The following is a 72,089-nucleotide window of genomic DNA, read 5'->3' on the forward strand; positions in this document are numbered from 1 at the left end:
CATGTTTTTCCACCGCAAAGTGAGCTGCAAACATTGTGATGAGCAATGAGGGTAGGAAACCTAGAATCTGAGCTTCCGTTCTGTTAGCTAAATGACCTTTGACAAGTGACTTTGCACATTTGAAGTTACTTCCACTTGTCACTGTCACTGTCCTCCCATTGTTCATCGATTTGCTCGAGCGGGCCCAGTAACGTCTCCATTGGAGACTTTGTTGTTACTGTGTTTGGCATATCGAATACGGGGAACTTACCAGGCTCTGCCGTGTGGGCGAGATACTCTTGGTAGCTTGCCGGGCTCTCCGAGAGGGGTGGAGTAATCCAACTCTGGTCGGCCATGTTGGCTGCGTGCAAGGAAAACGCCCTACCACTGTGCTATCGCTCCAGCCCAATCAACTAGCCCTGAAAATGGATGGTGCTGGAGCGTCGGGCCCATACCCGGCCGTCGCTGGCAGTCGGTGATGTGTGAGAAGGGGGACGGGAGCGCCTACTTCCACTTGGTAAAGGTAAAGGTAAAGGCCCTCCCGTTGATCGTCGATTTGCTCGAGCGGGCCCAGTAACGTCTCCATTGGAGACTTTGTTGTTACTGTGTCTGGCATATCCAATACTCTCGGTAGCTTGCCAGGCTCCCCGAGAGGGGCGGAGGAATCGAACTCGGGTCGGCCATGTTGGCCGCTTGTAAGGCGAACGCCCTACCCGCTGTGCTATCGCTCCAGCCCTTACGTACCATAAAATAGTGACACTCACCTCACAGCCACTCAGATCATATGGTGTTAGAAGAATTAAAAAAAAAAAGTCAGACACACGCTCAGCAGTAAGTAGAGAATGGCTGAATTAGGACTTGAGTTTAGAAGCCTATTCTCGGTTGTCTCTTTTTAGCTTATGTTTGTAACTAAAGGAGAAGGCGTCCACCCTTCTCTGCTCTGGCACTTCCAGCAAGGAGCAGCAGGACAGGAAGCCAAAGCATGAGCGAGCTTTTGGCAGGCACTGGACCAGGAGTGTGATCACAGGACCACCGTGCAGAACTTCGACAACCGAATGTGCACATTATGTGATCCAAGCTGGAATATCACCCAAGTGTGTTTTGGAACCGCAGTGACCACATCCCAGCTGGACTGGGGAAGTGAAACTGTCCAGCCAAGGATTTTATTATTTTTATTTAAAAGTGTGAATCATCACACAAGCAACCCGCTCCAACCAGGTGCTGCATTCAGATCCCACATTAATATCGACTTCCTGGGCAGCACAGCAGGGCAAATGTGCCTATGAGAAAAATCTCTGAGTTTAGGGAAAAAGATTTCAGAGGTTCATTAATATCCTAGTGGATTAGACAAGATGACTTTGGGAATGTCAAGTCAGCTTTCTAGGATTCAGTTCGTATGCTTGTAACATAAGATAATCACAGGGGAAGTTGCATAGGGTGTTGTCAGGATTAACTAAGATATATGAAATGTGATTAGGAGAAAATATGGTACAGAATAAGAAATGAGTGAATCTTTATGATAGTGATATTATTATACTAAAGCTTTTTATGCCTTTACAGAGTCCCGTGTTTTTACCTTAGTTTTAATAAATTTTATAAATAAATGAATTTTAATTTATTTTCTTTGGGAGATAAACAGTCCTGAAAAACAAATGAAATGGTAAGATAGAGCTGCTTAAACTATATGACAGCTAAGCAAAATCTTTATAATCTGGATGTCTGAGATTAATTCTATGCTGGATGAAATATCAGTGCTAAGCCTTGCAGGAAATCAAAGAAATGGATAGGAAAAACAGGGCATCACATAGAAAGTAACTAGCTTGATTGACAACTGTCTTTACTTGCTCCATCACTAATCACTTTTTAATTCTCCTGGCCTCTCAGCCAGCTCATGGCCTTGCAATTTACATTTCTTTATCCCATTCTTTTTTTAAAAAAATTTTTATTAGTGACAAACCAAGAGGTACAGTTGTAGACTTACAAATTTTTATGCTTGGGTTTCAATTATACAACGATTAAGTACCCATCCCTCTACCAGTGCCCATTTTCCACCACTATGGATCCCAGTATCCAACCCACCCCCCCATCCCCCCCATCCCACCCTGCCTCTGTGGCAGGGCATTTGTTCTCTCCCTTTTGTTCTCTCTCTCCTTTTGGGTGCTGTGGTTTGCAAAAGAGGCATTGAGTGGCAATCATGTTCGGTCTATAGTCTACTTTCAGCATACATCTCCCATCCTAGGAGGATCCTCCCAATACCCCTTATTTGGTGCTCCCTTCTCTGTCTGAGCTACCTTTTCCCCTAGCATGTGTGACTGGCCTCCAAACCATGGAGTAAACCTCCTGGTACTTATCTCAGATATTCTTGGGTGTTAGTCTCCTATTTTGTTACTTTATGTTCCCCAGATGAATGCAATCTTTCTATATCTATCCCTCTTTTTCTCACTCATTTCGCTTAGCATGATGTTTCCCGTGTAGTACCACTTGTATGTAAATTTCATGACTTCATCGTTTCTAACAGCTACATAGTACTCCATTGTGTAGATGTACCAAAGTTTCTTTAACCAGTCATCTGTTCTTGGGCACTCAGATTTTTTCCAGATTCTGGCTATTGTAAAGAGTGCTGCAATGAACAAACAAGTGCAGATGTCACTTCGACTATACTTTTTTGCTTCTCTGGGATATATTCCCAGGAGTGGTATTGCTGGGTCAAATGGGAGCTCAATTTCTAATTTTTGGAGAATCGTCCATATTGTTTTCCAAAAGGGCTGAACTAGTCAGCATTCCCACAAGCAGTGAAGGAGGGTCCCTTTCTCGCTACATCCGTGCCAGCACCAGTTGCTTTTGTTCTCTTGGATGTGGGCCAATCTCTGTGGTGTGAGATGCTTTATCCCATTCTTAATCCATTAAATCAGCACCTAATTTGGATTTTAGATTTTTTTGACTCCTCTTTCCTTTTGATTATTTTCCCTACTAAAGGGAAGCTTCTAGTAGGTTGATTTTTTTTTATTGTGGTTGACTGAAGTTCCTTCTAAACACTACCTCCAGAAACATGGCCTCCAAAAGCAGGATGTGAGTTAACGGTCATTGGGCCTGCCATATTTAAAGGACAATGAATATTTGAAATTCACTCAAGCCATCAAGGCAGTTGGGATAAATAAAAAGCTCCTTAGAGTCATACTCAGTGAAGGAGATGCCTAGAAGCACAGACCATTCATTATAACAGCTCCTTTGACTCTGGTTGTGAAGAACATTAAGAACTCCCGGGCTCTGGCTAAATAGAAAGAAGATACCCTCCTAGCCCTCCAAATCTCCCCTATTGCTTTTTATGTTACTTCTATTATTGCTTCATTTAATATTTGCAAAATTATACAGACTTTGCTTTCTGTTTGGGTAAAATCTTCTTTATGTTAACCTGAAGGTCAGTTTCTAGGTAGTAACACTACATTGGTTTTGTTTTTATTATTACTATTATTGTTGTTGTTGTTGCTTTTGGGTCACAACTGGCAATGCACAGAGGTTACTCCTGGCTCTGCATTCAGGAATCACTCCTGGTGGTGCTCAGGGAACCATATGGGATGCTGGGAATCGAACCTGGGTTGGCCGCGTGCAAGGCAAACTCCATACCTGTTGTGTTATCGCTCCAGTCCCTGGTTTTGTTTTTATTTATAAAAAGCTGAGCTCTCTACTTGGTGCTTAGAGAACTTTCTTGCCCACATGTTCAACCACAAGAATATAAACTTATAAAAACAAAAGCAAAAGCACACTAAGGGCAAACAGATCTTGTAACATAAGCACTGGTTAGAACTTGTAGGTTCTAATTCTGGCTTGACACCTTACTAACTGAGAAGTCTGACTATTTGCAAAATGTTCTAAATTTCCTTCACCATTTATAAAATAGAAATTATGAAATTAATCCTGTTTACCCTAAGGGAAAGTACCAAGGCATATCAGATATAAAAACACAATATGAGAATCTTCTCAAATTAAAAAAGAACAATTAAACCCAATCTTAATTTATAAAGAGGTTTGCGGTATTTATTTTAAAGAGAAAGTCATACTTTTATGGTAGGAGGAGAAAAATATATAAAGGACAGCTACTATTTTAAGAAGTATAACAGGAAACTTCTAAAAGTACTTTTTAAATATTAGAATTCTTTTTCATTTTTTGAAGACAGAGAGGGGGAAAGGACATTTTTTGTTGTGTTTTTAAAGCATTCAAAATATTTTTTTTAATTTTAAATGAAAAAAAATGTCTTTTTCTTAACCAAATGGGAGAGACCAGTGATAGTGTTCAGGTTGGCTGGGACTTTGGCCTCTTTGCATTGAATCAACAAATCTCTTATTGAACTATATTATGGTAGAGCTGATACCTAAAATTGGATTATCAAAACCCATTTGTCTTAGATTAAAGGGCCACAGGGAAGTAGTTATGACATATGCTTTGCATGAGGTAAACCTCAGCTCATTCTCAGTAAGCTCCCATGGTCCCCCAAGCAATAGGTCATAGCCCTAGAGGCCACCCAAGCAATACAACATCCTTAGGTATTAGCACTGAACCTCCAGCTCAGGTGGCAAACAACAACAACAACAACAAAAAAAAACCCAAAAAAACACAGGAAAAGCCTAATCCTAGAGCATCACTTGTGAGACCCCTACCCACCACTGCACAGTTCCCTCCCTGCAGCTCCGGACAGACCAGCCAAATAAACATGCTAGAAGGAGTACTTTCCTTTGTTCTCTTTGATACAGTGTGAACTTTAGGCTTATTCTAGGACTGTTTTTCCCAGCTTTCTTCATCTTTCCCTCCTCCTCAGGCATCTTCTTATAGGATATTTTATTCCTCAGCAATGATAGGATTAAGGTTCAGAAGTTTGAACAGAAAGTAAAGATTACAAATTGCTGACTAATGTGAATAGTTTGGAATAATGTGCATATATGTAGATTCTGTGAGCCCTCAGTTAATGTAACTCTCTTTTTGTCACTTTCACTTTTCATATTTAGGGTAAAGCATAAAGAGTACAGTGGTCTATGCAGAAAAAGTAGCCCACAATAGAGTGAGTGCCTTCTACATCCTAGACATTTCTAGGTCATTCAGGAAATCCATTTGATCTCTGCAATAGCTCCTGAGACAAATACTTATTTGATGAATGAGTAAATTCATGTTAAATAGTTTTCCTTGAACCACATGGTTGATAAGTAGCAGAGAATTCTTCTCAGAGGAGGTAAGGCTAATCCAAGTTCTGTTAGCGATAAGATAAAACTGGGGGCTGGAGTGATAGTACAGTTGGTAGAATGTTTGCCTTCAAAACAACAGACCCTGGTTCAATCCTTGGTAACCCATATGTTCCCCTAAGCAGCACCAGGAGTGATTCCTGAGCACAGAGAGAGGCCTGAGCAAGCTCTGAACACCATCAGGTGTGACCCCAAAACAAACAAACAAACAAACAAGATACATCAACTGTTCTTAAGAATAGGAAAATCATTCATGTGATAGATTTGGCAATATATAGACCAAAGAGTCTGGACCAGAAGATTCCAAAACACTTTCTGATGTATATATGTGTTACTTTGGACAAGTCACTTCATACATTTTTGTTTAGTTTTTCTACTCATAAGATTGTTGGAGAGATTAAGTAACATGATTAAATAATCTGTTTTAAGACTGAGAACCTAGAAGGGTACTTAACAAACCACCATTGCCACTTTCCTCCTCCTCCTTACCATCATTATCTAAATCAAAACCATTATTCTTACCAACACTAATTATCATTAACATCTACTAGATTTACTTTCAGCACTTTAGTGATATAATAAAATAATGGACATGTTTTGAGGCCAAAAATAAAAAAATAAAAGCACTTTAAAGGTTTTGGAACATATTTTAGAAACTTGGAGAATTGAAAATAAAATTTTCAAAAGCTGTAGATTGAATTTAAGGTAGCTGCTGCAAACTTTGCAATTTTTTACTCCACGTCAACGTTTTGTGACCTGAAAATGCTGAAAGATGACTTAAATAAAAAGAAAACACATTTAACCATCTCTTGATGTTTACATGCTCATGTTGTTTACATTTATAGAAGTCAGCTAGATTTATGGTTTAGTTAACCATTGGGAACTTAAACAGGCTATGAAATCTCTTAGGTTGCATTCTAAGAAAAAGAATGAGGTAAGGGATTTAATATCTAATAAAAAAGAGGATTATTGTCAACCTATGAAGAGAGAGAAAAAAGTGTAGAGATCTAATGGTTTTCTTTGTGCCCAGAGGAGACAAAAAGGAAGAAAAGAGAGCTTCTTTAAAACTGAAATTGTGTGTATGGTACTGATAATGTCTGTCATGCCAAACCCCATCTGAGAAGGAATACAGAGAGACACCCCAGAATGCTGATGACTAGTTGCTGCCAGGAGAAATCTGAGTTGAATTATATCTAGACTCACTTCTGAGGGTGCATCCCTTAATGAACACAGCTGCTGTAAACTCAGTAGTTTCCAAGTAACAGTCATGGTGATGATGCTGATGATAAAATATCACCATTATCCATCAGCATGGTTTTATTGCCTTAAGGATTAGACTATCATTAACAGCTCATTTTTATATACTCCATTATGGCCTCACTCCTGTATCAAAGGAGAATTTTGGAAATCAAAAAGATACTGCCATCCATCAAAATACTGTGCCCCCTATCTTCCCCCAGCAATCCCTTGTATGTTTTGATAAACTTTAGGTATAGGTATCTATGTTTGCAAAATTCTTATTCAACATAGGGGAAAGTGCCCCAAATGCTTGAGTCATTAACACAGTTTCATAGATCTCTGAGATGTGTAGAATTTCAATATATGAAAGACCACACACTTTATTCTCAAGAATCACAAATCACAAATCATGCTCAGCTTGTCAGGTGTCAGGGAATGGAACTTGAAACTTCATCCCTGATCGGCAGATACTCTGTCATTGAGCTATCCCTGGGCATAGTCAGGAATGGGATTGTATTAGAGTTGGTCTTCGTGAAGAACAATCCAGTGCCAGATTTTTATTATTACTTGGAAATAATAGTTCTTTCAGTGTCCCCAAAGAGTCAGGAGTAGGATGAGGCCAATGCAATACTTACAGAAAGGATTAAATGATTGCCTTTTAAATTTTGCATCATAGACCCTAAATTTACTTCATTTCTCCCCATTCTTCCTGGTCCTAGTCTTTAACTGAAAGTCTCTGATGTTTACCAAGCTTCTCTTCCTTGGCAGAGTCTGAATTCCATATGTTCCTTCCTAAGCCCTATCAGATTCTCTCTGCTGAACATAGCTTCTTGGCTTCTTTGCCTTCACTTACAAATTGGCAACTATTTCCAGAGAAAATTGAAAGTTTTACTATCAATCTCATCTATCTGCACTTCCCCAGAATTTTTAAGCACTTTAGTCATTACTTACCTGTCACTGACGAATGAGTTTCAAATGAATTTTTGGGTTTTGTTTTGGGGGCCCAGACTCAGCTGGCCTCAGGGGCTACTCCTGATTTTGTATTTGCCCCCTGTGGTGCTGGGGAGACTGTGCAGAATCAAACCCAGGTCATACATATGGCAAGGCAAGAGCTCTATCAATGAGTCATATTTCCAGTCTCCAAATGAACAGGTTTGTAAGCTATTCATTTGACTCTTTCACTAATTCTCTGGAGCATGGATAGTCTGATACAAGCTAGTCTACACAGTCAAAAGTGAAAATTCCTTTGTGTGGTAATACAAGGTAGAGAATACATTCATTTTTTCTCAAATTATTAATATCTTGTAGATGTTTTAAAATCTCCCTAAGTTCCTACCTTTCCTGATGGCCATTAAGTGCTGGGTTTCCTCAGATTTTCCCTTGAATAATTGTATCTGCATTGCATGAAATTCTGCCCACATTTTGAAGAGTTCCAGTTTTCGATCTCCATGAAAGGTTTGGAACCCTTTATGAAACATCTCTTTCTAGCTCTTTTTTCTGCTTCTTAATGTCTAGGGGCCAGAGAGATAGTGCAGTGGGTAAAGCATTTGCCTTGCATGCAACCAACCTGTGTTGATCCCTGCCATCTTATATCATCTCCCAAGAACTGCCAGAAGTGAATCCTGAGTACAGAGTCAGGATTAACCCCTAAGTACCACTGACTATAGCCCCAAAACCAAACAAACAAAAAAAATTCCAATAGTGAATCGCCATTTTTTTTCTCTGCCTTATCATTATCCTCTTACTTTCCTACTCCTATTTCCTTTCAAAGTTAATGATGGTTGCTTTCCTCAGAATTCTTCCTGAAATTAAAATTTTAAAATTTCATTCTTTTACCATATTTTAAATCTCACATAATTTATGCCTGTACATGTAATTCCCATATAAATAAAATATATGTCACATGTGGTATATCAAATTATTTAGTATACATGTTTAAATGTACTCCTTGCATTCTCCTATTTTTCTATTTAGATCGCCCTCATTTAGAATGTCTTGACTGTGCTTTACCAGCATCCTACTAATTTAGAAATGGCACATATTTACCTTGCGTCTGTTCTCACTTTCTCTTCTTTCTCTCACCCATGACAAGCACTACTTCTTTATTATATTACTGAGACTTTCCTGATGAATCCAGATGTAGTTTAAAATTTCTTCTTAATTTCTTCTTTGGAGTCACCACATGCACCGATAAACAAAACAAAGCCAAGATTTCATCTTCTCTAACCTTTCTACCAGGTGGTAGGAATTCAGATAGTATCGAATACACAGGAGATATAGTTCAGGAAAATCATGTCATCATTGACCTTTAAAAAAAAATCTACGAGGGTCTGTTACAGCTCACTATCGAAGACTTTTATAATCTAACTTATTGGAAAATTTAGATTCACTTACCATCATTGATAATAGTACTCTAGTCTTCCATGACAACACGTTTCCCATTCTAGCATTTTCAACATCTTTCTTGTGCTCTTTGTCCATGCCTTTACTTCTTTCAAAAACTCCCTTTCTCATTCACTATCTAACCCCTACCTACTCCTACCCTTTCCTAGACATCTCCTTGCAGAACTCATTGATTCTTTTTTCTGCTCTCGAGAACAAATTTTGAGCCTTTCGTAGAGAATAAAAAATTTCTTTTTAACTGCTCACACATAGTTGCGGAAAAATCATTCCCAATAATCCTGGTGTCTTCCTTCAGTGCAAAAATACCTAGCAGGTGCTCAGTAAGGAAATAAAAGAATACGTGAAGTAGGCAGCCCTCTTTTCTCTCTCCAGGCGCTGTGACAGGCCTGGCTGCTTCTTTCAATTTCACCATAAATTCAATATTTCTTGGATAGCTAGTATGTGTTAGTCATTGTGCAAAATACATGACAGAAAGCTACAGTTTCTGCCAAAGCATCCCACTGTATCTAAAGTAACAGGAACTAAGTGAGAACCACTTTAAGTAGCTTTTACACAAACATTTCAATCTGTCATGTTCCTTTCCATGGGTGAGGGAACTGTAAATGAAGTATTTGGCTCTCAGAGAGTTATGGCACAATTCTTGGCTCACTTTGATAAATATTGATCTTGTATAAATTACTCAGGAGAGGCAGTCGATGGTTCTCTGAGCAGCACACACAACCCCTACTCCCTTTATGCAAAGACATAAATCATTTATGAATAGAGCCCCACATGCTCTATGAATAAGTCCCTTGGATTCCAAAATGACTGATACTCAAGTATTTTTCTCATTTGAGTGCAGGCTTAAATTTAAGCAAGCATTCAGACGACATGAAGATACAATGCCCTTTTGTTCACATAAGGTGAGAGATGCATAATAGGCTCCCGAGGGTAAACATCGCATGTTTCAAAATAAACACCATTAAATGCGACTGCACATTTTATGCCTTTAATAAGGCTGATGGCAAGGGGATAGCTCTTTAGAAACATGTCATGTCATGTCCATTCAATTTTGCGTTTAGTCACTGGTAGAAAGAGGAGGGTTAGAGTGTGTATGTATGTATGCGGAATTACAGAGAATTAGTTTTCTTTGACTACAGTTGAATCAAGCCTTTGGCTTCATCTGGAAAGTTGTGAATAGCACAATAAGGGGTCTGTGTGTGGTGAGGAGTCATTAAAATAAAGAACCAAAGGGCAGCAAACATTGGTTTTCAGGGATTCTTGTGGTAAGATTAATAATGAGTGTTTAACCTCTGGGGACTTCATCACTAAAGGGACAGGAGGGAGGATAAAGAGACATACTGACAAATAGCTTGTGGTCTCTTGGCAGGAGCTGGAATTTGACATTAGAGCTCACACAAAGGGTCAAAATGCTGAGACTTCTTGGGAGGAGAAAAAAGGAATGTGACTTATGCTCTTTGGTACCTTTATTTATGTGACTTTCTCCACCTTTAATTTTTTTGTTCTCCAACTCCCCCCCCCCCCACCACACACACACACATTCTGTGCATTTTTCTCATTTCTTTCACAATTTAAATGGCATATAACCATGTCACAGAAATCCTATATTTAGGAATTGATGAACAGAAAGTATTTAATGAGGCCAAAGAGTTATATATACAAGAATAGTTATTGCAAAATTATTTATAATGAGACAATCATCTAAGTGCCCACAGTAGATTAATTGAACAAATTTGTGAAAATTCCTACAAATAAATGAAATGTAGCAATAAAAATGTAGCAGATAGACATTCGTCTAGATTTACTCTGGGTTAAAGAGTAGAGAAAGGCTGCAGAACAATATTTATAGTGTCATTTAAAAAAACCAAACCACCATATCTCGTAAATATGTATATAGATGATATGGTTTATAATGAATATGTCTGAGAGTGGAATAAGGGCAAAAGCAGAGTGCACTTTCACATTGCATATGGAACATTGTCTATATTAGTTGAATTTATGGTATTGTATAAAGATTACTATTTGGTTTTGCAACTGAGAATATTTTTTGTTAGAAAGTTTATTGTCATTCAAGTCCAAGCTCCAATATCATCTCATCTAGGAATGGACACTCCCAATTACACAAAGAAGCAGAAATTGTGCCAATTTTGTGACCTTGATCCATAATACTGCAACATTAGGGAGAAAACACTGACTTTGGGGGTCAGAAAACTGGAGTTCCGCTGATTTTGAGCTAGAGTAGTAGAGAAATGACAAGAACTTCTAAGCCTAAATTTTCCTTTCTATAAAATGAAAGAAACAACTTTATCACCACAATATCTTTGGAAGTTGCAAAATGAAAGGCATGCAACAATTACTAATTGTGTGCTTGCCTTGTGGATCTTACAGTTTTTCAGTTCCCAAAGAGCAGAGCCTGCACAATCATTAATTCAATCGATAGGCAGAAGTTGAGTAACTCTATGTATCAGGCATTATACTGAGATCTAGGAACATATCAATTAACGAGAACAATGACAGCTTTCCCCAGGTGAAAAGTTAAGTAAAAAAAATTGGGGCTGGAGCGATAGCACAGCAGATAAGGAGTTTGCCTTGCATGCACCCGACCTGGGTTCGATTCCCAGCATCCTATATGGTCCCCTGAGCACTGCCAGGAGTGATTACTGAGTGCAGAGCCAGGAGTAACCCCTGTGCATCGCCAGGTGTGATCCAAAATGCAAAAAATAAATAAATAATTTTTTTAAAAAAGAAAAAAAATAAAAATTAAGTAAAGAAATCACACAAATAGTTCAATTACCAAATATTGTGATAAAAGGTAAAGGTAAAGGCCCTCCCGTTGATCGTCGATTTGCTCGAGTGGGCCCAGTAACGTCTCCATTGGAGACTTTGTTGTTACTGTGTCTGGCATATCGAATACTCTCGGTAGCTTGCCGGGCTCTCTGAGAGGGGCGGAGGAATCGAACTCGGGTCGGCCATGCTGGCCGCTTGTAAGGCGAACGCCCTACCCGCTGTGCTATATTGTGATAAGTGATATAATAGGCGAATCGAGAAATGCCTTTATCAGAAAAGACATTTTCAGCCAAGGAAAAATCCTCTAGTCGTCAAAAAAAAAAGACAGAAAGAATTTTAAGTGTCAGATGAATAGTACAGAAATGGATGACAGTGGGGAGCTTTGAGGATGTTAAGTATGTTAGCATGGTTGAAACTTGAAGGGTGAGGAGAGGGGACACATATGCGGGTCTTGTATTCCACTAAGGTGCCTCCTTATCTTCCTCGAGTTTTTGTTGGCTCAACAGAATATCACTGAAGCTTAGAATTTAAATGTCTTCCAATCTTAAATTCAGCTGGAGTATAAAAAGGTCTCAGACTCAGAACCAGCACTACTTTAATATTTATGCAGAAACTCAGCAGGTTTTACGAAACATGGATCCATTCAAACTTTTCAAAATTAGGTCATGGGGAAGAAGTATTCTAATTCTAAACTAGGTCATCTGAGCGATGGAGAGGGTGAAAGAGAGAAGCTGATGAAAGAGTGAAGCCAGGATTTCTTTGACTGAATTATTATTGATTCATCATAACAATGGAATTTCAGAGGGTTAGCTTCACACTTGTCCATATGAAGGAGTATTTGAAGCAATAGTACTTCGTTACACCAGCACCGAAGTTCTAATACAATTCTACTCTTCAAAAGACCCCTTCAGTCATTCTTGGCACCTTTCTTTCCCTTTCTCTCTGGTAATAATCATAATTTTCACTGGGTTTATGTTAATTTTGCTGCATTGTTTCCAGTTTGTTTTCTTCTGGAGTTGTCATTCTACATACGAATGAAACCATTTGGCAATTGTCCTTCATTTCCTTACTTATTTTACTTAATATCATCACCGCTAGATCCATCTCTTTTGTCTTCAAGAGCACAATTTCATCTTTTTAAATGACAGAGTAGTATTTCATTGATGTATAAAAAGCATAATGAGCTCGAGTCACTTATCTGTTCATGCATGAACTCTCTCCACAAGAGCTTAGGTGTTTTCAGTCCTAAATGCTGAGCATAAAAGAGATGGAAGAGTGTTTTTTTTCTCTTTCCTCATAATGTTTACCACACAGTAGTAAGCTATATATTTTTATATATAACATGATAGAGTAGACATGTCATGAGTTAATTTGGAGGAAGACAAAAGGACATGACACAGAACTTAATCTCAAAGGGAGTGCAGAACTTTTTTTCTACTTAGCTGTGAGAAAGTCCCACCTATACACAGGGCAATGAGGAAGCATACTAAAGCAAGACAGGACCTGGAAATAAAATGTAGCAGTAATTACACCTGCTCAGGGGATCAACTACATTCCTGATGTGGATAGAAGGTAAAGGTGATTTTGAAGGTAATACATGAATGTTCTGGCATCAGATTTGCTAAAGAAAGGCATATGATAGTCTACTGTATTTGAGTTCTGAATAATGTTATTTTACACAGGTAAAGTAAGAAAAAATAGCATAAAATTTAAATTCACATTTTTTGTTACTCTTTGTTATTTCTTTTGATGGTTGTTTTACTTTTGTTTTAAAATGATGGAAAGAATTTTTAAGTACCTGGTAGATAAGTGGAAGTGGGAAAGAAAGGTACATTTTAAACATGTCATTATTTTATTTTATTTCATTTTCACAATATGGAAAGAGACTGCTATATCCTGAGGTTTTATGAAAAGCAAGTAAAACAATTCAGAGTTCAAAGAGGTTAATGTATAATTCCATAACTGAAAACTATAAATGAAATACCACTCACAAAGAATAGGTGAAAGCCTCCACTGTTTTATTATTAAAAATTTAAATATGTAGGAAAGTTGAAAGAATTGCCCAGTCAATGCCCATATGCCCATCACCTACATTCTACATTTAACACTGTTATTTTTGTTTCATCAACATTAAAACTTAAAAAAATTCTGACTATGCAATAACTAGTCATAGTATAAAAATTCTACAAGTAATTATTTTAAATGCATTTATAAGCTCCTGGGTTCAATCCTTGACACCAAAACTAAACAAAAGTATAAATGCTGTATCTTAAATTTGGTGAGGTCAAGTACCATGTTTGTTTACCTCCATAGAGCCAATGCCCAGTTTGACTCTTAGCTCAGAGTTGACCCTTAATAAATTTTTATTGAATGAATGACATCATCCCAATGAATAAAAATGGGTCTTAGCTAGTGAGGCAATCTAGCATGCTCTTTGACAAATTAATAATAGGAAAAATATGTTCCAAAGTGGAAGGAACCAGAATTTAACAGATCAATATTGAAGAGATTGGAAATTAAATGAAAACAAGAGAAATTAAAGCCAGTCTCTCTGCACATGCTGACACACACTAGAGAAGGATTTGAAGAATTCAAGTGAACCATGGTAAACACATTAGACACTAGCATGAGGTCTCTCATTTTGGTTAGTGATTAATTAATCACACAAGTGAAATATAGAAGAACTTCTGCTTAGTAGAGTTTTTACATTAAAAATCTGGATGACAGCTAGAGAAACAGTACAGTGGTTAGGTCGCTTGCCAACCCAGGTTCCATACCTGGCATCCCATATAGTCAGTCCCCTGAGCCCACTGGGAGTGAACCCTGAGTACAGAGCCAGGAGTTAGACCTGCACACTGCTGAGGACGAACTCCTCTAGCTCCCCAAAAATATTAAATGAGTGGTAGAAAATAAGTGTGTTATTATAAACTAGAAGCATAAATCTTTGGTTTAAAACTAGTTAAATATAAGATAACTTAGTTGCACTGTAGGACTGTCCTCTCATTGTTCATCAATTGGGCACCAGTAACATCTCACAACAAATTGTGATACTTGTTATTACTATTTTTGGCATATCGAATACACCATGGGGAACTCTGCTGTGCGGGTGAGATACTCTCGGTAGCTTACTGGACTCTCTTAGAGAGATGGAGGAATCGAACCTGGATCAGTGCATGCAAGGCAAACACCCTACCTGCTGTGTTATCGCTCCAGTCCTAATTAGACAGTATTAGTGGGAAAAATAGATCTTAAGAAGAAATGGTCCCACTTTAAGTAGTCCTCTCAACACTGAGCGCTATAATAGTACTTGTAATAGAATAAGGGTAAAATATATAATAGGTTAGAATTTTTAAAGGAATTTGGATATTTAGACTAAGCAGAAGAAAATAACAAATAATGTCTTAATAATCTTCAAGTATTTGAAGAGCTGACAGAAAGTGACACAGAAATAGGGGTTTCAAGAGGGTAGCTAAACTGATGGTATATGTATTAATATAAATAATAAATATACTAATAGTTTATATTTTCAAATATATATACATGAATACATAAATCATAAGGATCAGAACATAAAAGCTTTTATGCTCTCAGGTCAAAAAACAAAGGGAAAGTAGGTAAGATAACATTGCAGAGAAAGCTATAGGTAAGGACCGTGGAAGAATTCAGTTTTATAAGATGAGAGTGAAGCATGAATAATATATATTGAGAAGGAGTAGAGTCTGTCTCTGGTAATACAGAAAAACCAAGATAATTAACAAATGTCTAACTTCCAACCTTAAACACACACACACACACACACACACACACACACACACACACACACACCAGAAATAAAGAATCTGCACTTAGATGAGAATAGTGAATGTGAGAGTAGAAAATAACACTATAGGGATAGTTTCTAGGTGTGACTGATGCAGAACTTCCCTGGGTGTGTTCAGTTCCCAATGGTCTGTTGTCCAGAAACTATCCCAGGTATTAACACACCAGCCTCCACAGAGGGCAACTCTCAAAAGGCAAAACGTTTCATCAGAGAAGTAGTGAGAAAAGCCAGGAGGGAAAGTAAGCAAAACCTCAAATTAGTCTTTTATAACATAACTTTGGATTGGGAGAGGCTTTCTACTGTATTTAATTCTTAAGAAGCAAATCACGTGTCCAGTCCACACATAGAGAAAGATGCATGTGAGAACCCGGTGAGGTCACTGGGACTCATGGCAGAAAATTGTGCCTCACAGCAAGGCACTAAGGACCTGGGGGGGAAGGGCATCCCAGACACTGGGAACAGCAAATGCAAAAACCAAGGCATGGTTTAGGGACAGAGGGAAGGCAGGAGCGGGATTAGAAGACCAGGAGGTAGTAACTTGAAAAGTAGATACAGATCCTAGGTCGTAAGAGACTTCTCAGATCTCAGGTTGGGTTTGATTATGAATGTGAAAAAAATTTCTTGGAGGGGTTTGAGCAGTGAAAGGTAAATCAACTTTTCTCTATGAAGTCATAGGAATAGTAAATAGTGCTTTCTATTTGTTTTATTTTATTTTATTTTTTAATGTCCCGACCAGGGCTCCGGCAGCCAAAGACCTCCAGGACCAGCCACCACCATGCTGAGACCACTCTCCGCACACATGAAGGTACTGGCAGAGGGACAAAGCCACGCGGGTTCTGGGGCCGAGATCTCCAAAACTATTCGGATTTGGGCCGAACATCCTCCACCCAGATCCTCCAAAGTCCAGTAGACGGGGGTCACACCCACCAACTGGCCCCCTGGCGCCGTGTAATCCCATCAACGGCCAAGACTCAGAGACTATAAAAACCAGATCCCGGAAGAGAACAGTGCAGCCCGCGCGACATCTTATTATGACATCTTATTATCTCATTCCTACTTTGGACAAACCAGCAGGCTACCGAATGTAGCCTGCCCACATGGCAGAGTCTGGCAAACTCCCCGTGGCGTACCCAATATGCCAAATACCAGTAACAATGATGGGTCTCATTCTCCTAAAGAGCCTTGAATATAATCTCAGGGCTAGGATGAAGGAGACGTTACTGGGGCCTGCTCGAGGCAATCGCCGATTAACAGGATGATTTGTGATTTGTGATTTTTAATGTAGGAATATTGCTATTTATTCAGCCATTGATTAGGCTGATTGAATTTGGCATGAACTCCACCTTACATTTTTTTCTTTTTTATAAATTTATTTATTGAATCACCGTGAAAGCAGTTACAAAGCTTTCGGGCTTAAGTCTCAGTCATACAATGATAAAACACCTGTCCCTTCACCAGTGCCCAATTTCCACCACCAAAACTCCCAGCATAGCCCCTATTCCACACTCTCTCCCTACCTGTGGGGCAGATGATTTCCATATTACTCTCTCTCTACTTTTATTTCATTCAATATTTCAACCCCAGACCCACCATTATTATTTGGGATTTTACCCCAATACTCAGATCTGCCGAAAAGGCAATTGTAGACAATTTGTTTTCTATTGCTTGTTATGAATAACATATGATGTCATGCAGCCAAAGTAGTGGCTGCACGATTTTGGAATTCCAAAATTTTAACAATTAAAATTTAAATTAATTTAAATTAATTAATTTAAAATTTAAATTTAATTAAATTTTTGCAAAACCTTCTGGTTTCCGAGATTTGTTTCTGAGTCTCTTGGATTATGGACATTAAGCAGCTTGATCAGGAGCCAGAGAGGCTCTTCATGGGAGGTGACTTGGGGTCTCGTTGGGGTGGGGAGGAAAGGGCCAGCACCACCCCGATCCCATTAGGCCCCGTGTATCTCGTCATTGTGGGCCCAAACATGACTGTCCAGTGGCCTCTGGAGGATGGCGGCTACTGGGCTGCCAGGGGAAACAGGCCAAGGCACGAAACCCTATTCCCACCTGGGTTAGCCCGGCGCCAGTAACCTAGTGCAGGGCCTGGACACATTTCTGCCAAAGTTGCTGGGTTCTGAGATTCGTTTCTGCATCTCTGGGATCATGGCCGTTAAGCAGTTTTATCAGGAACCAGAGAGGCCTTGCCTCCAATTATATAGCTGAGCCGGAGGTGGTTTGTGGGTGTGTCTCCCCTATACCTAACTTTTGGCTGTTTACTTTCTTGGTAAACTTGGCCCCAAGTTGTTGGGATCTGGCCAAAGGCACAGCAGCAATTTTGTGGTATCTAGAAGTCTGAAGGCACCATCAGGCTGCTGATGTACTCTCCTCACAGGTACAGAATGACCTACTGGGAGCACCGTACCCCCTATTTGTTTTATTTTTAATCACCTTTCTAAGGGGAATCTTGACAATTTCATGCCAGTTGTTCGATTAAAAATTTATCACATTGGGGCTGGAGAAATAGCACAGTGGGTAAGATTTTGCCTTGCACACGGCTAACTTGGGTTCAATTCCCAACATCCCATACGATTCCCTGAGCACTGCCAGAGTAATTCCTGAATGCATAAGCCAGGAATAACACCTGTGTATCACTGGGTGTGACCCAAAAATCCCCCCCCTAAAAAAACAAAAATTTATCACATTGTAGTGGTTCTTAATACCATGCCAGCTAATAACCGGTGAAGAGATGATACAAAGTCATAGAGTTCACGAATTTCAGCTCCTCTCTGGGGAAGGTCTAGTCGATTTCTCTTCATAATTGTTATTAATATTATTATTCTTGGGCTATTTATTGCAATCAGATGATCTTATCTGACTACAACGTCAGGGGGAAAATGTTGGGGGAAGCAATGATTTATTATGTGAAGCAATATTGTCAATGTAAATCTGACCATGTATCCAGTCACTGGGGAAAGTCTCCTATCACTCAGAGGTGTTCAGGAAATTCTCCCTCGTGAAGAGTAAATGTACTTAAATTTTTAATTCCTTCTCCTGAGTTACCTGAGTCACTTAACCCCAACACATAATTACCAGTTGAGCTCTCCTCTGGCCAGAGTGCTTGGCTTTGAAATTCTCCCCGTGGCTACCTCATCCAATGATGTCAGACGGGTGAGCGCCCTGCCAGCCCTTGGCGCTCACAAGATGAGGTGCAAGGGGAAATGCACACTGTCTCTGCTCAGGAAACATCTGGCTGATCGGCCAGTGCTCAAGCGGGTCGCAGGCTTTACATGTTAGGGGAGAAGAATGGGATGGGAAGACAACCGCCAGTGTGGTTCAGCGATGACTCCACCCCGCCAACAAGTTACAAACTGAAACGAGACGTGAGGAAACGGCCTCCGTGGCAGGCCCTCTCCAGGGACCCACATCGCTGTGGCACAGCCCCATTTCCTAGCTTGTAATGGAAAATGAATGCTGTTTACAAGAGCTTAAAGTAGCTGGAATGGGAACATGAGCCAAGCAGTGTTGAGGAGGACAAACTCCTACTTGGAGGCTTGCAGCGGTCCAGTACTAATTCAATACCAGGCCTGAAATAGAGGCTCTTAATGAAGAATATTATTCACTTTCCCTTGGAAAATGAAACACCACATTCATGGGTAAGCAGAATCCATGACCACTTTAAAATGAATCCAGCCCTTCCTAAGCTGTTTGACATAAAACAAAAGTGTCTGTATGTCCTTCATAGAGCTCTTAAGTACCATCATGGTCCTGTTTGGATTCCAGGTGATTTCCTCCACCTTCAATAGTTTATGAGCCACTCTGAGAGGAACCACGAAAGAGATAGGAGTAATGATTGTGTGTGTGGTCCCCACCACGCCAATTCCCATCTCCATTCCTGGGAGAATTCAGGTTTCCTTGACTTGGGATCCTGGCCTGCCAATGTAACAGACTTCTCTTCTACCCTTGTCTTATTATCTGCCTCTCGCCCCTTCCCAGTTAAATCAAAACTATCTTTTCTGGTGTGTGGACTTTTCTTTTTTTGACAGGGTATTGGGCTTTTGGTTACACCTTATGGTACTCAGGGCTTATTCTTATCTCTGTACCTCAGGGATTACTCCTGGTGGTGCTCGGGGGACAATCTGGAGTACAGAGGATAGAATCCTGGTCAGCCACGAAGGCAAATGCTCTACCCACTGTACTAGTGCTCCAGTCCCAGGTGTGTGAATTTTCCAGTATAAGTCCTCTAAAGGTATTTTTTTGAAATCACAATGGAAAAGTAAGGGAATTTTTAAAATTTAAAAAGCAGAGGTGGGGTGGGTGGGGAGACTCTGAAAGTCAAAGCAATCCTAGCTTTAATACATGCTAAGAAATGCATTTGTTCTCCAAGTTCACTTTCTGAGAAGTATGTGGAAGACAAGATGAATTTTCATACCTACCCTTTTCCTATGCAAAAATCCATTCCCTCAGAGGAGGGGCACTCATCTGAGACAGGGCATCTGCTTGACTCAATCTTCTTTATTGAAAGGTTAATCCCATCCTGGTACCCTCTCACAACTACAAACGTGGTTTTACCAAACACTAGGACAGCCCAGGACCCGGTCAAGTTGACAGATAAAATAAACCATCACACTTGCTGAGATCTCAGTGCTCATAGATTGAAAAGAAAAAGAATTAACATTAAGAAATAGCTACTGTCACTCTTTACAATAGCCAGAATCTGGAAAAAACCTGAGTGCCCCAGAACAGATGACTGGTTAAAAATACTTTGGTACATTTACACAATGGAGTACTATGTAGCTGTTAGAAAAGATGAAATCATGAAATTTACATACAAGTGTACTACATGGAAAGTATCATGTTAAGCGAAATGACTCAGAAAGAGCGGGATAGACACAGAAAGATTGCATTCATCTGGGGAACATAAAGCAACAAAATGGGAGACTAACACCCAGGAGTGGCTGAGATTAGTACCAGGAATTTTGCTCCATGACTTGGAGGGCAACCACATGTGCTAGGGGAAAAGGAAGCTCAGATAGAGAAGAGAGCACCAAATAAAGGGTGTTGTGAGGATCCTCCCAGGGTGGGAGAAGCATGTTGAAAGTAGACTATAGACCAAACATGATTGCCACTCAATGCCTCTCTTGCAAAACACAGGACCCAAAAGAAGAGAGAGAGAACAAGGGGGAATGCCCTGTCACAGAGGCAGGGTGGGATGGTGGGGACGGGGGGTGGGAGCGATGCTGGGATCCGTAGTGGTGGAGGATGGGCACTGGTGGAGGGATGGGTACTTGTATAACTGAAACCCAAGCACAAAAATTTGTAAGTCTATAACTGTACCTCATGGTGTTTCACTAATAAAAAAATTATATATATATATATATATATACATATATATATATATAAAAGAAATAGCTACTGTGTACTGAACACCAAAGTTCTTGGTTATTGTAAGGAGCACTTGGCCTGGAGAGACTCATAGTCTATTTGTGGCAAGTCCACCAGTTAAGTGAGAAACTGGGAACTCAAATCCAGACCTCTTTGATTACTGACACCATGCTTGAGGACTCATTTACTTATTTGTTTGGGGCGGGGGAGAGGGTTGGGTTACATCTAGCAGTGCTCATGGGTTATTCCTGATTCTATGCTCAGAAAGAACATCTAATAGTGCTCATCAGACCATCTGTGGTACCAGAGATTCAATTAGGGGTTAACAGGAAGTAAGACAAGTGTCCTAACCCCAGTGCTATGTCTCCTGAACCAAGAACCCTTTGTAAGCTTATGCTACATCATCAATATGATATGAACTGAATTCCTTGATACCTCTACATGTACCACCTTCTCCCACAAGGTGTATGTTGAAATCCTACCCAACAGAACCAGATCAAAAGCCACCTCCTGTATAAACTCTTGACCTCCCAATCCAGCAGGACTCTTCCCTTTGAACTATTCCTTACTTGGTAAAGGCTTAGCTGATTTTTGTTGTTGTTGTAACTAAATTAAGAAAGAAGCTTGTTTCTTCCTTTCATGTAATTGTGGATGGGTGGTAGAGTTGTTTTGTCATTCTTAATTTTAGCCTTTCTCCTTTGAAGCCCAGGCAATGAGTTGTTCCAGTTTTCATTATTTTCCAGCCATCACAAAGGGGAAGAGTACCACGCCACTTCATACCCTTTTCCTTTTAACATTATGAGCTGGAAATGGCACATATTATTCATTCATGCTTATATGACTCTGGCCAGAATTTGGCCAAAAGGCCACACTGCACTGCAAGGGGTAGGGGTTAGAGAGGCCATGCACTTTGCTAAAACTCAACCACTGTGGAATCACAAGAAAACAAAGGTTTTGGAACAATTAGAAGTTAGCCACAAAAACTCCTAAAATATTAGTTTTCTTCCACGGGGTGGTGACACACATTTCTCATTATAATAAACTGCATGTAAAACCTTTGTCCCCTGTAGACTGCTAATCCCCTAATGAAAGAATCCATTCCACCATCATGCACTCAACCATCCAGCACTAGATTAGATATGTCAAGCAGAGACCTTTAACAGTTACTCACATAACATGCAGGTTGCCTGTTGTTCCATTACTATAGCTTATAAAATGGAGCACGCATTATGTCTATCCAAGTAATTTACTGATTGGCAATGTTTTTCAAGCCCTGGTGTTTTGATGGCTCTCAGATTTGGGACCCTATCCATGTTTCTATCTACTCAAGTGGAACTATCTCCTTCCTCATTAAAGGTGAAGGCAGAAAAAGACACTTTGTAGAAAACACATTTGTTCGCATTTTTTGTCTTTCTTCTCCCTGAAACTAGTTCTGGTCCCTGAAAGAGCCCTGTGCTGCCTGACCCAGTCACCTCTGAGGGCACATGCATGCACCAGAGGGGCAGGGAAAGTAGGACTGGAAGTTCCCTACCTCCCTTTTGTTGAGGTTATACTTCAGAGATTTATGTACATTTTGGAGAGATTTTTTTGGACTGCTCTGTACATTGCCTAATGGTGAAGATGGTTTAAAGGGACAGGATGAGAACATTTTTCCCTCTCTGACACTATGGGGATGACTACTGGAGTGAGGGGGATTCCTTCAAAGTGTACTGATGGCTGGGCATCCAGCCATGCCTGAGAGCATCTTTATCTTAATGAGCAGCCATTCCATCACTTGTATTGCTCCCACTATACTTGCCTTTGGAGGTTCTTCAGACATGATGAGGTGCCTCATCTGTCCACACCTCTCATGAACTACCATACCAAATTTCTTGCCGGATGGACGCCAGACCTTTGAGGAGTTTCTCCTAAATGAAGGCAGGGTTCAAAGCTTCGAAAGACAATTCTTGGAATCACTAGATGGTTGCTCCCAGCCTTGTGAGCCGATTGGGCACTTGTTACTCCGTCTTTTTCAAGTCCTGTTGAGAAGCAGTTATGAAGGGTGGATATTTTAGATTGAGGTGGGGATTCTGGGTGAGGAATCTCAGCCAGGGAAGCAGGCCAGACCTCTCTGTGAAATGGAACCCTTGTAAAGGGCCATGACCCTCTGCTGGAACTCCACAGTTCTAAGGTGACTGTTAACTTTGCATTGTTAGGCAGTGTTGGCAATTTGCCTATAAAAAAAAAAATTAGCATCGTAATAGTGCTACTCTAGTCATTAAAATCCTGAAAGCCTGACTAATTACTACTGGACTCACTCCAAACTGCACCATTTCTGTAACAGTAATGTAGCCACACCAGCAAAGCAACTTCAAGAAAGAAAGGAAGCTGAGAAATCTAGAACTGTCAAAAAATTATAAATTAGGGGCGTCTATTTACTAAGGTTATTATTAAAATTTTATTTAATATAAACAAACCTCTAGCTGGGTTTAGTCTTCTGGGTCTGTCGATTGACCAATCTTCTCAGAATAACCTATTTATTCTTTTAGTTGCCGTTTTCAGGTCTACTCTATAATATACTAGGGGTCAGTAAACAAAGTGAAATAACTCTTTCTATTCACAAAGAACAGATTACCTCTTCAAAGAGACAAAAAGAATCTTGTAACTGATTTAGGTTACTAAGAATGACAATAAGTTTATAATTTCCAAGTGGTAAATCCAGCCCCGTGGAACACTGTCCCACACCCCAGAAAATCATTTGTAGCTACTCAGGCACCAGCACCACACTTTCTGCACCATTGGTGTTTACTCTCAACTTAGAGGTTCTGGTTCTTGCGTACCGTCATATTTCAGTACCACTTAGGATAATCTCCAAGTTAGCAAGTGCAAATGTCAAAAAGTTTCAACTCTACCGATAATGGCTAAATTTGTGATCTTTCCTCTTCTTCCCTTCCTAAAAATGTGGTATTACTGGCATTCTCAGAGTTCTTAAATTATTGCACACTATTAAAAGACAGTTTGCTTGACACCTCTGCGTGTTGATTCTCTGCTTGAAGACTTAGCACTTGTGTTTTTCAGTAACTTCATAAATTAAATTTCAACTTGATTGATATTAATAAATTTACATTCATCCAAAACTAAACTTTGGTTATAGTAGTTATAATTTTACGTGTGTGTGTGTCTACATACATACATACATATATAGTTCTCTATATTGGTGTGAGCCTGAAAGATGCAGGCCTCCTTTTCTTTTTTTGCTGTGAGCAATAATTCTTCCACCAAGTACAATCCAACATCAAAGAAAATGACAAGGAGATCAGAGTTGATTTCTAATATCGATTTGAGCACCTGTAACATCTCCATCTGAAGCAACTCTATGTCCAGCCTTACATATGATTGAGCCTACCTAAAACCCAATTTAGTGTCCAGGTCCATAAATTAGGTTGGCTGTAACTTGCAAATCAAAGAAACTTGTAATTGATTCATGTTACTAAAATAGGAAGGAAGCTGCAAACAGGACAAATAAAAATCGATAAGCATTTATTAGGTCCAGAGAGAAAACTGAGAGACTGAGGTATTTGTTTTAATAAATCATCTGCTTCTGACAAAACAAGGAGATAGAAAGTACTGAATGATGACAAATCCTTAGCCTTGAATTACAAAACTAAGATTACTAAGCAGAAGGAGAGGGGAATAGGTGGATTTAGAAGGAATTTAAGGACATTGGTGGAGTCTTGGGCACTTTGGTGGTTGGGTGCAGTAACTGTACATTAAACCATAACTTAGCACTATTGTAAACATATCACCTAAATTATATATATATACATATATATTTATTTATTTAAAAGAGCTTACTTCTGGCTTTTCTGAATTTCTGAATTTCTAAGTCCACTAGACAAAGTTCAGTACCATCATCAATAGTATTTCACTTTTTTTCCTGAGATTACCAAGACTCTTCCTTTGGCCACGGAATAGTTTGCCTCACTACAATTTGGGAGAAAGCAAAAAAAAAAAAAAAAAAAAAAAAAAAAAAACTGGGAGCCCTTCTGTTGTAGAAGAGGCAGAAAACTTAGGTAGAACTCCTTAGCAAAAGGGACAGAGCACCAAATTAAAAATTAACTACTTCCCTGGCCATGAGCTGGTCTATCTTGAATATCTCTGAACAGTCCGAAGGGAAATGCATCTAACTGCATATACACCAAACCCCATATGAAGCATCTTTGCTGCTGCTGGCTGCCAGAGACATCTAAATGGCACCCCCGCTTCCAGTAAAATGCCTGGCTAGTGAGACATGGATGGCTTCCCGTCAGTGCCATATGGAAAAGGCAAAAACCTAGACATGCATGAGGAGAACCAGTTACCACATTTTGTGCTCAGTCAGGCCTACCACTTGTTTGGAAGCGGTTGGATATCAAAACTGCTAGTGATCCTTCACAAATAGGAGTTGGGGGGGGGACTTCACTGATGGTCACTTCACTCAATGCAAGTCACCAAAAGCACAAGCAAGGGGACCCCTAGTCTTCCAGTCTTAGTGCACAATCAATGTCCGCCCAGAATGCCACACCACTTCCAGAGGCCTCTCCCACACTGCAAGAAATCCCATTCTGGGAAGGAGCCGGCTGGCTGGGGTGGGCTATCTTATTGTCCCTCCACCCACCCATCCCCCTGGAATGGCACAATGGAATGATTGTGTTCCCTGTTGAGGACTTCCCTTCTAAAACATAAACAAGCAAAGGTTTCCCTGATCTGACCCATATTCAATAGTGGATGAAGGCAGCCCGTCCTGGCATGGGGAGAGAGGGACAGGAAGCAGGCGGGTGAGCTGGACTAAGCCACAAACACGCGTTGACGTGCTGAGGTGGATACAGGCATCTGAGCCTGTGTGGGAGAAGGGGCAGCCCATTGTCCCATGAGTGTATGGTTCTGAATTCCTTTACTGAGGTGCTCTTCTTTGGGGGAAGGTCTGGCAGGCTTTTTCAATGTCTTTCAAGAAGTTAGGAACTCCATTCTGCAAGGCAAAAGAGACAGTCAGGTTCATATCCTTAGAGCCATTGCACAGGATTCTTTGGGATGTGACAAGAGGGGAACAGAGATGACTCGGGGAATACTGAAGGAAAAGGCCTCTGCCCAGATTTCAAAAGTTCCAAAGAATGTTTGTCACAGATAGGGGCAAAAAGTAAGACCCAGGACACAGGCCAGAAAAGGCATAAGCGGGCATTGATACAAGAAACTGCCTTAGATTTCAGTTCTTGTGAGTGAAAAAAAAAAAAAGAAGAAGAAAATGAAAAAGAAAAGTCTGTTTCAGAGACACTGACTACTTTTTAAAAAGAGAAAAGGGACAGGAGGTGGGACTGGACTGAGTTGCAGGACTCTGCCAAAAAAAAAAGGGAAAGCAAAAAAAAAAAAAAAAGAAAAGAAAAGAAATTCCTTACTGAATTAGAAAATGGTAAGGATTTGGCGGGGGGTTGGGGGGGGGGGTCAGGGTAGGACAGACTTAGTTACTATCAAGTTTTGTACAAAAATTTCCCCAAACTTGATCTAATTTACTTTCAGTTCATGTGCTAAGTTATATCTATCTCTACTTTTTAAAGGGGATACATCAATGTTTTCCCTAGATGACACACACTGTCAGAAACAGGGGCTGGAATTCAAAATCGCATGAGTTTGACTCCAAGCCTATGTATGAGCTTTTTCACTCTCTCCAGGGCTCTGCTGCACCCAGCCAATATGTGGGATTTGTCCCAGCCAGGCTAACGAGCCCCACAATTCCAGGCTCGGAGGCATTCACTAGTGACGTGAACTGCCACTGCAGTTTCCTTTCCTCCAGAAACACAAAACCACCCTAACAAAACCAGTGGCTTCCCTGGGGCCTGGACGCGTCTGGTTGTCTCCAGAGCCAGTCTGGTCTGTCTTACTCCTTCCTAAGCAGAGATGGAATCCACAGGCACTATTGTTCCTCCAAGGAACAGACTATTGTCCGGAGGTTCCAAAGAGTGATTCTGGCAGGGAGCTGGGGCATTAGCAGTCCGGAGGGCCTGGCATTCCAGCCAACAATCCTTTGTCTTTTGTTTCAGCCTCCATCCTGGGTGTTGGCAGCCCCAGTCCTCGCTGGAGTCACTCAACCAAGCTGCTTCATAAAAGAGCCTCATTAGGCCTGAGACAGTGTGTCTCTGCAGCCCGACAGCCCCATGGGTTAAGTCAACATTTGTCAAGCACACTTCCCCCTCCTGCCCCCTGGGATCTCACCTTGGCTGCCCAGTTAATGAGCCAGGACGGAATTTGGCCACCCGGGTTATCGAAGTAATACATGGAAACTAGAGAGAGAAAGAAAGGACAATTGAAAAGGAAGAAAAAATGTTTTAGAAGGGTCCAGCCACAAACCCTGAGAGTTCTGCTTCTTCATATTAGACCCAGAAAGTAAGAAGTATCTAAAAGATAATGCAGATTTTTTTCTCTCTCCCTTGCCTACTTTAAAGGACAAACACACAAACACATACACACACACACACACACAAATATATATCCTTTCATATATATGTATAATATACATTATATATATTGATATATCAATCACAGTCACAAGCACAGTCAGCAGTTAAACACCTGGAAAATAGCAGAAAATTGGGATATCTCTCCTTACAATCCTAAAGGGATACATAAATTAAACCCACATTTATAAATAATAAAACAGAGACTCCAAAAAGTGAATCTCTTTTCTCTCAAGGTGACAGATGGAAGAAGCATCAGATATGGTGTTCACATATTCAGATCTGGCCTGAGATGTAGGCTATCTTCATTCCAGACAGCAAGTGGCTGCCAACCCCATTCGCTTTTCTCCTTGAGGACAGGAACTTGGGACTATCATGAGAATGCACCTTCATGAACAGACACTGTCTTCTGACAGTTTCTGACAGCCTCTCATCTACCCCCAGGCTTGGCCAAGACCAGCCTGCCATGACTCTCCAAACTTTCCACTCTGCTGGGCTCTTCTTATTTCATCTGAACAACGCAAGCATTCACCAAGAGCAGATGAACACCAGGCAAGCACCTGGCCCTCTAGCCCAGTTGGGAAGCTGCAGGGGTGAGTCATCTCTGATCCATTAGTATAGGGCTCATTCTTCGACCTCAGAGCAGGGGCAAAGCTTCCATCCTTTGACCTGCCTGCAGTCAGCACAGCCTTGAGGGAGGGACCAGTCTTTACCTTTACTCCCCTTCTTGCCATCACTCATAATCGCCAGGCTCTGCTTGAATTTCTTCACCCGGATCACACCCGATCTCTCAGCAATCTGTGGTACAGAGACGCTCTGCGACAGGATCACATAGATCTTGTTCCCATCTATATCCAGGTCTCGCCGCTGCCGGATGTAGACATACTGTGCCTCTAGTCAAGGCATGCCCTCCACACCTGCATTTCAGACTTACACAGACATGGGCTCCAGAGCCCAGAGCCAAAAAGTGTGATACGAAACCACCCACATGGCTTCTACTCCCTCTTGCCATTACTCACCTATTCTGCTTCTCTTCCAGAACTGTAAGATAGTACCCCAACCACTAGGATTCTGGTTTCAGAGCATGCCTTACCTACTTGCCTCTATTGCTTTTAATCCTGGGAAGTGGAGGGGATCGAGATACTCCCTTTTCCCCAGAAGGCATCATGATACATCACTGCTCCCTTCCCAGCAGGGTGGGTCTAGGTTCATCAACCTTTTCTGAGACTCAGTTTCCCAACCCAGGAGAAAAAGTAACTAGGTGGGGCAGTGGGGGCAGGGCAGAGAAAGCAAGGAGCTGAGTAAGCATGTGATAAACAATGGTCTTACTCCACTGTGTCCCTCTTTTACTCAAAGCTCTGATGATCAACTAGGCACAGACAATGGTTAAGCAATGTGACTTATAGCAGGTGTCCTAACGGCACTTGAATATTTAGTACACAGATATCCACTCTGGGTTAACAGTGATTCACCTAAATAGCAAAGCTACTTCATCTTAATAGACATTCACAAAACAACCACAGGGTGCTATTCTAAGAAGAGCAATTAATTCCTGACAAACAATGAGGACATTTAACAAGTCTTTACCATGGCCTGGGCTGGAGTGATAGCACAGCGGTAGGGCATTTGCCTTGCACGCAACTGACAAGGCTGACCTGAGTACGATTCCTCCGCCCCTCTCGGAGAGCCCAACAAGCTACCGAGAGTTTCTTGCCCACAAAGCAAAGCCTGGCAAGCTACCTGTGACGTATTCAATATGCCAAAACAAGAAGTAACAAGAAGTCTCATGATGGAGACGTTCCTGGGCCGCTCGAGCAAATCGATGAACAACGGGAGGACAGTGACAGTGACAGTGATACTATGTCGTGTATACTGCAAAACTTTTACATATAATATCAGTTTTGACGCAAAGTCTCTCTAAATTTGATATAAGCAACCCCATCTCACAGATGTCAAAATTAAGGCTCAGACATGTCCAAGAAACTTGTCAAAAATCCCAGACTTCAGCTAAAGTAATGAAATCTCAATCCGAACCCAGACCCAAGCTCCCTAACTTTCATAGCCAGACAGGGCTCAGCTCTTTTTAATATGTTCATTATACTTTCAAATGGTAGAACTTTAGGTCTTGCACAAGAAATGCCTGGACCAATCAAAAAGCCTTCCTAACACCATTATACTTGCTGTAACACAGAAACAACCCCAACCCCATGCCTCCTCCAAGTCTCTATGGAACCCACAGTAGCTTCCACCTTTCACTCAAGCACCCTATAGAGGTACATAAACACTAGATCTTCTATTTAGACTTCTCTCCAGGTACCAATGAGTCAGGTTCTTAAACGTTTTAGGGAAGAAATGATGTGGCTTGGAACTGACTTTCCTCTCTTCCAAGCTTTTAACTTTTTCCCTAGAAGAAAACTTGTCCCATTCTCTCCCACACTGGACACAGCTCGTGTGTTGGCCACCTTCTGCCACATTTTTGAGGGAAACTTAACTTGATCTATTGATGACAACTGACAGAAGTCTTTGAAGGGCTGGAAAGTCTGAGTGGCATATAACACAATTCCCGAAGAACTTCAAGTTCACTGTGGGCCCAGAGATTGAACAAATACTCTAACAAACCAGGAAAGGAATATATTCAACCTGGGTTCTATCACTCCAAAACAAATCTTCTTTTCTATTTCACGAGTCTCTGTTCTCAAGAATTTAACAACCCTGGGGTGTGGAGAGACAGCACTGGAGTTAGGTATCTGTTTTGCCTGCTACCAATCCCTGCTCAATCACTGGCATAGCAAAGTCCCTAAGTATTCCTGGATGGATTCAACTGTGGAGGTCCCTAGGTGTCCCTAAGCACTGGCAGGGTGGTCTGGGTAAACTCTAGCACTGCGGAGTCCATTCAGCAATGTATCCTCTGGCCTTTGCATTGAACCACTGGCCCAGTTAGCTGAGCACCACTTGGGAAACCATTACCCCCAAAGACTTTAACAATCCCATTAGAGAGTCAAAACACACATATGGGAAGATTAAAGACTCACTATGGAGTTACTAGCACTGGAAAGATACCAAAAAGAACTTTAAGGAGCCCCACATGTGTACTAGTGAGAAAAACTCTTCAGTCAGGTTCCTGTGGGATCCAAGAGGTGGGACCATGCTCTGGTCAGGTTCATTGAGTCCAGAGAGAGCTGAACCTGAACCCCAAACCTGCTTCTACCACTCACTATTTGTGAACCGCCCAAAACCCGTTTCTTTCCCTCAGTTTCCAAAATTAAGATGACGATTCCCACTTTGCACAGTTGATGGCAGGACTAGAGGAAACCACATAAAGTCTAAAGGATTTCTGTTGTTGTTGGTGGTGGTGGTGTTTTTTTTTTTTTCCTTTTTGGGTTACCCCTGTTGATGCATTACTCCTGGCTCTGCACTCAGGAATTACTCCTGGCGGTGCTCAAGGGACTATATGGGATGCTGGGAATCAAACCCATGGTGGCCACGTGCAAGGCAAATGCCCTTCCTGCTGTACTATCACTCCAGCCCCAAGTCTAAGGATTTTATAAAAATCTAGAAGAAAACCAAATATTTGTCTAAATGTATATAGTATACACATATATTAGCTAGTGGGATGTGAAAATTGTGCCAAAAATAAATCTTTAGGGAGTTTATTATCTAGAAGGAGACTAGGATAGATATATATATATACTTACAACACCAGAAACAGGTAACACACACAAAACATATCCCCTATCTCAAGTATTTAGAAACAAATTGTGCTTTGGCAGAGCTAAAGAAGATTCCTGTGATAATATAATTCAATGATTTAAATCCAAAAGACTCTGCTAAGATGCTTTTGCATAGAAACTCACTGTGTAAATCACTCAGCTGCTGTGATTGAAGAAGACAGTGAAGGAGTTGAAACCTCACTCCCAGCTGCGCATCCAGCAAATTTCTATCCTGTCCTCCCAGGCTAGTGTTAAGGGGATTTCTGAGACCCTTGAAAAATCAATTAAATATTACTTCATTCCACTCAGTTACTTCATTTTATAACTAAGGAAAAGGATGGGAAGGAAGAAACATCCAGGGTCAAGAGTTAAGGATCACCCTGGGGTCAACTAAAACAGGAGGCAGGGGGATAGATGGTGGTGGTGACAGAAGGAAGCAGAAACAAGAGGCCTGAGTTCCTGTCCCCAGCCGCCACTTATCTGTCATTTATCTCTCTGGGTTCCTACTTCCTCCTTTATGGATATGAATATATGAATCACCCCTTCCCAAGAGTCTCCTCAGTGCCCCGATTCTGTGACTCAACAGTTTCAAGTCCTAGCAAAGTTCTCAAGAAAGTATGACTTTCTTTCCAATGAAACTCTCCACCATTATAGAAGAAAGTGACTAGGCCCAGAAACCACACTCTCACAAATGCAAAAGGAGCAAAAAACTCTCACAGGTCTTTCTGGAAGAACCATCTGACATTGCTTTCCACACCTGCTGAAAAACCAGCTCCACAAACACTGGGTGATGGAATACCAAAATACTCAGAAGGCCAAGTAACCGCATGTGGTCCAGAAGGATACATCTCTGTTGGACAGGGGAAAGGGGTACTTCACTTCCCAGTAGATCACGGTCTTTCCGTCGACTTCTTTTTCATAGAGTTCTAAAGAGGGAGGGGAAAAATGAATTTAGAAACCTCCAGAAACCTCTTGAGGTCCAGTAAACAAGAAATCTAGATATGACAAACTCTACCGCATAATAATTCACTAACTTCCAAGGCACAAAATTCTAGACAAAAGTTAGGTAGATTCATTACCACCGAAAGCTTGTTATCCAGAGGTAAATCCTAGTAGAAATCAAGATGAAAAATAAGGAATTAGGCCAAACTTGTAGGGCACTGGCAAGCGTCTCCGAAGGCAATGAAACAAACTCAGGGATCCAAAAAATTCAATTTCAGAGGGGTTTTAAATGAGAGTAAACCACCAGGTGGCACTGCAGTACCAAAAGTTCTGATTCTCAGCTCTCTTTTCCCTTGTGACAATTAACCCCTTCCCGTCAGTCTGCAGCCAGTCACCCAGTCCAGTAGGTTCAGATGGAAATGAAGGTTCCAGAGCTGGCAGTGTATTTCCTGACAGTTAGAAAGGGGCAAGGCTGCTAGAAACACGCTAACCCTAAGTTTCTTACTTCTCACTGTCTCTTTATATGAGAACCAGGCATCTGGGACCAAAATCATACACTTATGTACATACAGCAGCTCACTCTTGCAGAGAGAGCAAGAGAGATATGAGATTTTGTGACATCCATATCCAATGTTAGCTCCCACCTAACCACTGAAGAATTGCTGAGGAGACACTGACACAGGAAACTGGATTTTTTTCATTTGGAATTTGAAGAAAGCCTTTAAAAAAAAAAAAAGCTTTTTGGGTCATTCTTGGTGGTGCTCAGGGGTTATTCCTGGCTCTGCACTCAGGAATTACTCCTGGCAGTTCTCAGGGGACCATATGGGATGCTGGGAATAGAACCCAGGTCGTTCGCATGCAAGGCAAATACCCTACCTGCTGTATTACCATTCTGGCCCCAGGAAAGCTTATTAAAATCAGGCCACAAATTCCACAGCTTGCCAACCCATGGTGCCACGGAGCAAAAGTCAGCCCTTATAAAGAAGGAAAGCAGGGGAGGATATGTCCCTGTTGGGAGGTTGCACACTGATTCCCCTTCCCATACCAGAGTCTAAGAAGTTATCCCTCAGGACAGCTTCCTTCTCCTTGACTATATGGTTCAAGAAGGAGGACATTGACATTAACTTCAGGGATAATGAGCAAACCTTGGTGATTGTGCTACATCTAGGTAGAGTCTTAGCTGACCACTCTGGAAATCGAGATCAGACAAGTGGTGCAGAAAAGATTCCAAGGAAGCTCCAAAATATCCAGGAGGAGCACAGTTAACTTTTGAACTTCCAGAGTTCTTCAGAGTTCTAAAGTTCCAGCTTTAGAATGTGGCAGAGAAATCATGTTTTTGCTACTACTGGACCAAACACCATGGTTCAAGCTGATGATGGCAAATTCAACACAGAAGAGGTCCTGGGATGGTTCACTCCAAAATCAGATATCTCAGCTATGACCGTTTCTGGAGAAAAGATTTTTCATGCTACCTGTCTCCTTGCATTGCTTTACCCCCCACTGAAGCCACATATACACCTTATTGGCAGTATCTTATTCCATGATTGAGCCAAGGTTGCTAGGGAGGTTGGAACAGAGAACACCTGACTTCTCCCTCAGATAATAACAAAAATCTCCGAATGGGAGATTGGGAAGGGTAATGGCTCTTGGGTTGCCCAAACAATGACAAACGTCCACAGGGTATAAGCATGTGATCCAACGGATCTGATATGAGCAAATCCATGACTCTGGCTACCATCAGTACAAAAGTGGTATTCTCATCCCTGTTCCTTCCAGGTTGTTTAAATAATTAGAATATAAGCCTGGATCTTCTGGTGACCATCTTAGCCTTGACTGAGGAATCTGCCTAAGAATTAGGTCAACACATAAGAAACATCTGCTTGGAAAATTGTTTTAAGCACTGGATGCAGCTATCCTGGAAACCAGAAATCCATAGACTTTTCAATGCAATGTACTCATAGTCTCTCTACGTTTTCCATACTGGAATCTTAGTTCTCTGTTACTTGGCAACCAAGAGATCTGACTTTAGTAGGAGTTTTTCCAGTGTTTCATTCCCTTGATGCTTCAGTTCCACTGTGGTTGAAACTGCAGAGTCACTCATAGCTTTAAGAGGGAGGAAGAGCCTCCACTAATGCCTTTCACTCACTCTCCACCAGTTACATCTAAGAACTGTAGCTTAAGAGTGACCATGCTCAAGATTAGTACCAGGAATTTTGCTCCATGGCTTTGAGGCCAGTCACACATGCTAGGGGAAAGGGGAGCTCAGATAGAGAAGGGAGCACCAAATAAAGGGTGTTGGGAGGATCCTCCCAGGATGGGAGAAGCATGCTGAAAGTAGACTATAGACCAAACATGATTGCCACTCAATGCCTCTTTTGCAAACCACAACACCCAAAAGGAGAGAGAGAACAAAAGGGAATGCCCTGCCACAGAGGCAGGGTGGGATGGGGGTGGGGGGTGGGGGGTGGGAGGGATACTGGGATCCATGATGGTGGGAAATGGGCACTGGTGGAGGGATGGGTATTTGATCATTGTATAATTGAAACCCAAGCACAAAAATTTGTAAGTCTACAACTGTACCCCATGGTGTCTCACAAATAAAATTTTTTTTTTAAAAAAAAAGAGTGGCCATGCTAGGGACTTGGGATTTGGGATCTGGATGTTCCTTCCATCCCAGCCCCAGATTCTGCTTCCCCAACAACCCAACTATACCAAATTGCTTACTGTTTATGAATATATCATGATTTTCATTAAAATTTTCCTGAGCCTGGAGTGCCCTAAACTACCTATCTCCTTTCTCCCCTCTTTACATAGACGTATTTCTGCCATTTACAAATCTTCAATTCAACTTTCAAAACACTGCCTAAACATCACCTCTTCTAAGAAGCTTTCCATGATTACCAATTTATCCGGCATGATAACCAACTTAAAATGGGAACATGGGCAGAGATATAGCTCAGTGGTAGAATACATACAAAAACATAGAAAGTAGAGACTAAAATTAAGAGTATACAAGGAACAAATCCTAGGAATAGTGGTAGAACACTTCATCTTAAAATGGAGCATAACATAACAGAAATTACAACAGTTGCTTCTGCTTAGTAGAATAACAACAGATTCAGCACTCTAATGGATTAAGAAACAAACTGTAGGTATCACTCACCTTTAACATACAGGTCCCACTGTTTTCGGTACTCTAAGTCCATATAGACTTCGGCCAGCAGAGATGGTGGACAGTCCTCCAGAGTACCTAAGACTTTGTACTCATAAAGTGCGGATGACTGTGAAACAGAACAAGCAGAAACAGTCCAGTGATTTCCCCATTGTGAGAAAGCTGGATTCCACCATGTAAGAAAAAACAGCTGAGGATGAGGTAGTCACATCACACACTGATGTTCGTGTCACAACAGTAAAAAAGCAAATAAAAGCCCCGATCTCAGGAGGCCTCTATTTCACTGTAAGTTGGTGGCAGTGATAACTACAAAAGCCATCCTGGTGATTAGGATTTAATAAGGATTCAGTGATAAATGGTACATGGTCAAAAAAAAAAATGGCCCACAGGAAGGTTAAAATGATCAAAAATATTGTTATAAATATCAGAAGTCAGTCATGAAATGTTAAATAAAGTCCATTTCTGGCAGGAGAAAGCCCTGAGATAGCATCAACAATCAGAACATTGGGGGTCCAGAGAACAGAGAATGGGGAGAGTATAAAGAGAGAGAGAGACAGAGACAGAGAGAGACAGAGAGAGAGTGGGAGGGTGGGAGGGAGGGAGGGAGGGAGGGAGGGAGGGAGGAGGAGGAGAGGGAGAACAAAAGGGAGAGGGAGAGGGTGAGCATGCTTTGTAAGTTACAGTGGTAAGGATTTTGCCTTATCTGCTTGGAAAACCAATGTGCACATTTAAACAGGGTAAAAGAACATTTAAAAGAGATGACTTATGCTACTTGGTAGGAAAAATATCATAGTGGAGGAAGAAGACCAGTGCAATGTTTCAATAAAAGATGGCAATGATTTGAATGGACAGGCAAGGACAGTGGTGGAGAGAAATCAGTGAGCTAAGGGTATGTCTGGGAAGCAATGTCAATAGGAGTTGCTGACAGTCTGGCTGTTGGGAAAGAGACAGCAGTGAACTGTGGATGAATCCAAGAATCTTTGAGGAACCAGGTAGGTGGGAGCTGTTTTCTAAGACAGCAACTTTCCAACATGAGCATTCGGTGCTTGCTAAACGTCTAAGTTGGTGGACCATGTAAGCAGCTAGCATTACTATTTCAGGCATCCCTGGGGGCATAATGACACCCAAACATTATTTCATCAACCTTATTCATTCCAAAAGAGAAATTTTTTTAAACAATTACTCTTTTAAATGAAAGATAAATAATAATAATACATATAAAAAGACAGAAAATCAGGAAGAAACACCAGGTTCAAATAAAGAAATCCCTCTCAGTCAGAAAAATTCCCATTTTGGGCCGGAGTGATAGTACAGAGGGTAGAGTGTTTGTTTGCCTTGCATGCGGCCAACCCAGGTTCGATCCCCAGCATCTCATATGATTCCCCAAGCACTGCCAGGAGTAATTCCTGAATGCAGAATCAGGAGTAACCACTGACATCCCTGGGTGTGACCCAAAAGGCAAAAAAAAAGAAAAAAAATGCCCATTTCTAGATTCTTAAATGCAGAGTTTCCTTGATTTCATGTTAAGTCAGAGCCTGTCTGAAAGAGTGCTGCACCGGAGTTGGTCCTGCTATACATTTCTCTTTGACTAGAGCAATAACATAATTACTGATTAAAGGTTATTATGATCAAGGCAATGGCTCTTCATTTCAAGGCAAAAGTGAACAAAATAAATAGATTGAAGCCATCTTCTTCTTAACACCACACCAGACACTTAGGTGATGTTAAGCAGGAGCATGGTGAATCTGTGTAGTTTTTTTTTTCCAGAAAGGATTTTATTAGCTTAACTTCAGTGCTCAGTAATACTCATTTTGTATATACTCTTTTTGTATATACTAATTAGAATATAGCCTTGGAAGGCACTTATAATGCAAAGTCAAACTTTTCTGAGGGAAAACAAAATTGCTTCGAAGCTCTTCTATCTCCTGCTAATGGGTGTGCTGGACGGAGTTCATCAAGCTGCTAAGAAAAAAGACATGAATATAAATGACATAGTTCTAAACATGGAGAATCTTCCTGGAGATCCTTAGGCGTTATGGTTTTCCAACTCAGTTAACCAAGTAGTGTTAACTCTGAAATAAAAACATCTCAGTATAGAAATCTTGGATGTGTGGGAAGCTAGGGATGGGGGTAGAGAGTGGAGATACTGAAAGGCAAAGCCAAAATTGAATTCCTACAGCCTTATAGCTCTAAAAGTATGTGACTTACACTCAGGATGCCCAGCAATGAGAATCTAGTCGACCAAATGTGTTACAGGTTGTGCCTTGGGTATCTCTATGGAGGGCAGACCTGGGGAGAAGTCTCTTTTTCTATGAAGAGAACTAGTATGTATTTGTGTGCAGGAAGGAATGTCCCACACACAAATACATACACTTATTCCCACAGATTTCAATACACCTTGGAACATAGCCAGTTAGCCCCTCGTTTAGGAAAGGAGGGTGGGTGCGTTTTCTACGTACACTGAGCAAAAATATGTGTTGAGATCATTATCTCCCCAGCCTTACATGAATTAGGTTTGGTTATCTGGATAAATTAAGACCTACTGTTTCCTTAAACTGGGTTCCTTTTCCTCCAGAATGCAGTCACAATCTTTAGTGACCTCAGTCCTATACATGTCACAGAAAAGAAAAACAGAAAGTTCTCTAGGAAAAGAAAAATAGAATGACATAAGTACGCGAACACAGAAGAATGACCTATTGTGACAACTTCCTTTAAACACTCCCTTTGTGGCAGAACTGAGAAATGCCAGAACTCCAGAGGAACAAAATGCTCAGTAACACCTTTCCTAAGATATCAAGAAAATGTACTTTTCAAGTGCGGAATAGCTCCACCCAAATTCTTGGATCAAAGCACTTTCTCATCCATGGTTCCTTTTTAAAAAAGGATCACTGCAAACATACTTGCATTTTAATGTTATCTTTTAAAAACACGGAATGAATTTTTTTAAAGATCACCAAAATAATTAGAAAATGCCAATAAAAATAAAGAGAAAACACAGCATGACTACAAATAGCTTTTTTTTTGACATAGGTCTTTTAAATAAACATATTTACAAAATAAATACCTTGTTTTAATAAATAACAAATACAAACAAGTATTCTTAAATTACCACATTGAAAATAGTATGGTATAAACAAATTGCATTCTTGGGGGCAGGGTGGGACTCACAAGTAGTGCTCAGGAGGACTGGGAGTCACTTACTGCCTGTGGCGGCCTGTTCTGTAAGTCTTGTGCACTAGGGACCACCGGGGCCACACCCAGCACTGTGCTGGGGGGGAGGCCTCCAGGATATGGAGCTAAACTGGGAGAGTGGAGTGAACAGGGGTCAAAGCTTGCAGGAATGCACCTCTCCCCGCTCTACCAAGTCCCCAGCACCCACACTCTTTTTCTGTCTGTTTGTTTCTGGGCCATACGCAGCAGTGCTCAGGGCTTATTCCTGGCACTGCGCTCAGAGATCTCCTGGCAGTTGCTTGGAGGAACATACGTGGTACCAGGGATCAAATCCGGGTGAGTGTGTGCAAAGAAAGTACCTTAATCCCTGTATTATTTCTCTGGCCCCAGTAACTTTACTTCAAATACACTGCATCAAAGCTATGGAGATATCACAATCTTATGGAGCAATAGCACAGCGGTAGGGCGTTTGCCTTGTGCGCAGCCAGCCCAGCCAAGCCGGGTTTGATTCTTCAGCCCCTCTCCAAGAACCCGGCAAGCTACCGAGAGTATCTCGCCCACACAGCAAAGCCTGGTAAGCTACCCGTGATGTATTTGATATGCCAAAACACAGTAACAACAAATCTCAAAAATGGAGACGTTACTGGGCCTGCTTGAGCAAATCAATTATTTTTATTAACATTTCTAAATACTGGCTATAAATATTGTTATAATATTTTTCCATATTGATCAACTTCACCCAGAATTCTTTTCTTTTTTTTTTTTCAATCTTAAAACTTCCTTAGACATTTTGTGCTAAAGGGGATTACTATTTTACGAGCAATTATACTTGGTACAAATCTTTTTATTTTTATTTGTTTATTAGGGTTTTTTAACTTTGTTTTGGGGTCATATCCAGCTGTGCTCACAGCTTTCTCCTGACTCTATACTCTGGATCATTCCTGGTGGTACTCAGGGGACATTGCGGGGTAATGGGGCTCGAACCTGGAAGGCCAGGTGCAAGCCAAGTGTCCTACCCACTATACTATCTCTCCAGTCCCTGAACCTTTTGAAAAGTATAAAAAAGGTAAAGGCCCTCCCATTGATCGTCGATTTGCTCGAGCGGGCCCAGTAACGTCTCCATTGGAGACTTTGTTGTTACTGTGTTTGGCATATCGAATACTCTCGGTAGCTTGCCGGGCTCTCCGAGAGGGGCGGAGGAATCGAACTCGGGTCGGCCATGTTGGCCGCTTGTAAGGCGAACGCCCTACCCGCTGTGCTATCGCTCCAGCCCTAAAAAGCAGACAAGCAGGCCCCAGCGAGATTTGAACTCGCGACCCCTGGTTTACAAGACCAGTGCTCTAACCCCTGAGCTATGGAGCCGGCTGCTGGAGCGATAGCACAGCGGTAGGGCATTCACCTTACAAGCGGCCAACATGGCCGACCCGGGTTCGATTCCTCCGCCCCTCTCAGAGAGCCCGGCAAGCTACCGAGAGTATTCGATATGCCAGACACAGTAACAACAAAGTCTCCAATGGAGACGTTACTGGGCCCGCTCGAGCAAATCGACGATCAACGGGAGGGCCTTTACCTTTTGAAAAGTATGTATCAGTTTATACTCTGGTGAGCAGTAATGGTGCATCTCATCAGAACTGGATATCATTGTTCATACAATTTGATAAGAAACAAATTATAAATGTCAGCTTGATCTACGCAAATTTTTTTTATGGTTGATATGTAAACAACCTTAAAAATTAAATATGCAGGGCACAGAGAGATAGTACAGGGGCAAGTGTGCGCCTTGCATGAAACTGACCCCAGTTCAATGCCCTGTATTCCAGGGTCTTCTGAGTATCACTGGGTATGACCCTAGAGGCTCCCAAGAATCACTGGGGTAACCCACGTAATCCCCAGCACTGCAGGACCTGAGCAGCACCATATTCTTGGGTCTTAACACTGAATCCCTGGCCTGCTTGGTCAGAACCATATAGTACAGCAGCTAGGGTACGTGCCTAGCAAGTAAACAACCAACCCCCACTATGACCAAGGTAGCCCCAGGTAATCTCCAGCACCTAGTTCTGAGCAGCACTGCATATTCAGTTTCTTGCATTGAATCACCGGTTTGATTGGCTGAGAATTCTTGGTTAGAGACCTGAGCACTTCCTAGAAACCCCTCTCTGCTCTCAAAAAAAGTCAATTTTTTTTTTCACTAAGGACAACTTATTTTAATAGTAGCACTGTAGCACTGTCGTCCTGTTGTTCATCGATTTGCTCGAGGAGGCACCACTAATGTCTCCATTGCGAGACTTGTTACTGTTTTTGGCATATTGATACACCACGGGAAGCTTGCCAGGCTCTGACATGCAGGCGGGATACTCTTGGTAGCTAGCTGGGCTCTCCAAGAGGAATGGAGGAATCGAACCCAGGTGGGCCGCATGCAAGGCAAACCCCCTACCCGTTGTGCTATCGCTCCAGTCTTGTGCTAGGGGTCAAAAGTGCAAATGGCTTTGGAAAATGTGTAAAGGTAAAGGTAAAGGTAAAGGCCCTCCCGTTGATCGTCGATTTGCTCGAGCGGGCCCAGTAACGTCTCCATTGGAGACTTTGTTGTTACTGTGTCTGGCATATCGAATACTCTCGGTAGCTTGCCGGGCTCTCCGAGAGGGGCGGAGGAATCGAAAATGTGTACCAAGTTTAATATGAAGAAAGACAATTGAGGACATCTGATTCAATGTTTTAAATCTAAGAAACTGTAATAGGTTTAATCCCTAAGGATGGTAGATAGGTGAGTAAAATAGAAGCTAGTCCTTGATAGTTTATTCAATACCAGGTATGGGGCTGAATGTTACGTGTAGAATGTTCTACCTAATCCACAAAAGGATAATGTGTATTGTGGTAAGTGGTACACACCCAGTTTTTAGATAAATTAGTCTTAAGTATTTTTTTTCTTTTCTAAATATCCAGAAAATGCAATCCTATAGAGACAGAAAATAGATGAATGGTGGGTAGTCTGTTACTAGGAGCAGGAATAGTGACTGGAAATAGGCAAGAGGATTCTTTAGGAGTAACACAAATGGTTTAAAATTAGACAGTGGTAAAAGTGGTAGACCTCCACAAATTTACTGAAGATCAGTGACCTGTACACTTAAAAATCAACACAATTTATGATATATAAATTATACCTTTTTAAGGCTGTTAAAATAGTTGTAAGGTAATAAAATTTACTCCAGTTCATACAATTAATGATGGCAAAATCTGGACTTGAAGCCAGTGATCTGAAAACAGAGTTCACGGTCTGTGATACTGCTATCAAGTTGTAATTGACTTCTGTGAACATATCATTAGAGAAATAAGCTGTCCAGGGTGCATGTGTTTATAACTTGGGTGAACATATAATTTAGCATTCCAACTGTCACACTTTTGAGAATGAAAGAGGTGTGGGAAATTTTTCACCCAGTCTAGCATATGTATATTGGGACATCTGGTCTCCCTGGCTATCATTCACAACAAAGTACATTAACTTACTAGATGCTTTAAAATGTACCCTGTCATTGACTCCCTATGCAACTCTGGCTTATCTGAAGTCCTCTATAGTTTATATGTGAGGAAACTGAGATTTAGATAGGCCTATAAACTCTAAAATGAGAGAGCAATTACTTATTACAACTATATGTAGATGTGAATTGGCAAAACGGTCTGTCATACCCATTTTTTCACATTTCATAGTCTAAAAGTGGTATTTATATTTTAAAATGGCTATATATAATATTCTCTATTTACCTCAGCCTACGAAGCCTAAAAAATTATGATTTGTCTTCTATAGAAAAAGTTAGGCAATTGCTTCTTTAGACATCACCATCACCATTTCCAAAATATAACCCAGAAAAAGTCTGATTTACTACAGAAATTTTATTGCAAAAGCACACGTAAATTTTATTAGTCCCACTGTATATGAGAAAGTCCAGTGTCATAAAAAAAAGAAAGAAAAAGAAAAAAGAAAGTTGGAAAAAGGAAAAAAGAAAAAAGAAAGTTCCAAATAAATGCTGGTGGATTGTAAAGCAAAAGAAACCCTCATTCATTGTTGGTGGAAATACAAACTGGCTCAGCCTCTGAGTTTTTCAAATTTTTTAAATATAGATCTACTATATTATATAGAAATTTCACTCCTCGGCATCTATCTCAAAAGCACTAGTTCAAAAAAATGTATGCACCCCTTAGTTCACTGTAGTACTATTTACAATAGCTAGGACATGGAAACAATGAAATGTCCAAAGCAGATGAGTGCATAAAGAGACTGTGGTATATATATGGTAGAATACCACTCAAGTTAATAGGAAAGAAAAAGAAACTTGCTTTTTGCTACAACATGGATAGAACTGGAGGGGGTCTATGCTAAGCAAAATAAGTCAGAAGGTCGAAGACAAATACCGGATGATCTCACTCCTATGTGAGATAGAAAGAAATAAAGTCAGGGACCAGGCAATGTCCCAAGAAAACAAACCTTCAATTTCCAGAGGCAGAACTGAAGTTATCAAGGGGGAGGGAGTGGCCTGAAAGAGACCAGCAGACCAGTATACTGGCACTTTTGTTGGGGAACAGATTTTCCCCAACGTGCCCAGACACATTGTGCACTTGGGAAGAAGGATGACGGGCATGCAGAGAAACACCCTCTGGGAGCAGCTGATGGCTGTTCACTTTATTGCCAAATACACACATATTTTATAGAGGGTCTTGGCTTACAAGAAGGTACAATCACAGAAAGTTTAGCATTGTTGTCCTATCAACTCTCCTACTCCGCTTTGGCCCTGTCCAATCCCATTCAAGGCTAGATATTGCAGTGAGGATGACCTGCTAAGCTTATGTGACAGTTTCTGTATCTTTGGCACATGTGAGTAGGAGGTTGAGTGAGGCTCAAGGCCAAACACCCAGTGCTTGCTGGCACCCTGTTCCTGCCAACTTTGCCCAAACACTCCATCTTTCGAGACTTCGCTTCTGGGCCACTTTGCAAGATCTGCTCCAGTGCCCGTCATGATGCTCCACACACTTTGGTAGTGAGTGTGGAGCAATAACAATATATCCTCGAAACAAAGAATCGGTTTCATTTTTGTTAACCAATTTTTTAAAATTTTTATTATGAAGTGCATCAAACACACACACACATATGTCAGAATAAACTAATCAACCACTAGATGGAAAGGGGATCTTTCCAAAGGACCAACCAAGGTCCAGCCAATGAAGTCTAAGACTCTAGGGCAGGGCTTGGTGTTGTCTCCAAATTTCTCTAGGTGACTGACTCTAATGTGCTTGAGCTTCAGGTACATGCCTTTCCAGACATTTGCATGACATAATCTCTTAACTGGCTTCCATCTCATATTCAAATATTATTTCCAAACTCCTTCATCATAGATCCATAACTACAGATCCATAACCATACCTGTATTCTCTAACCCTTTATCCCACTTTATTTTCTTCATAGTGTTTTCCACCTGCTATGTCACTTTTGACATAGCAGGTGGAAAACACTATGAGAATAAACTCTCTGGGTTTATTCTCATTAGGAAATGTAGTTCACTTTTCAAGAAGCCCATTTTGGTGGTGCTGGAGGCAGAGTCATGTAAATGAGATTACCATGTAACAGTAAGTTAATGTCATTACAAGCTGGAAGGAAAAAAAGGGAGGGGAGAGGAAAGGAAGGAAGAATAGGCAGAGAAAGCATTAAAAAGAAGGAAAAAGAAGACAGAATAGGTTCAAAGAAAGTTCAAAAATTCTAATATCTAAAATTATGTGATTTAATCAAAAACAAACAAAATACTATGTATCACAAGAAACCATCTGCTAAAGAAAAACACTCAGAATTAGTCTAAAAGTTAAAAAGCTACAAATTTGTTTAAATATGTGTGTGTGTGTGTGTGTGTGTGTGTAAAAAGTAAGACCCTCTAAACACATTTTTGCCTTTTCAGAACACATAATAGTACCTCTCCTTAGTAGCACTGAGATTATGAGCACAGCTTACTATGGATCAGAGACTTCTACACATGATCCAGGCAGACAGAGGATTATTCCTATGGGAAAAGCCAGCTTGGTGGACAATTGGTTGAAATCCACTGCAGGGTTGACCTGAGAAGGGAAACCGTCTAGTTCTTCCTATGTGATAAATTCTAAATGATAAACCTCAGACAAAGTGACTAATATGCTTTACATGCGAGCCATGTTGGACTGGATATCCATCGACTAAAACTTTCCTTTATTCAGGTCATGGCAAGTACTTAGACACAGAGGCCTTTCATTTGCCCTACCCACAGGTGACTTTTAGCCCTTCTTCATGGGAATTCTCTCACAGGTTTAAAAGAGAAGCCCTATTGGATCACCAGTCCTAGCCTCTCCTAATGGGTCTTACACATATCAAAAACATTAGATTGATCAAAAAGTAAATGGGAAGAGATGGTGGAGAGAATCAGGGCCTCATTCCAGCTGAATAGAAATCTCTAGGTGGTTATTAATAAACAGAATAAATAAAACATATAAAAGGGGTTGAATCAAAGGAATAAAAATAAAAAGCTATCAAATGTTGGGTGGATCAATGACCCTACATTAAAGGGTCCAAACAAGTATATTCTATTCAACCAAACTGGAGGAATTTAAAGACTTAAAGACAAAGTCGACAAAGAATAACCTGGTCGGGACTCACCTACAGCAACGGTCAGGTAGATTTATCAAGATGAAAAACGACAAAGGGAGGCTGGAGTGATAGGAGAGAGGGGAGGGTATTTGCCTTGCACGTAGCCGACCTGGGTTTGATCCCTGGCATCCCATATAGATAGTCCCCCCAAACACTGACAGAAGTAATTCCTGAGTGCAGAGACAGGAGTAACCTCTGAGCACCACCAGGTCTGACCCAAAAAGCCAAAAAAAAAAAAAAAGTAAAATAACAGAAACGCCAAGGCTAATAAAAAGTCTGGATACCAAAACTTGGGTGGAGTTTCCAGGCAGTGAACACATTGATGTGTGGAAGAATGCCATGTCCTGATTCGACAGGGAGAAGCCAGAGGAACTCTACACAGGAGACTTTCCAGACCTCACCCTATGCCTCCTAATTTTTCTCTTCTGTCTTCTACAATGTTTTCTTTATAATTATGAAACTTTTATGTATAGCACTTTCCTAAATTAAGTGAATCTAGTAAATTATTGAATCTGAGAGGGCAGGATTGTGGAAATCCTCCCAATTAGTAAGCAGTTAGTCAAAAATGAGGGCAACCCGTGGACTTTTTACCTTTCACCTCCACAGACCTGTATTCACTCTAGTTGCTCAGTGTCAGATTAAACTGCAATATAAGCATCAATGTCAGAATACCTATGGAGCAACTCAATTTTCCAAAGCAATATAATAGAGAAAAAACAAATTCAAGAAAGAAATGCTTATTCACTCTGGAGCTTATTAAAAATTCTAAGGGCTATTTAATGAGGAGAAGCATGACTTAAGACAAAATTCAGACAAAAAAAATCTGAAGCCCCGGTGTAACAGAAAATGAAGCAGAAGAATACAGAAGAAAAACGCTCCTCTCTTCCTCAAAATATGAAGGTAATTATGATATGCGATAATACCAATTCCAACTTACATAAGAATTTCACTTCACTTAATCACTTAACTTCCCGTTAGTCGTCGATTTGCTCAAGCGGGCGCCAGTAACGTCTCCATTCGTCCCTGTCGCATGCTAGTGTAGCCAAATGGCATCTGTTCGCTCCGGGAACATGAAGGGCCTCAAACCGATCGTTCATGATCTTGACGAAGAAGTCTGACCATCTGGTAGGTGGGCGGCCACGCAGTCTTTTGACATCCCGTGGAATCCAGTCGGTAACAGCTCTAGTCCAGCGGTCGTCTTTAAATCTCATTACGTGACCAGCCCATCTGATTTTGGACACCTTGGCAAATGAGACAGCGTCCCTGATTCTTGATCATCGACGGATGTCAGAACTCCGGATTCTTTCTCTCATTTGAGTAAAACGTTATATTCCAAGCATAGCTCTTTCTATTCTTCTTTGGGAGACCTGAATGGTGTTCTCATCTTGTTTGCGTAGGGCCCAGGTCTCTGAGGCATATGTTAACGCAGGAAGAACAGTGGAATCAAAGAGATGTGCCCAGAGCCGGAGGTTCTTCGTCCTCTTAGCTATTTCTTCGACGTTCTTGAAGGCATTCCAAGCCACTCTCTTCCTCCTACGCAGCTCGGGTGTCAGGTCATTTGTCATGTTGACCTCTCAACCTAGGTACACATAGCTGTTGCATTTGGAGATGGTCGTTCCATTGAGAGCGAATGGGGCGTCAGGAACGAGGCTGTTTCTCATAAACATTGTCTTCGTAAGATTCAGCTGTAGTCCTACCTTTCCACACTCACGGTCAAAGTCGGCCAGAATTTGTGCCGCTTGGCTGATGTTTGGTGTTATTAAAACAATGTCATCAGCAAAGCGGAGGTGGTGTAGTTGCCGACCATCTATCTTCACTCCCATTCCTTCCCATTCCAGTCGTCGCATGATGTTCTCGAGGGTGGCACTGAAGAGTTTCGGTGAAATGGTATCACCCTGCCGCACCCCTCTCTTGACATCAACAATCACTTCTTTGTAGAATGGTGAGATCCTGGTAGTGAATCCGCAATACAGCTCACGGAGGATCCTGATGTATTGGGCTTGAATGCCCTGATTGGCTAGGGCTTCAATGACCGCTTCCATCTCAACAGAATCAAAGGCCTTCTTTAAATCAATGAACGTTAAACAGAGCGGCATCTTGAACTCCCGAGAAACCTCAATGAGCTTGGTTATCGTGTGGATATGGTTGATGGTGCTGAATCCTTTGCGGAACCCTGCTTGCTCGCATGGTTGTCCTTGATCTAGTGTTCTGCCAATCCTATTTAGGATGACTCGAGTGAACAACTTGTAGATGACAGACAATAGGCAGATCGGGCGATAGTTGCCAATGTCATGGATGTCTCCCTTCTTGAAGAGTAGTACGGTCCTGCTGGTTTTCCATTGGGACGGAACCTCGCATTCAGACAGGTAGCGAGTGAAGAGCCGAGCCAGTGTATTGATGAGTAGTGACAGCAGGTTCTTCAGGTGTTCAGGTCTGACCTTGTCTGGGCCGGGTGCTGTTTGTTTCTTTACCGACGAAATGGCGCGTCAGATTTCGGAAGGGAGAACATTGGGAACGACATATCCATCCTGTGGAATTTGGTATGTCGGCAAGTGGACATGGCTGTCGAAGAGATTTGAGTAGAAGTCATGGATAATCTTCTCCATTGCCGTTCTGGAGGATGTGATGGATCCATCAGGATGTCGGAGGGCAGTCATCTTGGTCTTGTAGTTGGCGAAGGACAGGCGGGCGTTACGAATACTTTTCCCGGCTTCTGCCGCATCTACCAGTACTTCTGCTCTTCTCTCTTTGAGGTCTTCCTTGATCGCATCTCTGCACTGTTTTGTGAGCTCGGACGTTAGCTTGCGGTTGCCTGAGGCATGTGCCAAACCATGCTTGCGAATTAGCTCAGGAGCTTTCGAAGATAGGTGATTTTTTGTAGCTATCTCTCTCTTGGCGTTCCTCGTACATTCATGGAGGTGCTGAACTAGTCAATCGTATTCCTTGTCAATGTTGTCAACAATGGCATCTTCCCATGTTGCAGCAATAGTGCCAAAGAGTTCCCAGTTGGTGGTCGTTCTGGGAGTTCTCTTTTTGAACTTTGCAGCCCTTTCTCCCCACTCTGTGAAGTAGAATTTTGCACGAAGGAGACGGTGGTCCGATCCCGTTCGAAATTTTGGGACAACAGCGACATCAGTCAGGCAAAACCGTCGATTGAATATGATGTGGTCTATTTCATTGTGGAATCGTCCACCGGGAGACTCCCATGTCCATCGTTTAGATTCTGCCTTCTGGAACTGTGAGTTACCATGAATGGTCTTGGTCGACATGATGAACTCAGACAGTCTCTCACCCTGTTCGTTCCATTGTAGGCCATGGGTCCCGATGTGAAGTTCTTCAGCTGATCTTCTCGGTCCTATCTTGGCATTAAAATCACCCACAATGATCTTGTAGAAGGTGTGGTCTTCTTTATAGAACTTCTCTAGCTCCATGTAGAACTTCTCGATTTCTCTTTCAGAAGCTGTAGAGGAAGGAGGTGAGCTTCGAGCAGGAATCATCTAAGCTGCGGAACCGCCGATCCAAAATGTAAATGCCTGCGGGGGCCGGGGGCGGGGTGGGGGAATGAGGAAGGCCTCAGAAAACCGGTTGGGGAGAACCTTTATTCCCCTTGGTCCCTCTTCCCGCTGAGACCCAGCAGACTGTCCCCCATGCCCGCCCATACCCTACCCCCCCGGAATCCAAGAGCCTTGCGCTCATTTGGGACGCTAACCGTAGGCTGAGGGATCTGCAATATGCTCCTCCATGAAGCAGCCGAAGCCAGAGAGGTTGGTTGAGATACTGGGGATGCCCATAACTGTGCATTCAGCTGCGAGGAGGCAAGAGAAAGTCCTGCTGAGGGGCTCCCATGGTCGGACAGCGCCAGCAAAGCCTCAACAGCGACCCCTACTTGCGTTTCTGCCCAGTGTGGGTGCCGTGCAGAGTCAGTCAGAAGGGAAAAACCTGGTGTGAGGGAACCAGGTTTTTTTCTGATAAACAGACGCGGAAAGGGGAACGCGCTTGCCCCAGACTTGAGGATGAAAGAAAAATCAGTAAGGCTGATCACTGTTAGCTGGATTAGGAAACTAATTTATCGAGCACCTATTCTATTTTTTTAGTTTCTTTTTAAAACTAAAAAAAAAAAAATGAATCAATCACTACTTCCACTATCCAGCCGTCGCCACACTTCAGGATGCTTTCCGGACCCGCGCGGCCATAAGACACTAAATACCCAACTTCCGGAATTGTTGTACCGTATTTGATAGGGTTCAAATATGGTAACACCTACAAGGGTGATTAGAGGTCACCCCAAAAGCCTCTATCCCTCTCAGAAAGACTGGCAAGCTACTGAGAGTATTCCACCCGCACAGAAGAGCCTGGCAAGCTATCTGTTGTGTATTCGATATGCCAAAACCAGTAACTACAACTGGTCTCATTCACCTGACCCTGAAGGCTTCGCCAACATGGCAACACTGAGAAGGATGAGAAAGGAGAGGCTGACAAAATCTCAAGGCCAACCTAGGCTGCCACAACGAAGGAAGACAAAAATGATCGTCTGTACTTTCAATGCACGTATGCTAGCATCAGATGCATCCATCGAGGACCTGATGGTACAAGTGCGAATGATCAAGTACGACATCATTGGTCTGACCGAGACAAGAAGGCACGAATCTCACCATACCGTTTTCGACACTGGAGAAGAATTGTTCCTCAGAACATGCGATAAAAGAGGTGTTGGAGGCGTCGGTGTCCTTGTCAACACAAACTTGGCCAAGAGCATTGATTCATGCGAATGCCTAACAACCCGAATCGGACGTTTACATTTGAATAGATGTGGCTCATTGCCTGCAGTTTCTATCTTCGTTGTCTACGCACCAATATAAGAATTTAATGATGAGAAAGAAGTCCCAGATAGATAAGTGATAAGAGCTACAGAGTGAGAGCAGTTTGGAAGGTTTACAAGGTAAAAGACAGCCCAGAAAATAAAGCGGAGAAGAAATAATACAGTAAAGGAAGATTAGACTTAATAGGAGGAACTGGATTCCTAAGATTGTTTCACATAGTTTATTCTCTCTGTCTTCATTTCATTAAAGAAGCAGTTCACCCCAGGAATCTAAGGACCTTTCTGGTTTGGACTTGCTGAGAATCTATGATGGCAGGAAAGATGAGCTGAATCCCTGAAGACAGGAATCTATTTCCTTGTTCATCAATGAGTCTCAAGTCTCCATTTGATGTCCAAGCACTCAGAAAACAAACTGTTCACTTTTCACCCAGAAATCAGTCAATGAGCAGCATGACTGCTTTTGGGGAAGAAGCCACCTGATAGGGAGCATAAAGCTGTAAATATGGACCAAATCTGTGAAATTTTATTACAGATATAATAATTAACCTGTAATTACAGATATAAAGAATGCCTGATTTCTGCTTCCCCAAAGGTACATCAGGATTTTGTGAGACAGTGAACAACATTAGGGAAGAAAAGGCACTAAAGCCAAAACACAGACCTGTTGGAGAGGTGGAATGGTCTAAGTTGCCTAGAGGCCAGGAGGTATGGATGAGACTTGAAAGATAAAGCTGGAAATGGGAACTGGAATCAAATGAGTTCAGTGCAACTCACTTAACAACACCCCCTTCTTTCAGAGATTCAATGGAGGTGCCTGTTCAAAGCACAGGTCTTCAACCAGGTGGCTAAGTGTTGGTGTCAGGGTTTATTGAGCAATCAATGTAACCCTTCTATGCACTCATTTCCAAATAGCGAAAAAGTTAGCAATCAAAGACCCAGACATGAGAGCCAGTGTAAAAACTGAGAAGCCAATACCCTAAAAGATTTGGAATAGTGCAAAGAACAGCAGAAAGCATGCAGTGCATTATCTCTTACAAAAAAAGTATCACTACTACTTTTATTAACTCTACAATTGACTGTGTTGCTGAAAGAAGTATAAATAATAAGTGTCAGTAATAAGATCACAGACTCTCTTTCAGGTGCTTAACATGCTTGGGTGAAGTTGCAGGTAGGGGACCAGGGAAGGGAAGGTTGAGAAACCATCTAAGTGACTCTACTTCTAGATGCCACCCAAAATGCCAAATTTTCATGACAGGAAGGGGAGGGGAATGCATCTGGAGTCAGCTTAAATAGAAACAATCAAATAGAAATGCTTGGCAATTGCCTGGATATGAGTGGCAAAGAAAAATGAAATAGAGTAGCAGAAAGAAGAGAAATGGATTTTGCCTGAAAATATGTCCAATCTGTTGACATTAGGAAACTAATATTGCCTGCTAGAAGAAGAGTTTCCTCTTCAATGGCTCTGGCACACAGCAAAGTTTCATTCATTGTTGGGTGAGTGATTACTTATATTACCAAGTTCTTATGCAGGAGTGGGACATACCTTCCATGGGATGCATTTGAGAAAAAAAATTAGTGAAAATGGGTAAATATTCCTTGATATTTTTTACATTCCCTAAAGTTTTTAATATAGATATAAACGAACCTACCACCATGAAGTCACCACCAGTGAAACCATCATGACAGGCTGATCATTGTCATCGGGAGATCAATGTCACTGAAGTGTCAGGAAATCAGAACAGCATGCCCTATTGATTGATGCCGCCAAAATGGAACTACTTTTTTGCTAAAAAAAAAAAAGCAACTCTGAACTGCTCACTAACATCCACGTCTGCTCTGTTCTAGATTATAAAAGGCCTTCAATAACCCACGCCCTCTGCCAGGAAACCTCGCTTTCACTTGCCTAAAAGTGACTTAAAATACTTTGCGGTAGGTAACTTCTACCGCACACTGGAATAGAGTGGCAACCTCGGGTGCGATGTCATCCTCTAAGAACTTTCCCCTTTTGTTACCTTTTTTCCCTGCCCGTTTTGTTACCCTTCTTCCCTGAAGCTCCAGACAAAACTTTAGTGAAATGTACAAGGAAGGGGCAGAAGTCCAAGTAAGTTAGGAAAATGCCTGGAACAGGCCTGATAGGAGATCCCTTAGCAAAACTCCCCATCCAGGTTACCCTTCACATCCCAGCTCTTGCCAAGCTCATTTCCACTTCATTCAAACTCTAGGGCATCCCAACACCACTGGATGTGGGCCCCGGTCCCTCATAGCCAAGTGCAGAGGGGCCTGGAACATCAGCAGGCCCATAATTTAAATCGACAATGAATTCCTAACAAATTACTTCCTCCTTTGCGGGGAGTGGGGGGGGGGCCTCAAACCAGAGGACCCAATCAGCAGGCAGCGCCCAGACGCCGCCCCTGCGCTCGCTCCGCCCCGCTCCCCCACCTCCACGGCGGCGGTGGCGGCTGCGGCCCCGCACGCGTCCGAACTGACGCCCGCGGTCCTCCTAGAAGGCGGCAGCTACCTTCTCCGTCCGTCGGAAGATGCAAATGTCCTGGGACTTCACCATCAGCGTCCAGTCGGTCCCATTCAGCGAAGCCTGCTGCAGCTCGGCGCCGGCCGCCTGGAACGACTCCTCCGAGAAGCTGGCGGCTGCACAGTCCATCCTCGCTCAGCTTCCGTGCCTTCCGCCGCAGGGGAGGATGGGGACAGACCTGGCGTGGGTTCAGGGGCGGGGCGAGAGGCTGGTCCCGTGTGTGATTGGTAGGGAGCGGAGGAGCGATAGTGGGGAGGCGGGACTTACGGGGAAGGAGGAGCCAAGGGAAGTGGGCGGGGCTGAGCTGGAGGTGAGACCCCCCCCAAGTAGGAAAACTTGAGGAAAACTGGGAAGGGATCTTGGGAAAGATGGAGATAGGAAAGTTGGGCGAGCTTTTAGACGGAAAATTATCTTTTTAGATGGAAGGGAAGTGGAAGAGGAACAGAAACAGCTCAGTAGGAGCCCATCCCAGTCCTCTCCAGACTTGGCCTTGCTTCTGTATCGTTGTGGGAAACACTGGGGAATGTCTCAGAGACATAAAATATTTCAGAATAGTAGATTTGGAAAGTGAGATTAACAGAACCTAAATGCTTAAAAATCTAGGGGTCAGATGCTAAGACTATATTTCAGTATAATTTCTGTTTTTTTTCTATTATGCATTAAAAAAAAAATTCTTTTAGGAAAAGGGCCCTGGGATTCACCAGAAGACCAAAGCTTCTTATAGCACAAAAACGGTTAAGAAAACTAATCCATAATGGATCTACAAGGTTATTTCCCACTATGCAGAGTGGAAATGATCTGAAAGGTATCGTGGTACCCACCAAGATTTATGTGGCTTGCAGCATTTATGTCTTTGTACTACTCAAAGGTTCCTTTTGCTTCCTCAGGTCTCTTTGGTATTACTGTATTTCAACCAGCTCGAATAAAATAGTCTAAATATTAAAACAAGGTAACCCCCAAGGGTGCCAAATAAACACTGGAAACCCTTATTTCCCAATCTGTAAAATGGGGTAAGAATTATACAACCAGTTAGAATTGAAAAGGAAATAAATATGGAGCATTTTTATAGTCTTCATAAAAAAGAAAAACTCCAGCTTGTTTTACAGTACTTTACTGAAAATTTTCTCCTCCCATTATTTGAAGTTTGGTGGTGAGCTTTAAATTTAGCTGTAAATTACATTTATGCCAATTTAAAAAAAAATAAATGAAAGCCTATTGGCAGCATGGATAAATTAAATTTGGCAGCACAGCTTTAATGCAGAGCTGGTTGTGTTTTGTCTTATAGTGGTAGGAGAAGGTGTGTGGTATTTTCACAAACTATTTACAAGGGGATTAGAGGCATTCATTCCTACTTTTCTTACGATGCCTTTCATGTTTGCTCCTTTTTGTAAAATCTTTATTATACTTAAACTAGAATTCAGTTTCTTGAAAGAGAAACTTCAAAAATAATTGGCATTGAAAGTTTCAGATATCATCAAGGATGGATGTTACAAAGATGTATTGATGAAGTTGTACCTTTATCACTGCATTACAGTAGACTGATAAGACAAGCATGAAAATATAAATGGTATCTTGCAAAATACAAGATAAAGGTCAATAAATTTTTATTGTGTTTATTGCACATAGTTTAATACTCCATGTGCTTAGAGTTGTATATTTTTAATAAACTCAGAATATAAAAAAAATTTGTTTGAGTATATTACAGAAAACCTATGTCAGTTTTATCACAGTTAATATATCATATTACAAAACCATTTTTCATTTTATATTATCTTAGAGACCTAGAAAAGTCTTGGAGTCTAAAAATGCCTTTATTTTCTAAAACTTGCCGATATAGCAAGTTTTTGGGTTTTTTGTTTGTTTGTTTATGAAAAACGCTTTAAAGAAACTTTCAACAGTATAGTTTTAGCCAAAACTGATTTCTAATACTGAAGTGTTGGATAAAATATGACAAAAAAATAAATACAAGTTTAGTGGGAAATAAAGAGTATGATTCAAATTTTATTGAAGAAAGAGTAAATGCCAGGAACACAAATCACTGGATGGCATTAGAAGAGATAACTATCTCTCACCTCTCCCTTATACAGGTGTTGCTCCAGAAAGGAACTTCCATTTGGTCAAACTTCTATTTTTAGCATATAGAGGCCAACTCTAGCAGAGTTTTAGAACTGGAGTCACTCCTGGTGATATAGGCCTGAAGGTTTGATGGTAGCCTATTCCCTGTAGTGCCCTGTGGGTGCATGTGATGGCAGGATCAAACTGAGGGGCCACTGTGTCTGGCATTTGTACTCTTTGTACAAAATTCTTTGAAAAAGTGTTTGTATTCTTTCCTCAGTAACTCTTGACCTTGCTTATTCACTCCTCAAGGAAAGAGGAATGGTTTAAATCATACCTTCTCAAATTGGGTTACAACTCTATATAGGTTGTATAACTTTTTGGGGGGGTCACACTCGGCAATGCACAGGGGCTACTCCTTCCTCATGCACTCATTACTCCTGGAGATGCTCAGGGGACCATATGGGATGCTGAGAATTGAACCCGGGTCAGCCACATGCAAAGCAAACACCCTACCCACTGTGCTATTGCTCCAGCCCTGGTTGTATAACTTTTAAAAAAGTTTTAAGGAAGTTTCTGTATGATATATAGGTATTCAAAATATTCAAATACACCTTAAGACCCAAAGGGAGGAAGAGAGAGAGAGAGAGAGAAGGGAGAAAGTGTCTGTGTAGAGGCAGGTTAGGAGAGAGGCAGGAGGGAAATGGGGGACATTGGTGGTGGAAAATTACACTAGTGAAGGGACCGGTGTTGGAACATTGTATGACTGAAACAATTCTGTGTATCTCACACTGATTCAATAAAAATTAATATAAATAAATTTAAACATTCAAATATATAGATATTCAAGATATAAATATTCAAAATAAGTCAAACATTTGTTTACCTATGTTTACCTACATTTCCTATTTTTAATACCTATATATCTGGGGTCATGTGATGGTTACTTTGATTAAAATGAATCACAAATGGAAATGTTTTAAGAAACCATGAATTAAACCATTGATGAATTTGGTAGAAAAGGCTACTGAGCATGTTTGTATTAACTCTTTCCAGCTCAGTATTTCTACTGTAGGATATAATAAAAGGCAGGACTTCTAACCTATCCAAGATTATATAGTAAATTAAAGAGGGAAGTTTCTGCTGCCATTATGGCTTTTTTAAAAAATGCTGCCTGTGCCTGGGGAGAAAACTTTGTCACAGGAAGAGTATTATAATTCTCCCAATTGCTCAAGATTCAAGCTCTGTCATAAACTGCTTTGTTGCAATATAGGTGAAATGTTATTCTCATATAAAGGTGAAATGTTATCTGGTCATCTCTATTTGAATTGAGTCAGAACACAGGTAGGGGTAAGGGTAACATTATATTTGAAACTTCCTAAAACCCCTGCAGATAGAAACTCTAAGCATTGAAGATTGGGGTTCTCATACTCACATATGGGACTGAAAACAGAGCCCAGGGCTCTGGGCTCACACTTGCTTATGGCAAGTGTGAAACTGGACTAAGGTTTCCTTTATAAAGTCTGTATCCTCCAAAAGTTGTCCCTTCTATTCTGAGGAAACCAATACCTCCCCACTTCCCAACCTATAGACTATGGAGTTTGAGGAAGATCGTATTCTTCCTGCAGTCTTGGGTGGAAAGATTAAAAGGCATCTTGGAGAAACCAACCCCTAAGCCTGTCAGAGATCAAATTTATATTTATGTTATTTCTATTGAGTAGAACCTACAAGGAGGTCAATGAAGAAAAATCTGGTTCAAGACCATTGAATCCCTGCCAAAGCTAAAATCAGGGACACCTTCACAAGTAGAAAAGTAGGACACAAGGAATTAGTCAAAAAAACACCCACAAAAAGCATGACAGAGACCTGAGGAAACACTCCTCATGATAGGCAATGCATGACTATACAGGACAGTACAAGTAAGAATAATTACTGAAATTGTATTTATGGCAATTCAAGAAAAAATGGTTGATAAATAGTATACTAAGAAAAAGATAAATGAATTTGACAAACCATATAGTTCTATGAACTTGAAAAAGATCAAATTCTTATTCTTCACATTTCAAGAAAGGAACTATATATATATATATATATATACATATGTGTATACATATATACACACACATATGAACCATGTTGTATATAGCAAAATGCACAGTATATACATAAGCTTATGCTATCTAATAAAATGTTATACATACTAGAATATATAAATATGTTAACATGTATTCTTGTATGTTCATATTTTAATTGTAGTATATTCTGTCATGTATTTTCATAATTACATGTCTATCATATGCATATACTCCATCATATACATAATGTGTTTAATATGAGCTTGATTTTTATATATTCAATTATACATATTCAAATACATATTTTCGTTCATAGAACATGACATTACCTATGTTCTATTACATATTTCATTGAAAACGGATTGTATGTAATGTCATTCTAAACAGATTATATATAATGCAATGCACCACATGCATTTATATAGATGTAATGGAATGCATACAGTTTAACATAGTAATTCAATTTAGAAGTAAGGTAAGATTAATACCTGTAATTTCCATGTACAGCAGACTTAGAAGTGAGCCATGGTCTTAGGACAGGAATGCTTGTGGCAGGGGAGCAGGTCCCATCTCTCCCTGCCATTTGGCTCATCCCTTACTGCTAAAACGTAACTTGTTTGTTACGTGCCCTGGTCTCTATTGAGCCCCGGCTGCTTCTGGGAGCTTCTGCCGCTTCTAGAAGAGAAACCCCCACAACTCCCCACCTATCCTTGTTTCTCTCGCGCTCCACCCACCCAGTCCTCACCCTCTGAACGCCAGCACCTTTTCTGATCGTTAATTGCACAAATGAAATCGCCTTCTCTTGTCCCTGGCTTGGGAGACTTCTGACAGCTCAGCCTCTGATCAGTGAACTTGACTCTGCCCTGCAGGTACGTGCCGCCAGGTTCTGGCGGCCGCTGCCAGAAACTGACGTTGCAGCCGGGGAAACCTTTCATATGTCCGGTTGGGTCAACGTTCCAGATTACGCACAGTGTGGTTCTGGGAGCTCTTGTTAGGATAATATTTTCTTACTAATCCTGCACACTCTTAGAGTTAACTGGTTCCGTCTTGAATACCTGTATGGCCCTTTTTAGGATAAGGTGTAGTGTTTGTAGGTTAGGAGAGCTAAACTTCATCTGTCTATAAGTGCAGAGGAGGGTCAACGGAGAGCTAAGAGAACCATCGGTTTTTGTTTCCAATTTTCAAATGAGATATTTCTCAGTTGACTGACTCGTGATTCCTTCTCTGTTAGGGAGCGTGCTTACATTCTTGTCCCCCAAGTGTGAAAAGGAACAATCCTGCAGATGGAAAAAGGAAGAAATATGGGGGTTCCTTTGGAGTGGGTTTCTAAATTTTACCTTGAATTTGGAAACTTGTAATGAATCAAGCATTGTTTTTCTAACACAAATAGTTCCTTAGGATGCTGGTATAAATTGCAACCATGTGTGGAGACCCACCTTCTAGGAATCTAGTCAAAGGCATAGATCTCCTGTTGCTATATTAGGGAAACTACTCTGGAAAATTGGTTTTGATAACAGCTCAAGAAGCCCAGTGTTGGGGGCTGGAGCAATAGCACAGCAGTGTTTGCCTTGCAAGCAGCCGACTCGTGTTCAATTCCCAGCATCCCACATGGTCCCTCAAGGACTGCCAGGAGTAATTCCTGAGTGCATGAGCCAGAAGTAACCCCTGTGCAAGGCCGGGTATGATCCACTTTCTGTAGCACTGTCCTCCTGTTGTCCATCGATTTGCTTCAGCAGGCACCAGTAACATCTCCACTGTGAGACTTGTTATTACTGTTTTTGGCATATCGAATATGCCATGGGGAGCTTGTCAGGCTCTGCTGTGCGGGTGGGATACTCTTGGTAGCTTGCCAGGCTCTCTGAGAGGGACAAAGGAATCGAACCGGGTTGGCTGCGTGCAAGGCAAACGCCCTACCCACTGTGCTATCGCTCCAGTCCCAAGGCCCTTGCTATCACTCCAGCCCGTTTGACCACCCCCCCCAAAAAAAAGAAGCCCAGTGTTAATTCTGTTCCACAGATACCCAGATATACAAGACTAAGAGCACCAGTCTAATCCTTAAGAACAACAGAACCCTGATCAAAAGGCATACGGATGTTGGTTCCTTTCATCACATCAGATATCTGAAGTCTGAATGTGGAGATGCAATTGGTGGTCTGGGACTGGGTTTAGAAGGAACCAACAAGGGCTTGAGGCCTGTACCCTCTGGGTTTTTTGTTTGTTTGTTTGCTTTATGGGTCACACCCAGCAATGCACAGGGGTTACTCCTTGCAGCTCTGCACTCAGGAACTACTCCTGGCGGTGCTCAGAGGACCATATAGGATGCTGGGAATCGAACCCGGGTCGACTGCGTGCAAGGGAAACATCCTACCTGCTGTGCTATCGCTCCAGTCCCAAGGCCTGTACCCTCTGGGGTGGCCTCTTCCCAATGTCCGTGACTCCTCACCAACAAGATGGGCCCCTGGGTGTGAGATACATTTTCCTAGCATACTTTTGCTTGGGAGGACCCATCTAGAGATGTCTGAAGGCCATCTTCTCCAATATAATTTTGGGGAAGTTATTTTTGATCTCCCTGAATTTCAGTCTATATTTGAAGGAAAAGTTGACCAAACCGTCATTTGAGGGAACTGGTGGTATCAAGAAACTGCTTGCCTTGTATTAAGTGCACTCAAGTATTTCTAATCAGATGACTTTCCAGGAAGAAAAATTTGTCATGTTCTGGCTTTTAAGAAGTCAAGTATAAATAAATTTCATCACTTATCCAAAAACCAAACAAAAAACCAAAAATATAAAATTGTTCGGTAAAAATATTGTATAACTGATAGAGATTAAAACAAAAGTGGAAAAAATGTAAACAGCTAATGAACTTAGATGGAGGGTAGGCCTTTCTTTGTGTGAGCCCTTTGACTTTTCTGCATATTTGAAATTAATAGAAATTTTCAGAAAAAACAATTATTTCATTTTATTTAAAATACAATTGCACAGAAAATATAGAGACAAAGTTATGGAAAGTATGCACAAATAAATTAAAAATAAAACAAGATTATTGTGTCTCTAAAAATGTCAGACAAATTGACGTGGAGGCAAGAAAAAAATAGAATTTTGTGAGACTAAAAGAACAACTCCAGGATTTTTTTTGGGGGGGTTTGAGGTTGTTGGGGGAGGCGGGGCAGCATACCAGGCAGTGCCTAGTGCTTACTCCTGGCTGTGCCCAGGGGTCACTCTTGGCAGGCTCAGAGGACCATATGCAGTGCCAGGGATCAAATGTGTGTTAGCTGTTTTCAAGGCAAACTCTTTACTATCTCTTTGACCTCTGACCTGAGTTCTAAAAGATTCTTTCTCTTTTTTGTATGTTTTCTTTTTGCTTGGGGCCATGCCAGGCATTGCTCAAGGCTTACTCCTGGCTCTACACTCAGGAATCACTTTTGGTGGTGTTTGGGGACCATATGGGATTGAACCCAGGTCGGCCGTGTGCAAGACAAGCACCCTCCCACTATACCATCTCCCTGATCCCTTAAGAGATTTCTTAAAGATAAATAATAGCACAAATCATAAGAGAATATCCATCTACTTCAAAAAATAAGAACTCTTATTCAACAGTATGCTATGAATAAACTAAACCCAATAGATGGGACGATGTTTGTTATATCCAACAGAAGAAAGAGTAAAACCGTATTTGGGAATATTATGAAAGACAATGAGTATCAGGGCCAGAACGATACCACAGTGGGTAGGGGTTTGCTTTGCATGTGGCCAACCTGGGTTCAAATCCCCAGCGTCCCATATGTGCCCGCACTGGCACTGCCAGGAGTAACTCCTGAGTCACAGTGCAGAGTAACTCCTGAGTGCAGAGTGCCAGGAGCATTGCTGGGTGTGACTCAAAAAAGCAAAAAATTTTTTAAAAATGAGTGTTCACAAATGACTAACTTTGCACAAAGAGCACATTTAGTTTACCTGTTGTTATTGGTCACTATTTTTTAATTTGGGAGACTAAATGTATATTTGTTCTTGCTTACTATAAAAGTTACTAGGCACCAAGCCTAAAATAGAAGTGTCACAGGCAAACACCTGGGTAAGGTCAGAACTTTTCACTTTCCCTGGGAATGCTTTCCAATTACAGAACTTTGACCTTTGAGTGCTCCCAAGATAAAGTTGTAGTGATAAATAAGTAGTTTTACAACAAAATGTTAGGTTTATAGTTACTTTAAAAACTGGGCAAATAACTTTACTTTTTCAAATCCATTCACTCAGTGATGATATAAAAATAGTCATATCTAGCTCAAGGATTTGCTGAGAGGATTAAGCAGCAACCACAATTTAAAACCCTCTATAAGGTGAAAGTGAACACTTCCAGAATGTATCATCTCGAATACACTGAATTTGTCTAAATTCTGTAGCTGAACTGATTTTACTTTTTTCAATGGCCATTCAAACTAGTTTAATTTTATTCTATTCACTGTAAACTGCTGAATGCCTACTTCTATTAAAAATCTCAAAATTTACATTCCTAGAAAAAATAAAAAGATAGTAATGATGCAGATACTGGGCTCCAAGGATTATAAATTAATACTCTATAAGTCAATTAATTACAGTTTAAGACTTGTGAGTACTCCTGGTGAACCAAAAATTATGTTAAATATTTTTATTTCATTTGTGCAATTCTGTTCTTGAAATGAGTACTATTATGCTCTCCAGGTGTCTCATGAAGAAACTTCCGTTTACAGCAACTAAAGTTGTCCAAGGTCACATGGGTAAATAAAAGGAAGAACAAAGGCTTAGAATCCATTCTTTTGGATTCTAGAGTCCAAAAGACTCACATCTAGATTGTTCATTACTGAGGAGTAGCTATAGACATGAGGAAGCAAATATAGATTTTAAACCAATTATAGCCACAAAGGTTTTATTCTTAAAAGGTGGTTTATGAACTAGTAGGTCTGTAAAACTATAAGACTTAAATCTGCATGAGCATTTAGATCACCTATAGTTTTTCTTCTGTATTGTTTACAACTTGATTAACAAATACTTATTATAGCACTGTCCTAGTATTGTCCTCCCGTTGTTCATCAATTTGCTCGAGCGGGCCCAGTAACATCTCCATTGTGAGACTTGTTGTTACTGTGTTTGGCATATCAAATACGTCACGGGTAGCTTGCCAGGCTTTGCTGTGTGGGAAAATACTTATTATTTATTAATATTTATCATAGAGAGAGCACCTGCAGAAATAAAATAATAATTAAAAACAATGTATGAATCCACCCCCAAAAAGTATGAATCCTTCTTAAGTGTAAGTTTATGTTCATAACAGCTTTTGCAGGATTCATGAGATGTCTATTTCTAAGTCTTAGGTTGCCATCCACATCAACACAACGACACAGCAGACATAACGTTGTATGTGGCTTTTATATTATTTAGTTTACTTCTTTCAATTTATAGGTGAGGGAATTGACGCACAAAGACATAATATCATGGACAACAACTTGGTTACTCAGGCAATCCAACTATGTGTACGAAATGCTCCAAGACTGTAGGTCCCTACTATATTCTGCCTGCTCATGTAAATAAAACAAGATTACATATCAGGTTTAGGAAATATGAGATTACACTTTTGCCTGTTAAAACAGACACTTTATGTGAATCTTATTAAATGAAATTGACAGTTCAGACAATGAGATTTGTTTGAATCCTGGAAGGGATCAGAGAATCAAGTCATCATCTACTTTTCTTCCAGTAAGGGGATTCCAGAGACTAACTGGATGTATTGAATTTCAAGGTCTCTTCCGCTGCCCTGACTAATCAGAGCGAGGGTGTTTCGGACTAGCATTCTCAGGTTTCACTTGCACTGTGATCCCCATAAAGTGGGGGTAGGCTCTCATATTAATCATCATCAAGATCAATGCCTTTTACTCCTAATATCTGGAATTGCTTCTCACAGTGAAAGTTTGAACCAAAACCTTGATTGTCTTTGGAAGTATAGATGCTCTTAGTGACTTAATATATGCCATTCCATGTGGGAAAATGACTCACTGAGTCCCTCAAAATAGTGATCTTTGTGGTGTATGTGTGTGTGTGTGTGTGTGTGTGTGTGTGTGTGTGTGTGTTTGTTAATCAGTTTGGAAACATTTCTCTTTCCTTTAAACTGCTCAACATACAGTTTGTCAACAGTTTTTGCTATTTTTATTTTCCATATAGATTTGTTCATTTCTTTCTGTCAACTTTGTCTGACATATGTGATGCCACCATTCCTGTACCCTGAATGCCCAGTAATCCCTTTGCTGGCATTCACACCCAGAGAGCTGCATGGAACTGCTGAGTTGATCCTCTTCTCTCTGCTACCTTTCACTGGCTTCACATTTTACTGCATGATATTGAAATGTCTTATTTTGTAGAATCTTATACCATCAGACCAGCCCTTCATGTATCACCAACCCTATCTTCTCTGCCCTCCCCTCATTCACTGACTTGTAGCCTTCCTGCTCCTCGGACTTTTTTAGTTGTTGCCCCAAAAACCTGGCTCTTTTTTCTCTGCCTGCACCATTTGTTCTATATTCTTTCATTTGTTTGGTTTTGGTTTCTGAGCTACAAATCATGGTGCTTAGGTAGAAGCTTATTCTGGTTCCATGGATGCTCCAAGAGGTGCTGGGATTTGAACCCTGGCTTCCTGCATGCAAACTGCACTCCAGTCCATTGCTTATTTCTCTCAGTCATTCTCCCTATATGCTTTATTCCTCATTCCTCGCTCCCCACCCCACCCCTCTTTCTCTCTTGCTTTTTGGGTTATACCCAGTGAAACTGAGGGGTGACTCCTGGCACTGCTCAAGGGACCATATGGGATACCAGGGATTGAACCCGACCACATGCAAGTCAAGTGCCCTCCCACTTTACTTTCTCTCCGGCCCCTTTTCCTCATTCTTAAGAAATCAACTTGAATCTCCCTCCAAAGATTCCCCACCCCAATCTTTTCCATTTACCATCTTAGTCTTTTGTATTATTTTTTTCCTGTGTAAAATTTTTTACCACTTAGAATTTAACCTGCACACCAGTAGGAACTGGAATAAAGCAATGAAAAGTTAACCCATGTTAATTACTTTCTAGTATTTATTATAACCTATAATGAAGAGCATTTTGTCCCCTCTATCAGAGTCTACATTCAACAGTGAGAATCATCCACCTTCTGTTACTTCTAAAACTGTGTCACAGAAGGGAATATGCCTTAATTCCTTATCTTAGAACTCTCTTAGAACCCCAACACCATGACATGAAGTCCAAGCATCATGGAACAGTGATTACTTGGAAGAGATGCAAGCCCCTGACCCACACAGCCCTCAATGAGGTCCTGGCTAGCAGCACCAACATGCCAGCCATGGAAAGGAGTCATCTTGAAATCAGATTCTCTAGTTGAGTTCTCCAGTTAATGCTGCATGGATCAGCGATGAACTGTCTCCACTGAGGCCTGTCTAATCTTCAGATTCACAAGCAAAAGAAGAAGCAATAAATGTTTTAAATCAATAAGATTTTGCCTGGTTACACAGCAAAATGTATCTCGAACAGAAGGCATACATTCTATGTGATTGTTTTAGGCACAAAAGTGGAAAAGCAAAGATTTTTAAAAGGGGCTGGAGTGATAGAAGAGCGAGTAGGTCATTTGCTTTGCATGTGGTTGACACGGGTTCAATTCCTGGCATTCCATATGGTACCCCGAACACCACCAGGAGTAATTCCTTTAATGCAGAGACAGGAGTAACCCCGAGTATCACTGGGTGTGACCCAAAAATCTAAAGAAAAAAAATTTTAAGTAAATTTTAATGGCTAGGTTTTAAAGAGATATATGTATTAGTATTAAAAGAAAACAATTATTCATGACCACCTATGTAAGATAAAATATAAAGAGTTCATACTTCCTCTAACCTCCTCTACTAATTTGGTAGTATTTATATTTGTAAATATAAATGATTTACACTGTTTATATTATTTTGGAATAAACCCTGATCACTATTGTGGTATAACAATATGCATTTTATCTTCAAAAGTTTTGTTTTTACAATTGAAAAGCATTCTAAAAGTTTAATTCACTTACGGTTTTCAGTATTGTGAGTTTTTAATTTTGATTCATCCTCAAAAATCCTGTAGCCACTGAGGATTGACATTTAGCTTTAGGGAGAATGACTTGTGTGTTTTTCTAAAAGAGAATGTTTTCTTTCAAAAGTCTAATTTGTAATAATGCATTCAATTTGTCTCTTATATTAAAGAATTTTTCCTGAATGTACTTGAGAATATGTTTCACTTATTTTTAGTGAACCTTTTAAGAGAATCAAATTCAAACATTTCCTCAGCTCAAAAAACGTCTTCTGAGCTAGGTAGTTAGCTCAAAGGACATGCTTTGCATGGTCAAAGATTCTGGTAGATAGCTCAAAGTACATACTTTGCATCTTCAAAGATCCTGAGTTCGGTCCCATACACTGCATAAACTATAAACATTTAACACCACTGGGCCATTGCCTCACTCCCTATTGGCAGGAGTAGCACCACAATCTTGTGACCATGTATGACCCTCACAGACAGGTCAAGTATTACTGGGAGGGGTTCCTGGGCCTCAGGCTTTGTTAGGGAGTGCTCCCCCGCCATGTCTTCTGCTGTTTTTCATTTATGCTGTGTTCTATTGGTTCCATTTCCTGCTCTGAAATTCCTACTTTACATAACCTAAATCTCTTGAACTCCTTAGTCCTTATCTTTTTCCTTACTCTTTTTCATTATTAGTTTCCTACGAATCTTGAAAGAACCCTCAAGTTTATCTTCAGCTTCACAATTTGCATTTTCCTAATATTATATATCTCATTAATTCCTTTGTTAAAATGGCAAAAGTAGTTCTAATTTCTCCCTGTCTTCCCAGACTGTTGGGTATTAACCCTAAGGACTTTAGACTTCATCAGTAATTGGCCCCTTTTTGTCCCCCCAGAGAAGCTTATAGAGCTCTTGTGAGCACACCTAATCCCCTGGATTTATCTTTAACCTTTCCTTTGAGTTTTACCTCTCATTGTCACAATTCCCCAAGTCAGTCTTGGTTATTTTTAAGCCAAAACTTTCTGGTAACTCTGAACTTTGTTTTTGTAGTGACTTACCGGCTTTTCTATCTCCCCTATAGCTTTTTCATATTTTACTATAGAGCAATGTTCTTTGCTTAAACACAGAAAAACCACTAATGCTGTGATCCTTATATTTAGGAGTTTATTGACTCTGAAATATATCTACTCCTGAGCATCTCTCATAATTACTTGACTCAGGCTTCAATTGCCACAGTTCCTAACACCCCACAAAGAGAGGCCTGCTGTGGGACTGGGATGGACTCAGGTGAGTGACGAAACTACTTCAGCATTGAAATGGCACAATCTAGAAAGCATAAAGGCATGGTCTTGATGCAAGCTGATATGACTTAAGAGACAGGACTCTCATGGGGAAGGACAAGCTGAACTGGCCTGAGAGCTTAGTCCGGGATTTACAATAAAACCTTGCTTGCTCTCAGAGCCCAGGGAAGTAAGTTTTGGAACCTATATCTCTTACTGTATTTATCCGAATAACTGCAAGTATTAATAAGAAGCAAATTTAATTGTTTAATATGTACAACTAAAGGGAAAAAGAAAAGTAATATAGATGTCTCTGGAAGACAGAGCTTCTCCTTGAGTAAAGTTTCCCACCTAGAGAATTGCGACTGCCCAAGCACTTTACCTCTGTAAATGATCAATCACACCCATGTGCAGTCCTATATCTCAAACTCCTTCAGATGTTCTTTAAGTATGTTAGCAGCTCTGTATTAAAGGGACCATTTTTACCATCTACCCATGAGTTCCCTGTCTCTTTGTTCCTCTGCTGAGGAGGCCTGGGGAGGACAGGAGGCGGCTCTTGAAAACTGAACACACACCTCACACCCAATCCCTCCGACTTTGTGAACTCACACCAGACCTTAGCTTTTTCCTTCCTCATTCCTAGTGATTCTCATTTGGGAAATGAAAATAACTTCTTGAATCTTATGGGGTGGGGGGGAATTTTTAATTCTTTAAAAAGTAGTCACCCTTTGCTTTCTACCAGTATAATTTGATACAATTTACATGAGAAGGGCAAGTAGAGCAGGAATTGGAAAGAAATAGAACTGTTTTACAATTTAGTATATTGTGATCTAGCTTATGGTATATCATTTTAAGACAGCACTGTAGCACTATAGCACTGTCCTTCCATTGTTCATTGATTTGTTTGAGCAGGCACCAGTAACTTCTCCATTATGAGACTGGTTTGGGCATATTGAATATGCCACGGGGAGCTTGCCAGGCTCTGCCGTGCGGGCGGGATACTCTTGGTAGCTTGCCGGGCTCTCTGAGAGGGATGAAGGAATCAAATCCCAGTCAGCCATGTGCAAGGCAAATGCCTTACCCGCTGTGCTAGATACTAAAGTTAATTAGACTATTAATGTTGGCTCTAGTTTCTAACATGTCTGCATGGAGAATATTGGAAATGAAAAGAAACTTGTTTCAAAAATATACTTGTTTCAAAAGTATGAGAGGGGCCTAGAGGTATTCCATGGAGGCACTGAAATTACCCTCCCTCCGAGGAGCCCACAGTAAGGAATTGATTGAGTACAGAGTCTGACCTGAGACCCAGCAGTGAAAAGCACTGGATCTGGGAATACTCCTGGGGCAGTAATTCCGAGGATGGATTGAGAGAGCAGTGGCAAGACAGGGGGCAAGACAGGGCAGGAGAATTCTGTGTTGGCAGAGGAATGCATAAGTGGCCAGGAGGGGTTCTAATTGTTGCAGATCTCTGGCAGACTGCAGACAGACATACAAGGTGGAAATGGGGTGAGCTGAGTATATAGATCCCAAAGAAATGCAGCTTAGTGCATGCATTTGCTGAGGGGGGTGGGGAGAAAGTGGGAGCTGGTGGGAACCATCATGGGCAGTGTCTTAGTTGCCTTTGGAGCACCCACCCCAGAGGGGAACCCTGCCCATTCAGTTGGCCATGGATCAAGATGGCACACTTGCATAGCCAAGCCTCAGCTCCACCCAGCCCACTATGGTGAGCTTGCAAGCCAATTAGATTTCTTGAAGTATTGGCAACAGGCAGTGGAACTTGTGCCCAGACCTGGGGAATACTGTGGGGTAGATGTCAGACTGCAAAACATTGGTGATAAAGTCAGTTCTTGCCAATATAAATGCTGGGCAACTGGGACCATTTTGATTTGAATCTTATTGATTATTCATTCAATTCTGGGATTATATTTAACACCCAGGATCGAATGAAACTGATCTACAGCTATTCTTGGCTTTGCACAAACCCAATTTCTCCTCATTGCTATTTTAGTTCCTTCAAAACTGGTAAAAAGGCATCCTTCATTGTCAGAAAAATAGTCTATCACTAAGTAGCAGGAACTGTGCTCCCTGCCCAGTCATTTTTAAAATCTACTTAAACATAATATAAGGGCTTATGAGAATTTTCAAGCATATGGGGATGAGCAAGTTAGTTCATTTTGAAGCAGCAAAGACTTGCTCTAACTTGGTACCATAGGCTTATGTAAACAATTACCATTACCGTATCACACCATAGCTTTCTATCCTAATTTTCTAAAATTTTGTTCTACAATTGAATCAGACAAATGAAAACCATTCCTAGCCTTCATATAGCATCATGCCAAAAAAAGAAAAAATTGAACTGTGATAGTAGATGAAGACAAAAACCCAGAAAGATCTTCAAACAAATCAGCACTTTCCAAATAAACCAGAACTTTGAGGAAGACTCAAAGCAACAATGCTTTTGATATTTAATGAAATAAATAAATCAATGAAAGAGACAATCAGTAAATTTGGAGAAATTTGGGAAGTATGAAAAAAGTCTCCAAACAGAGGCAAATGAGCTTTAAAAATATTATAAAGTGCATTAGCTGGGTCTCAGTAGAAGTGGAAGAAACTAAAATTCAAATCAATAACCTTGAGGATTAGGTACTGAACATCATCGGTAAAGAAGAGGAAAAAGAAAAAAATTGAAAAATGAAGAAAACAACACATATCTGGGACTGTGGTAAGAGGAATAACATCTGCACCATAGAAATTCCAGAGAGAGGAAAGAGATAAGAGGAAGAATTGTTGGTGGAAGAAATAATATCTGAGAATTTCCCCAAAATGAAGAGAGAAACATGTACCCTGATCCAGGAAGCTCAAATAGTTCCAAACAAAATAAACCCAAAACAAAAAAATGCCAAGAAACACTAATCAAAATGGAAAGAATCAAAAAGAGAGAAAGACTTCTAAAAGTAACAATAACAAAGAATGGACTCATGTAAAGGGACCCTCATAAGACTCACAAGATTTTTCAAATGAAAATTTACAGGCCCAAAGAGAATAGAATGATATACTCAATGTGTTGAACAAAAAGAATCTCCAATCAAGAATCTTCTCATTTGCCAGGTTTGTCACTCAGATTTCAAGGTGTAATTAAAAAAGATTTTTTCCAGCTGGGTAACAAATAGAGGCATTCATTGCCTTTAAACCAGTTCTGCAAGAAATTAATAAATGATCTTCTATAAAAGGCAAGGAAACCCCACTCAGAAAGACACAAAAATGGGGAAAACATAGTTATTAAGAGGATTCTAGGAATAAACTCAAGACTTACTAGCTTTTATTTCACAAGGAAAAATAAGTTTAGAATTTCAGATCTAAACCACATGATAATCTCAAAGTAAAATTATTTAGGATAAGCTAACAAGAAAAGATCAATGGAAGCAGAGCACTACATAAAAGGCCAGAATAAAAATGCATACAGAGAAAATAAGAAAAATTTAAAGAAATAAAGTTAGGTTACAAGGACAGCTAAAATCCTCATAGAAAATTCTAATAAATTTCTTTTTATCAATAACTTCTGTAAATGTCAATTAAATTCCCTAATTAAAAGGCACAGAGTAGATGCTTAGCTCAGGAAAAAAAAAATGCAACCAATTCTCTTTACAACAGACAGGCTTGTAATCTTACTTTAAGTATAGACTCAGAGTTAAACACCGGAAAACATACAAGCAAATGGCATCCTGAAAAAAGCAATACTTGTATTAGACCAAATAGGGCTTAAACTAAAGAAGGTAACAAGAGATAGGAATGGAAATTATACATTGAATAAGGGGATCAAAACATCAAAAGGACTCATCAACATATATGCATCAAATGAAAGGGTAGCCACATTCTTTTTTTTTCTTTTGTAGGAGTACTGCTATTTATTCAGCCACTGATTAGCTGATTGAATTGTGCATGAACTCCACCTACTTTTTTTTTTATTTTTTATAATTTTATTTATTGAATTACCGTGAGAGCAGTTACAAAGCTTTCGGGTCTAAGTCTCGGTCATACAATGAAACACCTGTACCTTCACCAGTGCCCATTCTCTACCACCAAAAACCCCAGTATACCCCCATCCCACACCCTCCCCCTACCTGTGGGGCAGATGATTTCCACATTACTCTCTCTCTACTTTGATCACATTCAATATTTCTATACCAGACCCACCATTATTATTTGAGATTTTATCCCAATACTCAGATCTGCTGAAAAGGCAACAATAGACAATTTGTGTTCTATTTCTGGTTATGAATAACATATGATGTCGCGTGGCTGCAGTAGGGCCATGTGGTTTTGAAATTCCGAAATTTTAACACTTAAATCTGGAGGGATTTCTGCCAAAAACCACTGGGTTTCGAGATCTGCTCCTGAGTCTCTGGGATCATGGCCGTTGAGCAGCTTGATGAGGAGCCAGAGAGGCCCTTTGTGAGTGATGACTTGGGGTCTCGTTGGGGTGGGGAGGACAGGCTCGGCTCCATCCCATCCGGTGAGGCCCAACAAGTTTTGTCACTGCGGGCCCAAGCCTGACTGTCCAGTGGCCTCTGGAGAATGACAGCCACCGAACCGCCAGAAGGAAACAGGCGGAGGGACAGCACCCTTTCCCCCCTGGGGTGGCCTGGCGACAGTAGCCTACTGCGGGGTCCGGACACATTTCTGTCAAAAGCCGCTGGGTTTCAAGATTTGTTTCTGAGTCTCTGGGATCAAGGCCATTGAGCAGCTTGATGAGGAGCCAGAGAGGCCATTCGTGGGCGATGACTTGGGGTTTTGTTGGGGTGGAGAGGACAGGCCCAGCTCCCCCCGATCCTGTGAGGCCCAACAAGTTTCGTCACTGCGGGCCCAAGCCTGACTGTCCAATGGCCTCTGGAGGATGACGGCCACCAAGTTGCCATGAGAGAGCAGGCGGAGGGACAACACCCTTTCCTCCCTGGGGTGGCCCGGTGACAGTAATGTACTGTGGGGTCCGGATGCATTCCTGCCAAAAGCCACTGGGTTTTGAGATTTGTTTCTGAGTCTCTGGGATCATGGCCGTTAAGCAGCTTGATCAGGAGCCAGAGAGGCCATTTGTGGGTGATGACTTGGGGTCTCGTTGGGGTGAGGAGGACAAGCCCGGCTCCACCCCCATCTCGTGAGGCCCTGTGTGTCTCGTCACTGGGGGCCCAAATGTGACTATCCAGTGGCCTCAGAAGGATGGCGGCCACTGGGCCACCAGGGGGAACAGTCCAAGGCACGAAACCTATTTCCACCTGGGTTGGCCCAGCACCCGTAGCCTACTGCAGAGACCGGACGCATTTCTACCGAAACCGCTGGGTTCCGAGATTCGTTTCTGAGTCTCTGGTATCATGTCCATCAAGCAGTTCAATCAGGAATCAAAGAGGCCTTGCCTCCAATTATATAGCTGAGCCGGAGATGGTTTGTGGGTGTGTTTCCCACATACCTAACTTTTGGCCGTTTACTTTCTTGGTAAACTTTGCTCCAAGGTTTTGGGGTCTGGCCAAAGGCACAGCAGCAATTTTGGGGTATCTGAAAGTCTGAAGGCACCATGAGGCTGCTGATGCACTCGCCTCACAGGTACAGACTGACCAGCTGGCAGCACCATACCCCAGCCACATTCTTAAGACAAAAGCTAATAGATATTAAGAGAAACACTGATGGCAACAACATAGTAGAGGGAAACTTTAACATTATCTCTGGGCCAGAGAAATAGGATAGTAGACAGGGAGTTTGCCTTGCAAGTGGTCGACCTGCACCGCCAGGGATGATACCCTCAGTGCAGAGCCAAGAGTAAGCCCTGAGCTTCATGGGGTGTGGCAAAAAAAAAAAACAGAAACAAAAACATATTACTTTCACTATTGGACAAATTAACCATACATAAAATAAATAATTAGAGCCCTAAATAAGAAAGTGGCTGGGCTGGGATTAATAGACATGTATAAGGCTATCCACCCCACAAAAGCTGAGAACTCATTCTTCTCCAATGAATATGGAGCATTCTCTAGAAGAGAAACAAGTTGGAACATTTCCAAACAAGTTGAAACACAAGCCAATAAAGTCAATCAAAATATTGAAGTCTTAGTCACAGAAATTAGGAAAGAATGGTTAAAAAAAGCATTAAAATTTTAAAAAATCAAATTACAATTTTCAGGTAACATAATAAGACATATAGAAGAAACTAATGACCACAAAATCTTTTAAAATCTATAAAAACAATACAGAAGAGAAGCAGGCTAAAAAAATCAACACAAAAAAGTCTGTTGTATTTATATAAGAAAACAATGAACTAAAATATATT

At 41.1% G+C, this 72,089-nt stretch overlaps 1 protein-coding gene and 1 non-coding gene across 2 annotated transcripts; both read right to left on the reverse strand.

The window, feature by feature from the left end:
• Positions 1–24,861: 24,861 nt before the first annotated feature.
• PCTP (phosphatidylcholine transfer protein) lies at positions 24,862–52,537 on the reverse strand. Its single transcript, XM_056127704.1, has 6 exons — positions 52,297–52,537; positions 35,125–35,242; positions 31,866–31,945; positions 28,023–28,194; positions 27,068–27,135; positions 24,862–25,829 (listed from the first exon to the last, which is right to left on the reverse strand). The coding sequence occupies exons 1-6, from the start codon at positions 52,435–52,437 to the stop codon at positions 25,755–25,757; spliced, it is 654 nt and encodes a 217-aa protein (XP_055983679.1). The 5' UTR covers positions 52,438–52,537; the 3' UTR covers positions 24,862–25,754.
• Positions 39,594–39,666, reverse strand: TRNAT-UGU (transfer RNA threonine (anticodon UGU)). The gene has a single exon. It is a non-coding gene; the product is annotated as a tRNA-Thr (tRNA).
• Positions 52,538–72,089: the final 19,552 nt, after the last annotated feature.

This window comes from Sorex fumeus, unplaced genomic scaffold (genome assembly GCF_029834395.1).
Source record: "Sorex fumeus unplaced genomic scaffold, SorFum_2.1 ptg000063l, whole genome shotgun sequence".
NCBI lineage: Eukaryota > Metazoa > Chordata > Mammalia > Eulipotyphla > Soricidae > Sorex > Sorex fumeus.

Excerpts from the sequence above, each read along its gene's own strand:
- PCTP (XM_056127704.1), bottom strand. The coding sequence starts at position 52,437 with ATGGACTGTGCAGCCGCCAGCTTCTCGGAGGAGTCGTTCCAGGCGGCC. Across the intron at positions 31,946-35,124 it reads GTGGGACCTGTATGTTAAAG|AACTCTATGAAAAAGAAGTC; the intron begins GTGAGTGATACC and ends CTCCCTCTTTAG. Across the intron at positions 27,136-28,022 it reads TGGCAAGAAGGGGAGTAAAG|TTTCCATGTATTACTTCGAT; the intron begins GTAAAGACTGGT and ends TTCTCTCTCTAG.